Source organism: Schistocerca piceifrons, chromosome 1 (genome assembly GCF_021461385.2).
Source record: "Schistocerca piceifrons isolate TAMUIC-IGC-003096 chromosome 1, iqSchPice1.1, whole genome shotgun sequence".
In the NCBI taxonomy this organism is placed as follows: Eukaryota; Metazoa; Arthropoda; class Insecta; order Orthoptera; family Acrididae; genus Schistocerca; species Schistocerca piceifrons.
This window is the reverse complement of record NC_060138.1, coordinates 306313204-306385292: the sequence shown is the minus strand read 5'-3', so window position 1 is coordinate 306385292 and position 72089 is coordinate 306313204. Positions and strand designations below refer to the sequence as shown.

At 42.8% G+C, this 72089-nt stretch overlaps 1 protein-coding gene across 1 annotated transcript; it reads left to right on the top strand.

The window, feature by feature from the left end:
- The first annotated feature begins 12998 nt into the window (after positions 1 to 12998).
- Positions 12999 to 42344, top strand: LOC124788142 (keratinocyte proline-rich protein-like). Its single transcript, XM_047255287.1, has 2 exons — positions 12999 to 13184; positions 40449 to 42344. The coding sequence occupies exons 1-2, from the start codon at positions 13170 to 13172 to the stop codon at positions 41409 to 41411; spliced, it is 978 nt and encodes a 325-aa protein (XP_047111243.1). The 5' UTR covers positions 12999 to 13169; the 3' UTR covers positions 41412 to 42344.
- The last annotated feature ends 29745 nt before the right edge of the window (positions 42345 to 72089 follow it).

Sequence of the window (72089 nt, the reverse complement as noted above, 5' to 3'; positions counted from 1 at the left end):
AAATTAGAAATGCTTATGAAGAGGAATAAAGGTAGTGATTTTTATTTGCACTGCAGTCGCCCGTAGTTTGGAACTATTGTTGAATGAGACATTCATACCAGGGAACTTCAGATTGTTCGTTGCAGATTGAGTGATCTTCAGTGTAAGGTATTTTTCGTGTTTATTAATTATTTGTCTAACATTTTTGAGAGTAAGAGTTTGATACCATTGTTGCCCTTTGTCAATATTAATGAGTACTGTAACATGGATTTCAAACTATTAATAATTTATCAGAATATTTACGAATAGTTTGTTAAAGAAATATTTGACCTAAGAGCATTGTCCACATCTTGGATCCAACTGGTTTTCATTTAAAGAGTGTCTCACTCAATTGTCTGTATGAAACAGTTTATTGTTGTATGGAACGTTGCGCTAAGAATTTTTGATAATCTGAGAAATTTAATGTATTTTTCAATCACTGTGTCTCGGTGGCTACTGAGTTGTAAATATTTTTGACCAGTTAAATCTGCAAAAAATGTAATGCTCGTTAACTTTGCAAATACGTATGGTCTGCTAAACACGCACGGTAAGCAGCAGACGCACAGAGAGCAGCAAACACCGCGTTTCCAAGCAATTACATTAAGAGGTAAGGTATTTTAATTTCAGGATCAGCTTGCTACGAAAATTATCAACGCACAGGGACCATTTCTTTAATAGCATTATTAGGCAGATCATTAACGTACAGAAAACACGTTGTTGAATTTAAAAGATTAATAGTAATATTAGGAATTTAATCAGTTTGCACTTTTTTTTAGAAAGATTATAAAACAGCCACATTCGTGGTGTATTCTCACTGGACACTAATTTTGGTTTCTCTCGCAGTTGGAAATGCACAGTCACCCAAAGCTAAACCACAGCAAAGTTACATTCAACCAATAAAACCAGTATTCCGGCTTCAGGCCACGAGTGGCCTACTGGGACCATCCGACCGCCGTGTCATCCCCAGTGGAGGATGCGGATAGGAGGGGCGTGGTGTCAGCACACCGCTCTCCCAGTCGTTATGATGGTATTTTTGGCCGAAGCCGCCACTATTCGGTCGAGTAGCTCCTCAGTTGGCATCACGCGACTGAGTGCACCCCGAAAAATGGCAACAGCGCATGGCGGCATGGATGGTCACCCATCCAAGTGCCGGCCACGCCCGTCAGAGCTTAACTTCGGCGATCTCACGGGAACCGGTGTATCCACTGTGGGACAAGTACGAGTTCAAAATCAAAATCAGACTAAGAACATTGTTAAAGGAAACTTTCAACACCTGACCATCATCCTCACTGGACTTGACTAGTATGAGTGAATTAACCAAGAAACACGTGTTCTCCCTTTTGATCAGCCATTGGTTTGCAACGTTCGTGACGTGGTTGCCTCCATACCAGACTTGGAAAACGTCGATCTGATTCTAGGAGCTTTAAACGTCTTAATGTCTTTCATGGGTGCCACTGCGACCCTTATGGCTGGGAATGGTTCGCAAGGGCTGTTATGCGAGATTTTTGTAGCGAAAAGTGCTGATAAGGTACTATCTGGACATACTTACACCATGGGTATACGTGCGCGTAGCCTTGCTTTACACTGCTTTGGGGCCGGCCGCGGCGGTCTAGCGGTTCTAGGCGCTCAGTCCGGAACCACGCGACTGCTACGGTCGCAGGTTCGAATCCTGCCTAGGGGATGGATGTGTGTGATGTCCTTAGGTTAGTTAGGTTTAAGTAGTTCTAAGTTCTAGGAGACTGATGACCACAGATGTTTAGTCCCATAGTGCTCAGAGCCATTTGAACCATTTGAACTGCTTTGGGTGGACGGATAAGTGGATTTGAAAAAAGAAGATTTGTTCGTACGGGATACAATTATCGATTCTTCTGATGAATACAAGATAAATTCTGAGGCTCCATAATTGCATGCTGTGAAACTTAAATCCACGAAACGGCTGAAAGAAATTGAGAATAGAGGGTCAACTGTGACCTGTGGATGCAATACCTCCGCAATGAAAAATATCTTCAAAGCTGTACGTACGGCTGACTGGAACATCCATCTCGAATCTCTACTTCAATACTAACTGAGGTAGTGGAGTTGTTAGCACATTGGACTCACCTTCGGAAGGACGACTGTTCAAATTCGCGTCTGCTCATTTTGATTTAGGTTTCCTGTGATTTCCCTAAATCGCTTAAGACAAATGCCGGGATGGTTCCCTGAAAGCGCACGGGCGGTTTACTCCACTATCCTTCCTCAGTCTGAACTTGCGCTCCGCCTCCTATGATCTCATTGTCGACAGGAGAACAAGCACTAGTATTCTCCTTCTCCTACTTCAGCCTAGAGGCCATTTAAACTACTCCCAGAGTCGAAACCTGTATTACCGTGATATGATCACCTTAAAGGGTAAAACTGATTCTGATCGCGACGAAAGGCTATTTCACTGTTCGCAGAACTGACAATTTCTGGTCATGATTCTGGTCAGACAAGATCATAGAGAAGGTTCTCATGCGAGCCATAATGATCTATGATGGGTTGAATCCTGGACTGTTTCGAGGTGCCAAAACTTATGGGTATTTAAGAAAATTTATAAACAAATGTTTACACGTGAAAGTTTTAAGCCAAAAATCTGCGTTTTGCTGATATTTTTGATAATCTGAGAAATTTATTGCATTTTGTAACTACTGTATCTCAGTAACTGCTGTGTTAAAATTGCTTTTGACCAGTTAAGTGTGAAGGAAATGTAATGCTCTTCAATTCTGTGAAAAAGTATGTTCCGCTAAAAACGCATGGTTAAGCAGTGAAAGCGAAATAAGATAAAAGGTGGAAAATTTCGAGGTTTTACTGATTTTACGTACAGTTCAATAACAATGTGTAGAACATCGAAGCTGTACCTGCCTGCTACAGACAGACACATGTACGTGACTGAGTTCTGTATACAGTCAGACCACGCAACGCACAAGGGCACCGTTCAACCATCTGTTACGCCCACCTGGGATTCCGTTTTAGGGAAAGCAAATAAAATGCGTTTGACTTGTGATTTAATTTGTAGTGATAAAGGTTTTAATCTTGACAAAATTTGGAAGCTGGAATTAGCTGTATCTAACCCTCTTAGATAACGGTATTGTTCTCCATTCGATCAGAATTTGTGGCATAATATCCATCACAGATGGCCTCTCCGTAACAAATCTCTGTCGCCGGAGTGGTATTTTTTTCCACTATCACACACCGTTTCCGCAAGCGCAATTGATTCAATCTAAGGTATATACGGTGGACGGGAACGCCGTTAGTATTTCCGGCTCGCTTAGAATATGATTGAAAGGTTTACAGGCGAAATATTAGTGGTGGACGAAGTTTGGCTGCGCAGATTTCCTGAAATTTTATAAAACAAATAATAAACAGCGAGAACATGAAGATTCAAATTCAAAGATTCGCCCGACGTGTTTTCGGCAAACTATGGAGTATCAATGTGTGGCAGTACCGAGATTTTAACCCAAACTTCCACGTAATTAGTACAGTGTCTTAATCACAGCGATTTTCACTTTCACGGCCTGACAAATAATGGAAGGTACCGAGGAGAGGAAGAGGATACGAAACGTTATAGGTTGAAAGGGTATGTGGCGCTATTTCGGCGATTGCAAAATCCAGTCAAATTTACAAAGAACTTGGCAGCATGAGAGAGTTGATCAGTAAGGCGTTGCACCCCCGCTGCCCTGGACGCATGTTATGTCTCGGTTGGGAAGGGTTTCATTAAGCCTTTGGATTCTCTCCTGAGGCAAGCTGACCCACAACTCCTGTAACAGGTCCATAATGTTGTATGCTGCTACTGGAACAGGGTTGATGTCCGAACTGGTGCGATACATATTCCATCGGACACAGATCTGGAGATCTTGTTGGCAAAGGGAGTATCTCAAGATCACGCATTCATAGACGTGTGCCATATGTGGACGAGCATTATCCTGTTGAAAAATGGTACCACACTGCTCCATCAGATATAACACATGAGAAGGCAGGGTGTCCGCGAAGTATCGTTGCGCCATCTGAGTACCATTAGTCACTACCAGCTTTGACCCGATGTCGTACTCGATAGCTGCCCGCACCGTCATGCCAAGAGTAATGCTAATGCGCAGACATACTTGGCGACGATGGTCATTCGGAGTAGTCCAGAACTTTGATTCATCGCTGAACTCAACGTGACGCCATCCATCAAAATTTTATGCCACGCAGTGTACAGGGTGTCTCAAAAGGTACGGTACAGTATCAATATATTATAGCATTCAAACTAATTAAGATATTCCCGCCATGTTTCGCTTATGTGACACACTACCTCATAAAGTTTGTGTACTATTCAATGAATTTCTACAGCATCCAGTCTCGGCGCAACATATCCGCATCAGCAGTGACAATGGCAGTAACGATTCTGTTTTTTTAAATCATTAATATAGCTGAATGGCGTTTGGCAGACTCTATCCTTGACATATTGCCGTAGAAAGAATTCAATCAGAGCAATGTCAGACGATCCAGGAGGCTAGGACCACCCCTGACAATCCATCGATCTGGGAACATCTGGTCTGCAACATCTCTTACAGTCTGATCCCACTATGGCGGTGTACTATCTTGCTGGGAAAAGACTGTCCTAGAACTCGGCCAGTTGTAGTAATACAGACAGCTTCAGCATATAAAAGTAGTGTTTAGAATTAACAGTTACTTCTGAGAAAAGAAATGGTTCCACAATACGATCAACCGTCAAATAACACCACACAATCACAGTCGGGCTGTCATAAACTTCCTCCGTCACAGTAGCGAATTGGTTGTGCCGTAGATGCAATCGTTGTTGTTTGCGTACCTTACCACACACGTGAAATGCTGCTTCGTCAGAAAAAAAAACTATGTTCTTTAAAAATTTTCATTGTCCCCTAGACGGTGAAAAACGTCCACAGGTACTGTGTACAATGTAGCTGGTCGTCTGGTTTCAATGCGTGCAATCGGTATGGTTACCTCTGTAAACGTTTCGGAAGGACCCCTGTGCAAGGTCGCCCTTCGTATTTACAGCTCCCGCGACGGGCTCGTACACTGAAGACCCAAAGAAACAGGTACACCTGGCTAATATCATGTAACGCCCCCGCGAGCACTTACAAGTGCCGCTGCACGACGTGGCATGGGCTCGACTACCATATGAAGTAGTGCTGGAGTGAACTGACACCATGAATCCTGCAGGGCTGTCCAAAAATCCGTAGAGGTACGAGTCGGCGCAGATCTATTCTGAACAGCACGCTGCAAGGCATCCCAGATATACTCAATAATGTTCATGTCTTGGAAGTTTGGTGGCCAGCGGAATTGTTTAAACACAGAAGAGTGTTCCTGGAGCAACTCTGTAGAAATTCTGGACGTGTGGGTGCCACATTTTCCTGCTGGAATTGGCCAAGTCCGTCGGTATGCACAATGGACATGAATGGATGCATGTGATCAGACAGGACTCTTACGTACGTGTCACTGGTCAGAGTCGTATCTAGACGTATCAGTTGTCCCATATCATTCCAAATACTCACGACCCATATTATTACAGAGCCCCAACCAGCTTGAAGAGTTCCCTGCTGACATGCACAGTTTATGGGTTCATGAGGTTGTCTCCATACATATACACGTCCATCCGCTCGATACAATTTGAAACGAGACTCGTCCGACCAGACAACAAGTTTCCAGCCATCAACACTCCAATGTCGGTGTTGACTGGCCCAGGAGAGGCGTAAAGCTTTGTGTCGTGCCGTCATCAAGGGTACACGAGTGGCCTTCGGCTCCGAAAGCCCATATCGACGATGTTTCGTTGAATGGTTCGCACGCTGATACTTGTTGACGGCCTAGCACTGAAATCTGCATTGCGGAAGTGTTGCACTTGCGTCACGTTGAACGATTCTATTCTATCGTCGTTGGTTCCGCTCTTGCAGGATCTTTTTCCGGCTGTAGCGATGTCGCAGATTTGATGTATTACCGGGTTCCTGATACTCATGGTACACTCGTGAAATGGTCGTATGGGAAAATACTCACTTCACCGTTACCTCGGAGATGCTGTATCCTATCGCGCCTGCGCCGACTATAACATCGCGTTCATACTCACTTAAATCTTGATTCTCTACCATTTTTCGAGCAGTAACCGATCTAAAAATTGCGCCAGGTGTTTGTTGTCTTATGTAGGCGTTGCCGACCGCAGCGCCCTGTTCTGCCTGTTTACACATCCCTGTATTTTAATACGCATGCCTATACCATGTTCTTTGGCACTTCAATGTATAAGGCTTCTGCGGTGAACAATGGAAAGCCCATCGTATTCACTCTGTGTCGGTTTCACTCGTTCCAGTAACGTTGAGCATGATGCTCCCCTTCAGCCCTTCATATAGCGTAACATTACCACCGACATATCGACGCCAGAGATGGTAGATGCTTCCCATAACGTGTTCGGAAGTTCCTTTGAACCTGCCTGTCCGATTTGTTCTGAATAGACCACTCCACACGCCACCAAGCCTTTTATTGCACCGTCATCACTGTAATACACTTACAAGCTGGAGCATACACAAACTAAACTTTGTGAGTTTGTGACTTAACCCAAACATGGTTCAAATGGCTCTGAGCACTATGCGACTTAATTTCTGAGGTCATCAGTCCCCTATAACTTAGAACTACTTAAACCAAACTAACTTAAGGACAGCACACACATCCATGCCCGAGGCAGGACTCGAACCTACGACCGTAGCGACCGCGTGGTTCCAGACTGTAGCGTCGAGAACCGCTCGGCCACTCCAGCCAGCCCAAACATGTTGTGAATACCTTAATTAATTTGGGCACTAGAAGATATTGAAGTCGTAGCGTACTTTTTGATACACCCCGTGTACTGTCGTCAGGGAGGTGTAGTGTGCGTCAAGTAGTGTCGTTTACGGATGTGCGGCCGGCGGCCCCACACTCGCTCCCGCGCGCGCCCCACACGTGTTCCGAGCGTTGACACGGCAGGACAAGCCACAGGGCCTCGCGCCGCTCCTTCAGTTATCGCCGCCGCCGCCGCGCCCATATCCGCCGGCTGCATTGTATCCCACAGAAAAATCCAGGCCGTGGCGGATTACGCAACGTGCCGTTCACTTCACAGTCTCGACTCGGCGCAAATATTTGCCATTCCTTCCGTCGCCGAGTTTTATCTAGCCTTACTCGGTCCTGTTTGGCACACTTTGTTGAAGGTTTATTCTGTCTGTATCGGTATTTGTTGGTCAGTGCTAGAGAGCCCTGTAGCTAACAATAAAGAAAATTGAGTACAAAGTACAATGTACTGAACACTTGTACTAATTATACATCACCCTTCACGCATCTGTGGCTCATGTCGGTGAGTTGTGGTAACTATGAACCGCCTGACTGGGTTTCTAGTCGGGTTACGGTCGCACCAGTATTGGCTACCAACGTGGAAAATGGCGAAAGCGTCAAGTCATAAAACTGTGTGTACATTCTAACAATACCGCCACTTGCAAAGTAGGTTAGAAATCAGATTAATAATGTTTCTCAGGCAGCATATGTTCGCTTTATCGGGCAACAACAAAGTTATTGCCTGTGGATGGTATCGTGAGAAAAATAATGAGGTCACTGTAAAAAAGTCATTAATTTGGCACTTATCTTGAATGGATTCCCACGTAGATTTCGTCAAAGTCGTTATGGCTCATCTTGTTGATTCTAGGGTGATCCCACTTTGACTGCTAGAAGGTCCAGATCTGTATTTTAGCAATATCTGAAGACCTAACAAATGCGTTTTTCAGGAAATTCTTAATGATCAAACAATCCCAGATCAGAACAATGGTATGGTAGAAGTAATTTTTGACTTGGTGTTCACGATCCACATTTTTATTAAACTTCTTGTAAATTCACATATACTTCTTAATTGTCATATCATGAAGAAAACAGTTTTCTATCACTCTTAATATATTTAATTTCCTCTTTAACCAAACACAAGACTTGACTTTTCTTTTACAAAGCGAAATAACGACTTAACTTGTGCAAAGAACTACTTTAACCAAACTAAATTAAGGACAGCACACACATCCATGCCCGAGGCAGGACTCGAACCTACGACCGTAGCGGCCGCGTGGTTCCAGACTGTAGCTGGAATGCTTCATCATTCGCACCAAAACGGTTACAAGTAAGTCAAAGATTATGACTGTCTGATAGAAATAAATACACACAAGAACCACATCACTGTAATATATCGATACATGGGAGTACCTATACATTAATAAAACCAAATGTGAATATTGTCACAAAAATATGTCTGTTGCTTCGCAGAAAAGTAGTACGATATTACTGGTATCGAGAACTGGGGTTGGAGTGCCGTAATGGTCACGTAAATAAAGAACCATTACAACATATATTAGGGGTAAATTGCAGACCTCTTCGTCATGTTTTCCCGACTGTGCTGAGACCGAATTCATTGTGTGATATGTCTCATATATATACTTGAGGAATTCCTCCTTGACTAAAACATAATGTTCCATTGTTCACAATTTTCCATACAAATGGCAATAGCGAGTACACTGCAAACACTGCAGTAGTACATGTTTAGTTGTGGTTACTTGAAAAATAACCAGTAACTGAAACAAAAGAAGCATATTTTTGCCCAAAAGCGCTGAAGCCGAACAAAAGCAGAAATACAGAAAGAAAGACATATATTTATAATAGCAGCATGGAAGAAATAGTGCATATGACGAAGATAGTCATTGCCAGCATACAATAAGAGAGACAGTAGCACCATCTGCTTGACATAAAAAAGAAACTGATAATGTGGTAACAGCACTGAAACAGGTACCAGAAATAGTGATGAATGAGAAACTATGTTCGACTAACAGCGGAATCATGTAATGCATTTATTTTCTTCTTCTTCTTTTTTTTTACTAGAAACGGGCTTAAACAGTAAGATTTTTCAGGGAAAAATGGAAAAATGTCCCAAAATAAAAGACCACACTTTTTACTGATGATAATGATCGACCGTTATTCTCTGTGGTGCTACTGACCTACCTTTCCTCTAATAGTTTTATATATAGCGTCGGCTTGGTAGCGGCTTAAAGCATGATTGTAGATCACTGAACTTTATACTTAAGATTATCTTACTTTGACATAATTGTCTTTATGCTTCATCATTCTCAGATATTTAAACTTTGTATTTCTGGAGTTATTTAGAATAGTGCATGATATTAACTCTCACTTGACGCCTTGATTTTATATTTTCCATGGAAAACGCTTAAATATTGTTTTCTTTAGGTACCACTTTGAGTACGTTGTGTTAATTTATTTTCAGGTATCGTGTGCTTTCTTTCACGTACGTTAAAGTAATAAATGAACAGACCGCTCGTATTTTTACTAGCTGTATCACCATACACGATAAGTCACCCAATTGAATTTTGATCCTAAAAGTATAGTATTGGGGCAATAGCTTTCCAATTGTGCGCTCAGCTTCGTGCAGTTCATGAAGATTACGCCAGATGCCGTTGCGGGTACATCGCTTCCGTTGGGAGTCCGCCATTTCAGTTGACCGTCGCACAAAAGACAATATTCTGTTACTGTTCGCGGCGACGAACAGCGTTACATTGACACAGAGAAGGTTTTGTGCTCATTCCGGCACATGGTGGGCTCACAGCCCATAGACAATACGCAGATTACATCAAAAATTTGAAGATAATGGATCTGTTTTGGAGTGTCAGCGGCCAGATGCACGTACCGTACGTTCGCCGCAAAACATTGAAGCAGTTCGAATGGCTTTGACTCGTAAATCAGCAATAAGAACCAGTGCCGAGTTAGGAATTTCACCCCGATCTGCGCAAAAAATTATTCAATCCGACCTTCGCTTGTATCCACACAAGGTGACTATGGTGCATAAGCTTAGTGCGAGAGATATGGAGCAGAGACTGCAGTCTGCAAGGTGGGCAATCGAGCGAGACCAAGAGGCAGTGCTACACAACACATGGTCTTCTGACGAAGCTTATTTTTACGTGAACGGTGTTGTGAACCAACAGAACGTTCGATCCTGGCAACGTGAACCTCCGCGAATAATCCACACGAAAGACACCTATGGGGAGAAAGTGTGCGTATGGGTCGCGATGCCAAGCCATAGAATCATCGGTCTGTTCTTCTTCGATGCTACAGTAACCGGTGAATGCTATTTACACAGGCTGCGGAACAAGTTCTTTCCTCAAGTCATGGCCCCATGTCTTCCACTGCAAACACAATGGTTCATGCAGGACAGAGCACGCTCCCATACTGCCAACGTTTTGCTTGATTGCCTACACGAAAGACTTGGCCTTAGGGTATTGTCAGACAGACTTCCAGAACGTTGTGCAGGAGGAGGAGTGTGGCCGCCCCTCAACTCGGACATTAACCCATGTGACATCTTCCTTTGGGAGTTCCTTAAAGAAAAGGTGTATCACAGAAAACCAGAAAATGCAATGTAACTTAGGGCCATCATTGTGGAGTTATGCCGCACCATTCAACAACAAATGTGTTATTCATGAAACAAATCAGGTGTCTTATCGTGCGGTACCCTGTATATTTTTGTTAACTACAAACCGCCTATTGCAGTATTCTGATCGGAAAAAGATACACATGTCGGACTGAGAACGGCTACCAAAAGTATATGTTCCGACGGTCCAGACGACGAATTTATTTAGTTCCTCACAGTTTTGTAAAGCGAGTTGTCTTTAATTACTGTTCTTAAATAATCGCGTAGTGAGGACGCAAGCGTTGGTGATGATGCATATCTAGGAGCAGACATAAATTGTACGTAGTGCTTCGCGCTGGCAATGAGTTTCGGTGTTTCTCTTCATCCTTCCTTTTACCGACAATACAAACACAACACGAAACGCCACAAAGTCAGTTTCACTTACGTTCATTCTGTGTGCCCAAATGTCGTCCGCGTCCTATTCCTTTTTTTAGCGAACAAGAACCTGTCTGACTATTAGTGTGTACGTTCCGCTTTTGCAGCTTTTACTAGGTTGCATTCCGGTGAACTACTTTCAACATTTTATTTCTGGTACAAGTAAGGCGCAATTACTTACATACGTCCTGATGGAAAGTGAATACTGGTTCCAAGTTTTCAGCGAATTTTTCTGGCACACAACCACTACAGTATTTCATCGCAGACAATCGTTGGGATTGATGCCAGACTATGAGAAGGATAAGTCAAAACGATTACATAAATATCTCCGAGCCACGTTGCAAGTACGTGGGCAGGATAAGTATCATCCTGATACAGAATGATACCATTTGAGATGTTCCTTCAGTGCAAAAGATGTCGCACTATCCAAGATTTTTTTTATTAAGTCTGTTATTATTTTGTGAGCTTCCAAAACTCTTGGTGTTATCCGTAACGAGTCGCAGAGTCGCTAGTGTGTTATATATTGTTCGCCAGGAACCTGATAGACACACAAATGCCCATATCAACGTCACAGCGCCTACGACGGTTCATGGTTTCATAAAACTTACTTCTGTTGCGTTACTAACAGACACAGGCTGCTCTTTATTGTTGGTTAGGGTCCCAGTATTTTGATTTCGTGTAATATGTGCTAATTTTCTATCTTCCAGTGGCTGGTTTTATTTCAGTATTATCGGGTTCGTACGATGTCGCCCATCTTCAGATTGTATCTCGTAATTACACATTAATCAGTCTTAATGGAACCATCAGTTTCACTGTCATTCCCTACATTAGCATGAGGCCTTATTTAGTTCTGTAAAGACTTGTTATTCTATTTAAGTACGAGAGATAATCTGAAGATGGACGACATTGTCTGTAACCGGTCAATTTGAAATAAAAACGGCGATCGGCAAACAGGAAATAAGTCTGTTCTGTATAAATCAGACTCAGAGATAACTCCGTGTGACAAGTATGTCCAGTTTTGTTTTCCTTTTTACGCCCAACGCATTTCGGGGCAGCAAAATCTTCAAGGAATACATTTTTTTGTGCGTTACTTTCACTTCATTTTATCAACTTGCAGTAAGTAAACGTTATAGTTGTTGTTTAAGACCTTACAATATGGGTCTACAGCCTGTATCTATTATTTAACGGACGTAGTTTTCGCTTATGGCTGTGAAGTTTTTATTTTATTACTGAAAATTCAACGCTTGCCATTGCCAAGTGCAATAGATTGGTGTCATGTAGCGGCACAGTTATGAGCCATAAATTACGCTACCTTAGTAGTGTTGCGTCCAATTTTGCACCCTGTTAACGCAACATTTGTACATACCTACGATTTGTTCAAAAATGTTTCAAATGGCTCTGAGCACTATGGAACTTAACTGCTGAGGTCATCAGTCCCCTAGAACTTAGAACTGCTTAAACCTAACTGACCTAAGGACATCACACACATCCCTGTGCGAGGCAGGATTCGAACCTGCGACCGTAGCGGTCGCGCGGGTCCAGACTGCAGCGCCTAGAACCGCTCGGCCACACTGGCCGGCTATGAATTGTTAACTGGCATTAGGTACTGTTACATCTGTGATGTGAAATAGCATCTATTTACTTTTCTTGACAATGGCATAATGCTGAAATTACAGTAGCAATATAAAAGCTTCTTCACCCATAAGTGGAATGTGACGTCTTTGAAACAGTTGTTAGTGTTACGCAGATATAGTCTCTGACAAGGTTAACGAATATATAAATAATTATTTGTGGTAATCTCGACTTGGCCACGAAACGTTCGGGTTGTTGTTTCACAAATGCAGAAGATGAAATATTATTGCGAGGGCAACCACTAATAAGACGAAATAAACCAAAAGAATTCACTGAGAGAATGTGCTTAGCCTCTGCCGCCCTTATGATAACTTTCTATAGTGTAAGACGAAACCAGCTGCAGTTGCAGTTATCTCCTTGTTATCGTCACGCTTTGTTTGTGAAATTACTAACTCCAGTTTAATCCTGAATGCAGATATGTTAGTGATCGATGTACTAGTCCGCTTGACGTTGAAACAGTCATGCGTGGAGAAGCTGTGCGCCAGTTCATCCTTGACGGTCGTTCGGCGTGGCGTGGGAGATAAATTTTGGGAGGCGGGCGCCTTCTTATCGTAGCTCTTGGTGCGGGTTATCTGCCCAGGCGCGACGCACTCAATCCCGTTCGAGACACGGCCTCCAGCGGCCGACTGACCGACCGCTTCTCGCAGACATGCCGTTCGCACTGGTAAGCACTTTGCAACGTTTGCACATATTGCGTGTTCTGTAACATTGTGCACAGAGGAGCGGTGTTTTCGTGAGCGCTCTGCACAGCACAGGTGTCTTATACCCGGCACCATGCGTTTCCTTCACTTTTAATGTGAGATGGTATAAATACTGCCCAATATTTTGATCGCCACCAGTGTTCTTCTGATCGCGGATGGTTTAGAGTACGTCTGCTCATCTACTTATTTTGAATTGTTAGAAATCTAACGTGTCAAGGATATATGAACGCTCGCATTGTATCTGTAGATCTCTCGACCAGGGTCGCCGTTTATTTTTGTGGCAATATGTGTGTATTGGTTCAAATGGCTCTGAGCACTATGGGACTCAACATCTGAGGTCATCAGTCCCTTAGAACTTAGAACTACTTAAACCTAACTAACTTAAGGACATCACACACAGCCATGCCCGAGGCAGGATTAGAACCTGCGACCGTAGCGGTCGCGTGATTCCAGACTGAAGGGCCTAGAACGGCTCGGCCACTCCGTCCGGCAATATGTGTGTATTACCCGACAAGGTAAAGAGAAGTTATGACCAAACCTGCAGCGGCGTGCTATTTAAGACACAGAATGATACAGAAAGAGATATCGAAAGTGTGTGATCCGATGTCCTTATCTGTAAACTGTCACTCACTAAACGTTTAGCGAGAACTGAACGTCAATAGTCACTTTTATGGTGCACTTTTGATAGAACTGAGTGACGATGTAATATGTGCGAACAACGTTTCGCCAATGTAATCCGCTAGTATTTTACAAAATTCTTCACCTTTATTTATAAACGAGTGAAATCCCTTGTACAAGTCCACCATCATAATGTGTACTGAAATGTATTTTTCGTCTAAATCGCTAGCAGTATTTATTATTGTTACTCGATACGATCAGTCAGTGCAGGAGGCGATCTATAATTTTGTATTGTAGTGTTCTTCCGAAAGCCAGTTTCTTTACCAAGATCACTATGTAAATGCAATTAATGGGTTATTAGTTACGGAAATATGAGTTACCATTCTCAAATTCATAAAACCGGGCACTGCGTACTACGTCAGAAAAAGGTTACACCAACGTTCTCACATGCAATGCCTCGACTCTTTTATGCATATTGTAAATACAGTTCTCATGTGACAGAATGGTGTTCGCATTGTATGGTGTAGCTACTACAGCCCGGATTTGGGGATCTGAGGATCGTAATACATAACGTCGAAACTAGTATTCCAGTAACTGTGTTTACATATCGACCTCGCAAACTAAATTGGTTTTAAAAATATCACAATAAAACATTTATTATCTTTCGTTCATTGAGCCGACTCTGATGAAGACCGCTGATCGACAACTCTGGGTCAAAGAAGTGATCACGTATAAAGCCAGCGAGCAAGTCCAGTTACGTGAATCGCGGGCATTTTCCTTGAATTCTTTGGATATAAGCTCAAAGGTTAGCATCAGAAGATGGGATGAGCTGACATTATTGTCAATGAACATTAATATTTTTTTTTTTAAAGAATAGACGGAAAGTAAACTAGAATACGCCTAGTTTAATCGTACATGTCAGACGGTGTGTCCCTTCTTCGTAACCACATTCTGTCGTCCGGACGTGATCGCTAATTAAAACTTGTATGAATTAAAACAAAATGTCCTTCTTCAAAAAATTTGTGTGCGCTATACGCACACCATAAGAGGTGGCTGATAGGAGCAGCTGAATCAGTAGAAACTGAGTGACTATCTTCTCAGATTTCTATAACTAAGACATTTTCAAAAGATGACATTATAAGAAATCAACGAATATCGATTGATATCTCTGGACAAATTAAGATGCATAATAGCAGATTTATGTGCATCAAATGTTTATTGTGAGAATGGTGCTTCTTATTTGGGCTGTAAAGTCGAACCGTAACATCATGGAAATCGCGCGAATTCTTCACATAATTTTTACACCATGGCTTAGTTGGCTTCAGCATTTCTCAACAACCCTTTGTCGCCTTCTTAGTTACCACAAGTCATTCTTCCCTCTTCCTCATTTTTTACAAATCCAGTGATGCTACCATTAAGCCGTTGCACGTGCCAGGAAGAGTTTTGAGCGATCGACTTTCTAAGATGACAACGCATATTACTTTTTCCTGGGACGTTGCTGCTTACTTTCTAATACATCACCTTTACTGCGACTATAGTTGGCTTTGTTGAGTATTGAGCTACAAAGAATGTCGACATTTTGCATATCGGACAGCATTACAGAGGATGGATTTGAATTACACATGTAAATACCACTTAACACAGGCAATATCTGTCTGTGACCCCTAACAGTTCTCATTACAACTCGTAGTATAAATGGAGGACGTGCTTCTGAATAAGTGTTAGCGTCCCATCCTTCGTATTAAGAAGAGCAAGTCAAGAAATTAATGAAAATTTTCTGATCACTCATCAAATCACCAGGAAATTTATTAAGCAAGTACAGCCTAAGACTTTTGTAACCGTGAATAAAAAATATCAAATGGATTCGTCAGAGTGCAGCATTATTTATTTTACCTGTGAGAGAAGTTCCATTGTTGCTTACACAACAGAGCGCTGCCACTGTGAGACTTCCTTCATCAGATTTCTTTATTAATGAAAGGGCCTTCGGTACGAACTGCATCATCGTAATATAAAGAGCAGTCGAATGAAAACAAGCCACATGGTAGAAAAGTAAGTTATTTCAAATGTAATCGCAGTAAGTGTTAGTACATTTATCCCAATATGAGACAAGACGGAAAATGCTTTCATGGGGAAACATTAGCGGTAGCCTAAAGAAACACGGTTGTACCCAGGTGTGCACCGCTTCATTAGAAACAAATCGGTGACATGCACACGTGTTGCCAAGGTTGTTTCGACTACGCTGCAAAAGCTACGCTGGGAAGGCCTTACAGATCCTTTATACAGTTCCGATCTCTCCCCATGTGATTTCCATATTTTTGGAGCCCAGACAAGAGACATTCTTGCTTCGGAAGAAGAAGTGCACAGTTGAGTATAACCATGATTTCTTAGGCAACCGCTAATACACACATCAAAAGAAGTTTTGCATCACCTCGGTTCCCAGAACTCCTGAAAACAGACGTTGACTGTGGATATTATACCACAGACACAGTCCCCTTGACTGTTCAGAGATGTCACTAAACCCGCCCAAAGATGTAAACAACCATACATGGGCAGCGCCTATTAGACGGAGGGCGTCCGACAGCCGATCAGTTCCCATCATTCGACTATGGAGGTACATGGCTCGTCTGTAGTTCGGACATGCCTAGACTGTCAATACCAGGGTTCGATCGCGTCCGCATTGTTACTTTGTGCCAGGAAGGACTCTCAACAAGGGAAGGGTCCCGGCGTCTTGGAGTGAATCAAAGCGATGTTGTTCGGACATGGAGGAGAAACAGAGAGACAGGAACTGTCCGTAACAAGGGCTACTACTGCAGTTGATGACCGCTACCTACGGATTATGGCTCGGAGGAACCCTGACAGCAACGTCACCATGTTGAGTAATGCTTTCCGTACAGCCACAGGACGTCGTGTTACGACCCAAATTGTGGGCAATAGGCTGCACGACGCGCAACTTCACTCCCGACGTCCATGGTTAGTAAGGTTGATCTTTGCAACAACGACACCGTGGAGCGCGGTACAGAAGCCTAACAGCATGCCGATTACACCGCTCAGGCTCGGCATCACGTTCTCTTCGCCGATGAGTGTCGCATATGCCTTCAACCAGACAATAGTCGGAGACGTATTTGGAGGTAAGCTGGTCAGGCTGAGCGCCTTAGCCAGATTGTCCTGCGACTGCAGCAAGGTGGAGGTTCCCTTCTGTTTTGAGGTGGCATTATGTGGGGCCTACGTACGCCGCTGGTGGTCATAGAAGGCGACGTATCGGCTGTACTATACGTGAATGCCATCCTCCGACCGATAGTGCAACCGTATCGGCAGCATATTTGCGAGGCATTCTTCTTCGTGGACGACAATTCGGACCCCAATCGTGCACATCTTGTTAATGACATTCTTCAGGATAACGACATCGCTTGACTAGAGTGGCCAGCATGTTCTCCATTTTTTTAAAGAATAGACGGAAAGTAAACCAGAATACGCCTAGTTTAAGGGTGTTCTGTGTGCTGTTGATTTACTGCCTGTGCCGGTACTGGAGAGCAGAATGTACAGCTAAAACGTTGTGCATGAACATGCCTGGGATAAATTGAATAGGGCTGTTTGTGGACGATGTGACCCACCAATCGCTCTGAGGTATCTACGCCGAATCGCCGTTGAGTAGTGGGACAATCTGGACCCACAGTGCCTGGATGAACTTGTGGATAGTACGGCACGGCGAATATAGGAGTGCATCAACACAAGAGGACGTGGTACTGGGTATTAGAGGTGCAGGTGTGTACAGCAATCTGGACCATCATCTCTGAAGGTCTCGCTATATGCTAATACAACATGCTATGTATGATTTTCATGAGCAATAGAAAGGGCGGATGTTTATGTTGATCTCTGTTCCAATTTTCTGTACAGGTTCCGGAACTCACGGAACCGAGGTGGTGCAAAACTTTTTTTGATGTGTGTACTTTCCCATGAAGGCGTTCACCGTCTTATCGCACATTGTGGTAAATTTATTAACAGTTATGGTGAGTACTTTTGAATTGATAAACAGTTACCTACGATTTTGTTCGACAGCTCCTTACGAGAAATCTGTTGTCCATTTGTCTATGCGTATCTCAACAGAATACTGAGTTCGTTTCATCACCAAAAGTTCAACGTCCTTGTTTGAGCTAAGGATACTAGAGAGATAACAGACATCTGTCGCTTACGGCGATTCAGTGGCACCATTATTGGTGGGTTCTGTACACCATCCTGCTTACGTGCTTTAGTTTATGGCGTGGAGGATAATAGTAGTATGTGTGTGCATGTGATGCATGACAGAGCCCTAGGATACTTACCTACTGAAGGGTGTTCTGTGTGCTGTTGATTTACTGCCTGTGCCGGTACTGGAGAGCAGAATGTACAGCTAAAACGTTGTGCATGAATTGATTATGTGACTCTGGTCATTTCAGCTAACGCTGCTCGTGACGATATCGAACATCTGACTAATAATTTTAGCGGAACCTCTCTATTACTGAATCAAACTGTGATCCTGTACTAAAGATCAACTGTAAAATTTTGGACATGTATCACTGTCTCTTGCTGTACAAATTTTGTTTCTTGCTCTATAAGTAATTAGAAATCTGATACATCAAAGAGTTCATTTTGATTATGTATTCTCTCTTTATTGATTCCTTGTGTAAGTAGGTGGCATATTCTGAATGATGAAAAGGTCAGCTTTGGTCGACCGAGAAAAAGAGTTACTGTTAAAATAAATCACTTGAGTGCCAAGTCTGGCTTAAGGCCGTTACATAAAAGGTGAATAAATAATGCTGACAAGTTACAACGCTCGTAATTTACATTGACAGCTGCACGATAACAAGTTATTTCATTTACTCTGATAATTCACGTGCTTGTGCTTATGTGTGTGTGTGTGTGTGTGTGTGTGTGTGTGTGTGTGTGTGTGTGTGTGTGTGTGTGCCCACTTTCCTTCTACTAACAATCATCATTTTTTTTAATGCGACATTCAGTTTCGGATGGAATAATCTTGTAGCATTGACGAAGTAGCATATGCCACGCTTTTACTTAAAGCGATAACAAAAGCGTAGGCTCTTTATACTGATACTCAGGCTACTTTGCCATGTAAACTCATTTGTAATAGTTGCACTACAACTAATACATTGCGTACAAGGTACCTCTCCTCCAAGGTACACAATCAGCGAATAATTTCTGTGAATATGATCCTGTGTCGTTGTTCTTCAGCGACTGAAAATTGTTCATCTTGAATTGTCTGCAACTTACCACCCTGAATGCCACGTGGGAGGGTCATCAACTGACGTATTTGAGTATTACCTCATCGCTGACACTGTCCTCGTTACTCCGATCTCAACCTTTGCTCTGGATATCACTGTACTCCTGGTACGCTAATAATCTCTGTTTTTCCGCGCACCGCAAAAAACACACGGTACCGCAAATTACTCTTGTGCAGACATAATGCAAAGGTAAAAGGAAAATATTTTTACCTAAAATACTGTATACATCCTTCCTTATTTCGAGATTAAACAAATAAATAAATATTGACACCTGTCGATATGCTATTGGATATCGGTGAATCAAGATTTACGGAACAGAGATGAATAGGATAGATTATACCGCACTTTTAAGCACTGTACTATAATATTTGTTGGTGGAAAATTGCATTATGTGCCGTTAACTAGGAACGTGTGCAGTAAATTCCCGTTTCACTACTCTAAATTACACGTAATAGCCAAAGAAACTGGCACACCTGCCTAACACCGTGTAGGACCCCCACGAGCACGCAGAAGTGCCGCAGGACTACGTGGCATGGATTAGACTAATGTCTGAAGTAGTGCTGGAGGGAACTGACACCATAAATCTTGCAGAGCTGTCCAGAAATCCGTATGAGTACGAGCGGTGGAGATCGCTTCTGAACAGCACGTTGCAAGACATCCCAGGAATGTTCAATGACCTTCATGTCTGGGGAGTTTGGTGACCAGCGGAAGTGTTCAGACACAGAAGAATGTTCCTGGAGTCACTCTGTAGCAATTCTAGGCGTGTGGGTTGTAGCATTGTCCTGCTGGAATTGCCCAAGTCCATCGGAATGCACAATGGACATGAATGGATGCAGATGATCAGACAGGATGCTTATTTACGTGTCACCTGTCAGAGTCGTACCTGGACTTATCAGAGGTCCTATATCACTCCAACTGCATGTGCCTCACACCATTACAGAGCTTCCACCAGCTTGAACAGCCCCTGCTGACATGAAGAGTCCATGGATTCACGAATTTGTCTCCATACCCGTACACGTCCATCCGCTCGATACAATTTGAAACGAGACTCGTCCGACCACGCAGTATGTTTCCAGCCCATTGTAGGTGTTGACGGGCCCAGGCGAGGCGTAAAGCTTTGTGCCGTGCAATCGTCAAGGTTGCACGAGTTGGCCTTGTGCTCCGAAAGCCCATATCGATGATGTTTCATTGAATGGTTCGCGAGCTGAGACTTGTTGATGGCCCAGCACTGAAATCTGCAGACATTTTCGGAAGGGTTGCACTCCTGTGACGTTGAACGATTCTCTTCGGCCTCTCGCCGTTGGTCTTGTTCTTGCAAGACTTTTTTTTGCGACCGTAGCGATGTCAGAGGTTTGGTGTTTTACCGGATTCCGGATATTCACGGTACACTCGTGAAATGACCGTACGGATAAATCCCCACTTCATCGCTACCGCGGTGATGATGTCTCCCATCGCTCGTGCGCCGACTATAACACCACATTCAAACTCACTTAAATCTTGATAACCTGCCATTTCAGGAGCAGTAACCGTTCTCACAACTGCGCCAGGCATTTGTATTGTGTAGACGTTGCCTACCGCAGAACCGTTTTCTGCCTGTTTTCATACCTCTGTATTTGAATAAGCATACCTATACCAATTTCTTTGGCGCTTCAGTGTACATTATATGAGCAGATAAGACTTAGAATTAAACATGTGTCTTTTCCCCACCCATTCACCCACCCTCTGACTCACTCACATACCTCACAAACGAAAGTTCATACAAACACACATACACACACACACACGCACAAACACACACACACTCACACACAAACACACACACACACACACACACACATATATATATATATATATATATATATATATATATATATATATATATATATATATATATATATATACGCACACACACATACACACACACCTACTGTCATCATCATTTTACCTTTCCACTGTTATTAACCCATTTCATAAACTATCTAAATTTCTCTACTACATCAATAGCTAACGAAAGGTGCGCGAAAACTTGTAAGGCGCTTTTCGAAAAACCAGGCGTATGGAATCCGTCTCTTGCCCTTCATCCACGGTTCGCAGGATATCATGTGAAAAAAGGGTAAGCTGAGATTTAGACGAGCGATGATTTCTAAATGCGTTCTGATTTGTGGACAAATGCTTTTCGTCTCGAGAAAATTTATTACATTCTAAATGAGCCTATGTTCAAGTTTACTGCAGCAAACCGATGTTAAGGATGCTGATGTGCAATTTTACGGGTCCGTTCTTTTACCATTATTATATAAAGGAATCAGATGCGGTTTTTCCAGTCGCTTAGGACTTAGTGCTTGGTGAGAGATTCGCAACACCTACACGCTAAGTAAGGGATCAAAGGCATAGAGTACTCTTTGTGAAACCTCGTGACTTATATATTTTCATCTTTTTCAGCTGCTTTTCTACGGCGGGGACGTCTGGTATTAGGTTCCCCATACGGGAGTCTGTACAACGGTCTAACGACGATATGTTTGTACGATCCTCCTCCCTGAATGATTCCTTAAACGCAAAATTTAATACTTCAGCTTTCCTTTTGCTGTCTTCTATTGGCACACCAGACTGCTCAACGAGTGACTGAATGGAAGCCTTCGAACCACTTAGCGATCTTACGTAGGATCAGAATTTTCTCGGCCTATCGCCAACATCTTTTGCTAATGTATCACGGTGGTAGTTGCTGTATGCTTCGCGCGTCGATCTGTTTACAGACGCATTGATCTCTCCTAACTTTAGATTGTTTTCATTTGCGCGCTCTCGTTCGAACTCGGAGTGCAACAGTCTTTTCTTTCTCAATATTATCCGAAGTTTTGTTATTAAATCACCATGGATCGTTTCTGTTCTTAATCCACTTACTCGTCATATACCACTCCAGAGCGTGCTTTACAGTCCATTTAAGATTTGCTCGTAATTCCTCTACGTCTATCATACTGTAACTAAATGATGTCCATTCAGTGTTTAATTGGGACACTAACAAGTGGGACGCTCTTTTTAACAAAAATATTCTCCTAACTTTCTTGACTGACTTTTTAACTTTGATTACCATCGTAGTTGCGATGACATCAGCATCACTAATTTCTGTCTTTAGACTGACACCGTCGGCAAGGTCAGGCCTGTTTATAGCTACAAGATCTAAAATATTTCCCCTGCGTGTAGGTGTTCTAACTATCTGTTCAAGATAGTTTTTCAAAAGTACCCCTGCGATAAATGTATACTTTACTGTACCATACTATAATCGGTAGGTTTAAGTCGTCTGCAACTAAAATTGCATAGACAGAGTATTTCCGCCCTTCAGAGTGTAGACTTCCATTGAATGACTGTGAAACTGTGTCAACGGAATCGGTTGGCCACTAAAAACATCCAGCAAATAGTTTGATTTAACCTGGAAGTCCTACACGCCTCCAGATAGCTCCACAGTCACACTCCAATTCGACCTCAATAGATGCAATATTTTTGTAGGCTGCAATGAAGTCTCCCCTTGATGTTGCGTTTAACTTATTCTTACGTTATATTTTCCATGACTTCCTTAATATTTCCGAACTTTCTATTTCGGATTTCACCAGATCTTAGTCCCGACAATAATTTGAGCGTGACTAATTTCCTAGAGGGCAACAAGTTCGGGAACTCTATTACGAATACTGCGACAGTTAACTGATAAAATTTTGACAGTCAATAAGTCTTTACTGTAAACGCCGTCTGGTTTCTCTACCCGCGTGTCAAATATTCAGAGTACCTGAAACTAACGCCTAGCCTAACAAAAACCACATGTGCACTCCAAAAGTACTCTAGCACCCGAGTATCTGCTTCCTTTGTATATTGCACGCCTAACAAGGGGAGCCCTACAATTCTCCACATGATAAATGCACGTCCATAAATATGCGGCCAAGATCGTCACAGAGCCTTTTATTGAGACCCTCCACTCGGCTGCAAACCAAAGGAACCCGATCAACTCTGGGGACATTGCTGCAAACTGGGTGATCTGCTTGCACTCTCGCACGAAGCCAGAGCCTTCCAGTCACTCGTATGATCTGGCCGCAGATCCCAACAGACAGCCGTCACCGGTGCAGACGTGAACCACAACTAGCAGATGATTGCATCCTGCATCCACGACAGCCTCAGGCAGGGCCTCCTCCACCTCTCGGATGAAGATCCCCAGCAGACGTACCTACTGCACGTTGGCTTAGTTTCCTTCCCTTTCTGATCAAAACACCATGTGGGGAACGTGGACGACCTAATGCATAATGACAGAGAATCCAATATTGGAATTTGGATAATACACTTATTGTTTTGGATAGCATTCGACAGATGTAAAAGTATCTTTCTTGAGCATCCGCACGGAGTGTTACAGGGCCATTTACATTATACATTAGTGATACAATGAACAAAGTCGGGAGCTTTATGAGGCTTGCCGCAGAAGATACGGTTGTCTATATGAAAGGTTGCAAAGGCAGGATAATGTAGCTAAATCCATAAAGACATGCAGAGGATGGAGGACTGTATCAGGGACTGGTAGTTGATCTTCGACACAAATAAATGTAACCTATTGTGTAGTCGTGTGACTAGGGCCTCCCATCGGGTAGACCGTTCGCCTGCTGCAAGTCTTTCGATTTGACGCCACTTCGGCGACTTGCGCGTCGATGGGGGTGAGATGATGATGATTATGATAACACAACACCCAGTCCCTGAGCGAAGAATATCTCCGACCCAGCCGGGAATCGAACACGGGCCCTTAGGATTGACATTCTGTCGCGCTGACCACTCAGCTATCGAGTGCGGACACCTATTGCGTTTAAATAGGCGAACAGATCTATCACTATTCGGTTACGTTATTACCGAAAGAGTGTAGCCCTTAAATCACTGAATGTGAGTATTGCCAGATTTCCTTCTACTTTTAGTTTTTAAATTAGAAAGACTTCTGTGCTGCAATCTGTTCCAAGTCTCTTTGTAGTTTGTAAAGGGTCGTATTTATTTTTAGGGAGTACGCGGATGTGCTGAAAAGGACAGTCTCCGAATTATTTTATATGAAAACTCATAAAACTTTTTAAATAAAACAAACTTTAATTTTTGTTACTTATACAAAGTCCACTATTACTGAGTGATATGCGGTTCTACTTATGCTCACAAAAAACAACCAAACAAATAATAAACAAAAAAAGTCATCAGTCCCCAGTTTCTCTCTTACACATTCATGTAGCTTTCTTTCCCCACCAATGCTACTAATTCTACCATTTACTGCGTCATTTATGTAGCGTACCAAAACTACCGATAGTTTTGGTAGAGAACAGCTCTAGTTCCTACATATTTATTTCTCAACAGAGTCACCCTAGTAACTATAGAAAGGTTGACTTCCATGACGAAGCCACAACCTCACCTCCGCTTCAACCGCCTCATCGCTATCAAAGTGAAGTTCTGGAAGTTGTTCTTTACGTTTTGGAAACATGTGAATATCGGATGGGGCCAACTCGGCACTGTATGGAGAATGATCTACGACAGCGAACCCAAGGCGACCTTGCAGATGTCGGAGTGCTCGTGTGTCGTCTGGCACTGTCATAATAGGGAGAGTGGTCCATGTGTGGACGTACTCTTCGAATTCGCGCTCCCAATATTCTAAGAGTGTCTAATGCACCGATATAACCGATATAGTTACGGTACACAATACCACGTTACACGCTGCATTTTGGAGCCTTCTAGCGTCAATGTGTTGCAATTAAGCGGGAGAGTCGATCGAGTAATATGCATGACATTTAATACCTTAACCGATAATGAGAACAGGATAAAAAATTGGGAGGCAGTACTTTTCAGCACACCTTCATATCTAGAGTTGATTCAATATTTACAACGCGATCTTTTTCTGATCGTGTAAAATAACCTGCATACATTAGATTCACCTCGTATGAACACTACACCAAGAACTATTCGATAATTAGCAATTATAAGGAAATTACTGGAAAACCTGCATGATAAACCACATAGATTTCATTCAGTCCCATTATAAAGAAATTCATCTCTCTTTTCCCAAATGCCCTACATTTGTTATTTAGTTACGGCAAAAGCTGGAAGTCTTACCATTATACAGGTCCATGTCACAAACACTTCCGTTCTGTACTATGCTTCCTGTGCCCAATGCAGGGCGTGGCACTCTAACCATGCAGAATGACGGCCCCCCTCAGTGCCGGTAACAACAAAACACTGTGCGAGCGTAGCCGCGCACGCATTTGCAATCATTCAACGTGACGTCACGTTAAAACACAATCCAATCATGCTAGCTGCACCCACCCAGATTACCGTAATAAAGCACCCCTTGGCTCGTGACATAAATCTTCGTTTAAAATTGCTACAACTCCGCAACGCTTCCCAGGTACATGCGGAGCGCACTCTTGTTTTGCTGTTGTTGATTAGAATGGTAATTAGCCCGTGCAAAAGGTCTGAATAATTTATCCAATTTCCAGGAACTCGTACGGATTAATTACGCAAATAGGGAGCTGCCGCGAGCGCACGAAATGAAGAATATGGAAATGCACAGTTAGCGTAGCTGTCTGTTCGGTACTGAAATTCTGCTATGGATCTGCGGTATGACGATGCATTGATTCGCGGCTGAAAACGAACGACGCGACTGGAATAATTCCTATCGTTCCGCTGATTTGCCGCCTGTCAAATGAGCTCCCAATGTTTCCTCAAATTTCTTTCCGTCAATATTCGTTACAGTAGTGTGCGATAAATTTCTACAACTGGAACTCATTTCATTACAATCGTATCTTGTCTAGGGAGACAATGAATAACTAAACAAGGATGAAACTCATCACATTCAACGGAATAATTATGCTGGAAGTAACGCGTAATCTTATTTATACCGTAGCAAGTGGGAAAGAACTTGTGATGGTAGAACACAGAACGTACGAAACTTAAGAACTCAGTAAGTTTTGAAGAACACACTGACTACAGAACGGAAATCAAGCCATAGTACACGAACAGAGATACTTCACCCTGTACGTAAAAAACAGAAAATATTTGAATGTCGCCAACGACGTGCTAGCGGCAGCTCTATTCACTTCAGAGCTGCAAGAATTTGTGATAAATGGTAAGTAAGAAAAAAGACCACTAAACAACGAAGCTAACGGCACCTGCAGCCTATTACGCAACGAAAGCAACAACAAAGAAGTGAAAATAAAGAAAAAATGGAATTTTATGGTTTGGATTGATCAGAAAGACAGTGAGAAAAGCTTACGGCCTCAAAGCTGTTGTTGATATACAGAATACGAGTTAGTTTCCGAACAGTGATCCAATCCAATATTACTTAACTTCGGAAATATTGTTTCCTCCTGGCGAAATCATTCGGCTGCTGCGATTTTCATGGTTATGTGAGTTTAATCTACTCCAACAATGTCGTTGCCTGCTAGTAAATAGGACTGCATGAAGATTAAGTAGTTCTGAATGACACTAGGAATCATAACGACTTTCATTATCGCTAAAACTTCTCCAGTGAGCCAAATGCTTTCTTATACTCAACTATGCTATATTTATTTATTCCATTGTGCTTTAAGAATAAGCGCGATGACTTGGATATGGTCCACGGCTGAGACAAACACTGCAAAATCCTGCTTGTTCGACTGGTTGTTAGACATGTCCTTGTTCAATGAGTACGTTGCATATGATGAGTTAGAAGCACGTAAAGAGCCTTTGTTTTGAGTCATAGGCTTTCTGGCGAGGTCTGTGGGGCCCGCTGCGAATTACGCTCATCTCAGAGTAGCACTGCTCCCTATGTCCTCAGATATTCATTGGATACATTTCTATTTCTGTCTTCCCCTACTGTCTTTAACGTCTGACCCGTGACAGGGTTGCTGGCGTCGCCTTTCGTGGCTTAATTCGAGTGCGTTCTTCGTGCGTAGCCTGGCCAGACAGGTGTTCATGGCCGCATCTTTGCTCTGCAGTTTTTGCTCTGTGCACTCCTCACGATTTTTTGATCGGAGGATATTAAAATCGTGTGCGGGGTTCCTGATGCAAAAGACGTATACCAGCTTACTGAATGTAGACCATTTGTGTTGAGATTGCAGTGTCGTCGCCGTAGTTGGTGGTAGTTTTCCGTAGACACGCTTCGGTCGGCGAAACTGTGAGTGACGTGCAGTTCGCATTTTGTTGCATAGTTGCTGTTACAGCGAGCTCCTTGGCCTTGCTGTTTTGGCGAGTGTTCACTATTAGTTAGAGAAATCATCTTATTGTGAAAAGAGGTGCTGTTGCATGTGCAGCGATCAAGAAGGATTATGTGGAAGCATCTGGGCAGGAGATGCTACAGATTAATTACTGACTTCGTGTGGTGGGTCTTATGCACCATCAACAAGCGCGGAACAAGGTTAGTGTTGTCTGTGTGTGGTGCCATGTGTTAGCACGGACTTCAGTTGTTCCGGCGTTGTCGCACGGTGTGGGATCCGTACCAGATCGGTCTGACGGAGGAGATAGAGAAGATCCAAAGAAGAGCGGCGCGTTTCGTCACAGGGTTATTTGGTAACCGTGATAGCGTTACGGAGATGTTTAATAAACTCAAATGGCAGACTCTGCAAGAGAGGCGCTCTGCATCGCGGTGTAGCTTGCTCGCCAGGTTTCGAGAGGGTGCGTTTCTGGATGAGGTATCGAATATATTGCTTCCCCCTACTTATACCTCCCGAGGAGATCACGAATGTAAAATTAGAGAGATTAGAGCGCGCACGGAGGCTTTCAGACAGTCGTTCTCCCCGCGAACCATACGCGACTGGAACAGGAAAGGGAGGTAATGAGAGTGGCACGTAAAGTGCCCTCCGCCACACACCGTTGGGTGGCTTGCGGAGTATCAATGTAGATGTAGATGTAGATGTAGATATTCCTGTTATTCTGCATCTGGCTTTAGGCTAATACCAAGACGTTGCCGTTCATTTTCTCTCACCCCCCCCCTTTCTCTCTCTCACTCTCTCTCTCTCTCTCTCTCTCTCTCTCTCTCTCTCTCTCTCTCTCTCTCCCTATGTTGATTGCTGTAAGTGTCCTACAGCGGCGTTTTACATTCCTATGGCGGAACTTACTACTGGTTATACGCATGTGTGTTGGTCGTGTAAGATTGCATTTGATGTTCTTGTCCAGACTTGTTTTTTGGGCGCCACGGCGATAAAAGCGGAGGGTTACGCCATTAGCGGCAATGCCTGTGGAAGAATTACACTTCGTACGTATCCTAGTGAAATATACCAAGACGCCTGTTTGCCACATTCAGCGTGAGCAAAGAACTGATGATTTTGTGATTTGATGAAGCGCAGTTGTAGTGGCCCTTTCATACTGTCTGCCAGGTTTGTGTTCAATTAAATTAAAAGTACGAGTGTAAGAAATTTTCTTGTGCCCAATAGGGATATCACCTAATTGTAAGTTAGGTTGAGTGCACAACGTTCCCTTAAGGTAGTGTACTGATTAGTCACCTAGAATCAGTGGCGTCTATTCAGATTTAGCCCCGTTAAGGTGGCTTACTTCAGAATGTAACTATCTTAAGGCGTAAAAGCTATTTAAGCTCTGCTGCGCGAGAAACGAATAGTTTTGGCTGATGATTTGGCATAACGCTTAATGGTGCACCGTTAAAGCGGTGCACTAGGCACTAGCAGTCGTGTTGCGTGGTCCAGTGGTGATTGGTGAACAGAGGTTCATTATCTGTTAGATGCGCTGTAAATTATTATTGTGGGGTAGTTCTCGTCGACGAGAATGAACTGGCTGAAATTTAAATTCACTTGTCCTTCAGTGTTTTAAGGTGGAAACCTGTGAAAGGAAAAGCAAAGTTTGGATATTTATTAAACTGCTTATTGTCACAGGATTTACCTTTCCAGTATTGAAGTCCTACTTGTTCTCATTTTAATTAAGATCTGTTACATAATTTGGATTAGCTGGAACTCTTTTTAACCAAGGCCTGCCTGTTCTTACTTCTATATTGTTGAGATCTAATATCTTATTCATTCTGTTTTGTAACCAACTGACATTATGATTGCCTACCTGTTTCATAAGTATTTATGTCAGCGAGCTGATAACAGGAAATGACACATGATGGTACATGGGCCCTGACCTTCAACTTTGCATCCCTTTATCCATAGTTGTTGGTGTCACCATCTACAGCTCCCCATTGTATCACGGAAGTTATGCCCTTAAGCATAATATCCTGTCATCCCGCCCCTTTTTCTTGTCGGTGTAATCCGTGTGTTCCTTTTTTTTCACAGCTTCTGCGAAGAATCGCTTCATTCCCCATGTGATTCGTCCGTCTTATGTTAAACAACCTTCTATAGCAACACTTCTCACACGCTCCGATTCTCTTTTTTCTCGTTTTTCCACAATTCACTGTCATACAATGCTTAGCTGCAAACGTACTTCCTGAGAAATTTCTTTTCCAAAATAAGGCCTATGTTTTATAGTAGTACTTTTGGCCAGGAATGTCCTCTTTTTCGGTGCTAGTTGGCTGTCAATGACCTTTATGATCTTTCGCCATGCTGCAATGTCACAAATTTCTATGAGCTCGTCCCTCACAAATAATGTTCATTCACCTTGCGATGATTTCTTCCTCTGAAATCCTGACCACACGCCTTCCCTGCTGAAAACGAAACATGTTCCTCTACTGGAAAATCTGTAGTAGAACAAGCAGCATTGTACGAGCCTAACAGGAGCAACAAATCTTTTTCACTCTCAGGGTAGCTGAGCGATTGAAAGGTAGTTCGTGAGTGAAAACTTCGATATACTGGCACATATTTTGATGAAAAAACACTGCCAAGCCCATGTTAGCCTTAAGTTTCACCACGCACACGCAATCAGTCACTCGTAACAGCCATCTTATTGCAATCAACCGAACCCGTTACCAAAAAGATTATCAAGCGGATTACCTGTGACAGAATACTAGATCTAACATTACACAATTCGGCCACTACGAATGTCCAGGTTGCGGTCACGGCTTGTATACCATGCTACGCGAATTTTGGTTATTCAAGTCAAATTACAGTTATTAAATTCCGAATTTCATGTCTTCGTATTTCTCACACGTTCGCATCGACTCTGCGGCACTCCATGGCCAACTTTTAATTATTACTCTGTAAAATTATCAAATCTATTCAGGGCTCCTTATATTCGCAAACAAACACGATGGTGGCTGAGGTCCGAACTCCACTCTTTAGACATAATAAAGTAACGCCTTAGACGACAAAACATGTGCGAAAATACTGTCCTCTGATTGGCTGATACACACCATAGCCAATCCAATATTAATATTAAACCACGCAATCCCGTGCCTTTTACATTTGACAACTCACAACTTAATAGCTTTTATCAACAATTTACTAAATGAACAACTTTAGAAACTCCATAAGTATCAAAATAATTCCCTCTTCAAATAACAAAACTATTGTAAAATTTTACTTGTTCTCCCAGTCCCATAAACTTCCTAGTTGTACATTTCAAAATTCCCCTGAGTATAATTCGCTTTCTCTGCACAATCATAGTTCTCACTCTAATGTGTATCCAGTTAATAGACTTTACAATAGTAATTTAATATCTTACTTACCGTTCACACTGTTATTCACATTAATAATCAGATTAGGATATTTGACAGCCACAATAACCGCAATAAATAGTTTTGCTTCCAAAGTGAGTTTTAGCAACATGACAGTTTCATGGTCCGTAGGTATCGACAGCTTTCGGTCACAGTCGTAGTTACTTGCAGCTAGCTGTCGGATCAAAACGCATCTGTCATGCGATAACCATGACTCATTGTCTGAAGCTGTCTGCCCAGTACTGTCTCGTACTTAATGTAAGTTCGATATAAAGCGCTGTGACCCACACTCCCTATGGTTATAACTGATTATTGCAAAACAATATTTTAATAATTGTGAACATCACGGCTTTCCAACAGCAAACTTAGTGAACTAAACTACTTAATGTTTACTCTGGACTTTCCAGTTCTAAAATAACGTAGTTTATTAATTTACAAAAACTCATTTTCCCTGACATCCTTTACATAAATTCTTTTTCGAAGCAACAAATTAATTTGTTTCGAAAGTGGTTCACATTACTTACAGAATTTCAGTTAAATACGGGATTTATGTTCTCTTTTAACTTCAAAATATTTGTTTATTTACACTCTCTCCATTTTTTTACTTCACTTCCAAGAAGTTCTTGTCTTAGAGAGTAAATTAATGGTGGAATTTTTCTTTAATCGGTACTTGAAAGTGACACAAATACGAAACTCCTAGAAAAACATGACTTTCCAAACCGAAAAACATCAATAACGTTAGTAAAACTGGTTGTTAGTGAAAGAATTTTAAATATTTACTTAAGTAACTCAGTAAATCTTACTTACCTAGGGTTTACAGAATTTTTCAAAAAAGCTTAAAACTTGCATCATAATTTACAAAATTCTTCATATCACTCTCTTTGGCCCTCTCTCTCTCTCTCTCTCTTTCTCTCTCTCTCTCTCTCTCTTTCTCTCTCTCTCTCTCTCTCTCTCTCTCTCTCTCTTTCTCTCTCTCTCTCTCTCTTTCTCTCTCTGTCTCTCTCACACACGCACACTTGGCTTTAGTCATATTAGGAAAACTATTCAGTATTCCGACGAAAACTCTACTTTATCATACCAAGCAGTTTATTTTGTCACATCCTGTAAGTATTTCGTTACTATTCCCACACCTATTAATCACTTTTCGTCACAAAACACACTCTTCTAAAATCAATACTTCATTCCATAACTAGTTAGTTTACCTATACTAAGTTTCCTGATAAACCACATCGGGTATAATTTAGCTCACTGTTCAACAACATCCTGCCTATTTTTCAACAAAATAAAACACCATTCTACCTCAAGTCAGATCATTCTACCATATATTTTCTTGTACTGATCATTTCATTCACGTGTCAGCTACTTCAATATCCATTGCCTATTTTTCATGACAACACACCTTTCTCAGCAACAAATTATTTAATTTATCCATTAATTACTTTCTTTGATAATCATAGACCTTATTATCGCTTTTCCAAATTTCTTAATATTTTACTCTGAATTTCTTTATTCTTCCTATAATTAACTTTGACACAACATTCTGCAGTCTCTCTAGTTTTCTCTCGATAGTGAAGATGGTAAAAGATGATAGACAAAAGAGGAAGATTGACAACATGAAATGAAAACGAATAATATCGCCAATAACTAGAGTGCCCAGTGATCGTCAGTCACCTACTATTGCAAATAGTGTAATGCCCCCAGAGATCTTCGTTCCCTGTTCCTGTCCATATTGTACATATCTCTCTAAGTCAATTTTGTGTAATTCAAACAGTTTTCCTGATTTCCAATAATCTAACCTATAGGCATGAGGATGTGGTTTCTCAGTCACCATGTACTCACCAGTTGGTTGTTTGGTTGGTTGGTTGATTGATTTGGTGAAGGGGACCAAACACTGAGGTCGTTGTTCTCATCTGATTAGGGAAGGATAGGGAAGGACGTCGGCTGTGCCCTTTCAACGGAACCATCCCAGAGTTTGCCTGAAACGATTTAGGGAAGTCATACAACACAAAAATAAAGATGGCCAGAAGAGGGTACTCATCAGTATACCATTTGGTTTCTGCCATTATCTTCTTTGATTTTTTCCTCTTTCGACCAAGACTAGGTCTCTAGTCTGAAAGCTAGTAGGAGATGCCATAGCGTCATGCTGTCTGTTTCTCGCTAAAATGTTTTTCTTAATATTGTTGAGTGATACTTAAATAAATAAATTAGTGAACTCAAAGTGAACTAGAAATTAGAAAATAAATTAAAAACTTGGTTTAGTTTAGAGAGTTACATACTGGCAAACAGCGGGCAGAACAGCAGAGCAGAAGAGACAATGACTGTGAGGTCATCAAGTTCCACATAAACGGGCGCTGTCGATTCAGCCGTCAGGGCATCGCCCGACCGGTTCACGTGTTTCTCAGTTGTCGCATGTGAGCAAAGGCCCTTGCCTACATTCCAAGAGCCAATGACCGGCGTTAAGAAGATTCTTCGAGAAGCTTCTCAACGTGACAGAAGAGGCAATGACGGTGAAGTCGTTCACCTCCAGTAAACTGAAGTGAATAAATACGCGAGACGCAGTGGGCCCGAGAGACGAGAGACGAAGGAGACGAAGAAGTCAAGAAGCGTAGCAGTAGTTTTCAGTCAGTTTCGGTGCTGAAGACTGTCATGCAAGAAGAGACTGCATCATGCACAGACGCACCAAGTCCGCCGCTGTAATGGAATAGCAAGCAGCAGCCGCGGCGCCATAAGACAGAAGTTAAAAGGTATTTGAAGTCTGATTTTTACGTACCCGGGTGACTCGTGATGGCGGGAAGGAGACGGCCTCACATCAGCAGTCACCTGTGAGCTGGGATGAAGATCTGACAGCCGAAGACTGGCAAGCGGGAGTCCGTTGTTCGAGTCCGGGACACTGGCCTTCCCCCGCCGCGCCGCTCCGCTGGCCGACGCACAACACACGCGGCCGCTTAGAGAAGAGAAACACTGGGACGCCACACCCAAGGTATCACCATCCGATGCACGACTTCGCCACCTCGCGCTGCGCGTCTCCAGTCAGCTGGGCGAGACGGCGACACGAGATACACACTGCCACGCGTAATCAGACGCCGCCGCCGCCGCTGCCGCAGCAGAAGACTTCGCAAACGACACAGCTACCGCTCTCCGAGCCAGAACATCGAGTAAGAAACAGTTGTACAAATCTTCAATAAAAGTTATCTTATGTAAAAATGATGTTCCATTCGACCTCATACCCAAGCCAAGGAAGAACCCACCCTGCCCACTTGTTGTTAAGAGAGAAAAATTAATTAATTTAGTATTTTCACCCTGACATAATGCTTTAGAATGCTCATCCTGACAATTGACTAGCATCAAAAGAGAAAATCCAGTTACATTTAGTATCAGAACTGTTACAATATTTTCATGTGCTGTTTTCTCCTGTTGCTTTTCTACTGCCAATGACTCTTCTGGATCACCCCAATTTCTTCACTGTATTCATTACACCGTTCCAAATCCTTTTCCTACAATACCTTATACGAATATTGTCACTTTCCTCATCTGTGAGTTTCTTTTTCCTGTAAAATAAGGTACTGCCACCCATTTACTTACAAAGTCACACGATCGTCACTGAAATCGAGCTTGCTCTTGTATTTATTAAAGAAATCTACCCCTATCTACATGTCGATCCTCAAACCGTAAATTATGAGAAAGTTGTTACACAACTGGGTACCACTTAAGTTAATAAGTAAATCAATTCAAATTTAATAGGCGTCTTTACTTTTCCAGTGGTTACATTGATTTGAATATTCATGACAGGCACTATTATCAACTCCTCCTTATTAGGTAAAGCATCTAACAACTTCTGCATGACAGCACAAAGGTCACTACCGCTGTCAGTTAAGCACTTCACTTCATCTTGAACCATCAGAAAAATTACTGGCTCTCTTGTCTATTCTCTAATATTGTTTTCTTTGTGTTCTTCCAGCGAATCGTGTACAGCTTCCCACCCATCAAAACCTCCTGTGTCTGAAGCTTACACACATCTCTGCAAGATTTCTCCCACGATTCACTCTCTTAGCATTTGTCTGTCTACTAATAGCGTACTAGGAACCCAACGGGCGATAAAAATGTTTCTCAGTAACAGATTTAATGACCGATTAATTGAAAGGTTGTCTGTGGATGAATACTACGATATACTGACACTTGTTTGGTCCAAAAACGTTTCCAAATCCTTGCTAATCTGAAGTTTCAACACACAGACGTAATCACAGTCACTCGTAATAGCTAGTTTATGGTGATTAACCGAACCAATTACCAAATGGATTCTCTGTGACAGAATGCTCACTCAAATATTACACAATTTGATCACTAAGAGTGTTCTGTTTGCGGTCACAGCTCATATAACATGCAACAAAATACGCGCGTACGTACTGTCCTTTGATTGAGTGATACGTATAGTAACCAATCCTATATTAGTATGAAACCGGGCAATCATTGTAATTTTTCTGTTTGACCAATCAAAACTCAATAGCTTTTGTGAATAGTTTACTAAATGAAAGAATTTAGGAAGTCCACAAATATTACGATATCTCCCTCTTTAAACAACAGAATTATCGTAAAATGTTTCTTGTTCTCCCATTGCCACATACTGGCTAGTTGTGCGTAACAAAATTGCCCTGAATGTATAATTTACTTTCTCTGTACAATCACATTTCCCACACTAACGTGTACTAAGGTAATAGCTATAAGAATATTTATTTAACAACTTACTTTCCATTCACACTACCATTCATATTAATAAAAATTAAACAATTAATGACAGTCGTAATAATCACAATAACTTCAGTTTTGTTCCTAAAAAAAGGTTTTAACTATTTGATAATTTCATAGTCTGTAAGAAGCTGTCAGCTTTCGGCCATAGTCGAAGCTACTTGTAGCTAGCTACTGGATCACAGCGCATTGTCATGCAGTAACCATGACTCATTATCTGAAGCTGTTTGCCCACTACCGTCTCTTACTTAACGTGAAGTGTTACGCCTAAATGCGTTATCTCACTTCGAAGGTAGCAAAATTTCTTAAATTCTTCTACTCCGTGATCCACTAATGTGCAGCTCATCACTAACTTAAGTTACCCTTCATTACTTTCGAGTTCCTTTGGTTTATTTTCTATCCATTTTCTGTGCCCATTAATTACATTTCTTTCAACAGGTCCTGCCTTTATTACCTTCACTAAATATAGCAGTGTTACGAGCGAATCTTATCACTGATATCCTTCCTCACGAATTTCAATCACAATCTAGAATCTACCTTTTATTTCCGTCATAACTTCTTTGATGTATAATTTAAGTAGTAGGGCGAAAGACCGAACGTTGTTTTTGTTTCTCTCTTTGCTGAATCTATCCTTCCATTTAACATTCCATTTCAGATGTCTTCACATTTTTCCTGCACCCATTTCGCCTTGGCGTTTCTGCACTTGGTGTGTTCCTGTCTCTTCCAGCACGTCTTTGTATTTCTTTTTTTTCCGTCGATCACTTAAATTATTACTTGAGTTACCCAAGGTATCTTCAGTTACTTGCTTTGTAAGTAGGTTTACCTGTCGAGCTTCCTTATAGCGATTTTAGATACGTTCATTCCTCTGCAGATAAACTGCCTACTATGATATTCGTTATCACAGTTTCTGTAGTCTCAGACAATTTGAAACGCATCTTATCATTCCTTAGTATTTCAGTATACCACTTATTTCCATATTAGGTCTTCCAGACGATTCTGTCAGACTTCAGTCTGACAAATTGCCTGTTGACTTCTGTCTCAGTTTCTTTGATTTTTCCGACACTACGCCAGCACATGCGGCTGGCGTTATCAAAGCTTCACCCTCAATTGCTAGTGGTGGATTGGAATCGAACTCGTGGCCGCAAGTTATATGTATCTGGCGCACCAACGTCCAAGGCTTTCCCGTTGTCATTTCCTCTACGGTTCTTCCCTTGCTACCTGCAACGTTCGTTCGCTGCAGCAAGAAAATTCAGGATCCGTTCACCTTTAGGCTTTCTCCTTTCTTGTCGAAGCTTTTGTCATGTTTGTGTATTTCTATTTGAACAAGCGAGTGTGATAGCTCTTCTCAACAGCAAGAACTTAATTTCCTTACTATGTTCAAAATTCTTACATTCCACGCCTCGAATCGTAGACTGTTATATTTTCGTTGGTGTTTCAGTTCTTGCTTACCTCGGTTGGAATCCTTAGCCTATGAAGTGATCTTTCTAATCATTTTTAATTACGAGCCACATATGCTGTCGATACACACAATGTGTCTCTTGCAGTTGCTTCCATTGCCTTCAGCGTCCATATACAGTTGATCATTGATGATTTTTCAGCATTTCAGTGTCAGTTTCGTATCGCAGAGTCAAGAAGGCGACCTGAAACTGTTCACTCCACCGCTCTCTTTGGCAACGCTTTTGGCAGAACGAGGGTCTTCTTGGAGGACGGCAGTTCTCAAGACTTCCTCTGAAACGTTCTTAAGCGATAGTATCACTGGAGCATTTTCAATGTTTCCCTCATCTTAGTAAACTTAGTGATGTGTATTGTTGTAGCAACTAACAGATCTTTCTTTCCTAATTGACAAACTTCTTTTGCCACGTTATTTTGGCATGTAGCCTTCTCGTTATCATTTTCTCTCTATTGTTGTCAAATGATTGTTCTTCGGGTAATACGGCAGTACTCGAAGATTACGCTTCCGGTTTAAATCCATCACCATGCAAATCACATCTTGCTTATCTGTTAAAATCGGTCGATATTTGTTATTACGGTTGGTTTCATATATTTCTTCCGACTGCTAGCGTGCATTTCAAAATTTTTCTTCTATTATTTGCGTGATAAAAGTTTGGTAAATTGCGAATGTCCTTTCCTATTTTTTTTTCAACTTTCAAGCAGATACCTTCATACTCTGTTGTATGTCTCTCCATTTACGTTCATTATTAGACAAGTCTGATGATGCCTCAGGAACTAATAGACTTTTCTTTTGCATTTCTAAGGCTCATGAATACATGAAACTATCGGTTCTAAGAGTCTGGCAGTCTCAAAACTATTTCATCAAGTTTACTCAGAACGAGGTGCTGCTGCTGATGCTTGCAGTGTCGCTTTTTGATGGACCTGTAATTCACTTTGCTTCAGGAGCGAAGTATTAAACTTTGCTAATTTTGAAAGCAGTCTTTTCGGATTGAAGGTGAAAATAACGGGAACTAACCGGTGATCAATGCCTGCATTAAATCTGTTCAGTACAGGCAAACAACACCGTGCATTAACGAAAGTGTAAATTACATGAAAGAGTTTCATAGCGCTGATAACGAATATCACGATGCAAATTGGAACTTATCTCTGCCTTACGAAAGTTTTGTGTCACAAAGTAAAACAGGAAAAGAAAAGAAAAAATGCTTCAAATGTCTCTAAGTACTATGGGACTTAACATCTGAGGCCATCAGTCCCCTAGATTTAGAACGACTTAAACCTAACTAACCTAAGGACATCACACACATCAATGCCAGAGGCAGGATTCGAACCTGTGACCGTAGCAGCAGCGCGGTTCCGGCCTGAAGTGCCTAGAACCGGTTGGACAGGAAAAGGAATTAACACCATCACATGTACAATGTTACACATGAAAAGAATGGAATAAAAATAGCAATCAACGCTTAGGTAACGCTGGCTAACTACTGTAACTCAGTAAGGCTCTTGTTTCTGCCTCCAGAGAATTGTATATCGATACATGTGGTCAGTGCGCAAGGCGGTAAGAGCCAGGAACACATAGCACAGAGTCATGTAAGATCACGCGGCGCCAGTCAACTTTTTCCTACTTCTGATAAACGTAACAACACCCCTAACGATTGAGACGCCAATCTCGAGAATCGACTACGCTTGACTGAACCCATCAACTGATCTCAGAAAGCATCGCTTACGCACCGAATCTTAAATCAGCGTCGTCACCGAAATTGCCGCAGTTCGTTCTGCAGTGAGGAATTCAATAACACATCTCTCTTTCAGAGATTAGGAACTCTCTTCTTCTTCTGCTGCTGCTGCTGCTGCCAGTCACAGGACAACGACACGAAGAAGATATTAGAAGGAAGATTCAAAATTACTAGACTGCACGGAAAACCGAAGAACACGATAGACCAAAATACAGATGTTTTCACCGGAAACTGCTATTTACTGCATTTCTGAATCATGCTGCGTGTTAGGTCTGAAAACCCACCACATTACTCACACGTTACTCGCCGGAGACTGACAGATTATCAACAAAATTACGTTTAGAATAAATTGTATTTCGTATCACTTAATTTCAGTTTACGTTTGGAAAATAATCGTCCATTTTTTTCTATTTTCCATCGTCTTTTTCCTGACGACTCCTCTCATTTTCCGGGGAGTTAGAGCATCAGTACAATAGACTGAATATTGCGCTTCGTACTCTAACTATGCAGCTCAGTGTATCTATGCTTGTGATAACCAATTTCTCGGTCACCGCGTATTCCCTCTCTTCCCTGTCGAACATAGATTCTTAACTCTATGTACTAGACTTAGATGGTCAAATTCCAGTTCACAGACATCTCTGTTAGTGCTACGTTTCACAAGCAGAAGTGATACACAAACAAGATATTCCACACTAGGATAATCAGGAAATTGGTGTAGTGCATGGGTCATCCACATTTTTTGCTACCGCTCTACTTTTGTATCTCTGTTAGGAGTAAAATTTTTTAACCACCCACTGAACCGACAATGGTGATTTATATACTAAGATGGTATCTGTTCTTTCGGACATATCAGAAAGAACAGCTACCATCTTAGTATATATGTCCAAAATAACAGATACCATCTTAGTATATATGTCCAAAAGAACAGATACCATCTTAGTATATATATAGTTAAGGCTCACCGGCCACTTGACCATCTTCTTCTTCTGTGCGAATGCACAAACTGTGCCCGAACTCTTACGGGAATCGGCAACGCGCCGCGAGTAATAATGGGCGGGGGCACTACGAATGTAGTGCGGGACAATACGTTGAGAATGTGGGTTTCGCGGGAGGCGTGCCAGAGATAAATCCCTGCAGTCGTGCTATCCTATGTGTCCTCGGTGGCTCAGTTGGATAGAGCGTCTGCAATGTAAGCAGAAAATCTCGGGTTCAAGTCCCAATCGCGGCACACATTTTCATCTATCCCCATTGACGTATGTCAACGCCTGTAAGCAGCTAAGGGTGTTCATTTCATTGTAATGGTGATTTATTATGTACAGAAGTGACCTCACGTTTATAAAGCACAGTTACAGGAAGATAAAGTGCGTACTAATAATTACTTACCAAATATTTCATATAAAATTTTATGAGAAGCTAATGGAAACGTGTAATACATACCTCCTGCCACGCACCATGAACATTGGAACGCCTACTAGTGAGGAGCAGCGACCAGGTTTATTAGTACTGATACGTAAACTGGCGTAGACACTCAGTCACTATAAAGAATAGGAGATATTTAGTTTCAGAGTAACTGTCGTAGCCGGCCGCAGTGGCCGTGCAGTTCTAGGCGCTACAGTCGGGAACCAAGCGACCGCTACGGTCGCAGGTTCGAATCCTGCCTCGGGCATGGATGTGTGTGGTGTCCTTTGGTTAGATAGGTTTAATTAGTTCTAAGTTCTAGGCGACTGATGACCTCAGAAGTTAAGTCGCATAGTGCTCAGAGCCATTTGAACCATTGGAACTGTCGTAACATGCTGTTATAGTTTGAATGACTAAATAGTAAGTATTACGTCCATGTTTCAGACGAAGATGGGGCTGACAGTGCTGCTGCTGATGCTCGCAGTGTCGCTTGACAAGGCGACGTGCAGCTCAACAATCATTAAGGTGCCACCAATAAAGCCCGGCGAGGTGAACCAGACCATTGTAGTGAACGTCCCACCGACGGTAGACGTGACGCGCACCGTGCAGCGGGGCAACGACACTTCGGCCCGGCTGGTCCTGCAGCCACAGCCGTCCCCGACGGGCGACTGCCTGCTGTCCGACTGCGACGAGAACGACGTGGGCTGCGACGGGCTGCCGCCGTGCGGGCCCTTCTGCCCCCAGGAGGCGTGCTCGCGCGTCAACTGCACCCAGTGTTGGCAGGCGGGCTTCGGCGGGCCCTGCTGCTGGTCGTGCTGTTCCCAGTACATGCCCTACACATTCCCCCAACAGCCCCTGACGACTCCCCAACAAAGGCAGCTGCGGCCGTTCTTCCCGTACCCACCGCCCGAGGCTATACCTCTGCCACAGGCACAGCCCATGCCTTTCCCACAGCTACGTCCCATGCCCATTCCACGGCAACAAGCAATACCCATTCCTCAGCAGCAAGCCATTCCGATTCCACAGCCACAACCTTACCCGCTTGCACAGCCACAACGTATCCCCATTTCTCAGCCACAACCTATCCCCATTTCACAACCGCAGCCCATCCCCGTGTCTCAGTCCCAGTCCATTCCCATTTCGCAGTCCTGGTCAGTCCCTTTCCCCATCTCGGCGTCCCAGCCTTACGCCGTTCCCCAACCGATCCCATATCCCCAACTCCAACCTCAGGTACAGTCCCAACCGCAGGAGGTAATGTACGACATTCCACAGCAGTGCCGTCCGATACCGTGGTGGCCGTTCCTGCAGTGTCCCCAACCTCCCAGCTGCGGACCGTGGTACAACCCTGGCTGTATCCCACAACAACCTACCTGGCCAAATCTGTGTTACACTGTACATCCATGCTAAAGGCTAGACAACGCTTACACATATGCATGTCCCTTTCTGTGATTCATTTTTTTCTTCACAGTTTGTAACAAAACCATACTGACAAACTACGAGGGAATTTCTTTTATACTACTTATTTTGGCCTCAGGTCACATAGTTTGTAGCAGTGTTTCAGCTTGCTACCAAGTCATCACCTTTTAAAGCAGATCACTTGATGATGAATTAATAGTGAGTCGACACTCGTAAAGATACCATCTGTATGACCAGAGGCAGCAAATCTATTACTAATATTATTATTTCTATAAGATAGTCACTCTGTTTGACTAAGGCAGTATATCCACTCTGCATACATGTTAGTGGTTGTACAACCTCTTACGGAAAAAATTTGACGATAGGAACTCCCGTCCGAAAAACATGCGGCTAAGCAACCTTCAGGCAGCAAACTCGAATTTTTACGCTGATAGACAGCAAGCGGAATTTATTGCTCTGTGCCTGACACCACGTACTACATTACGTGGAGAGGAACGAGTCCAAGCCTGACACAAAAGCCTACAAATGCACATTCCCAACGAAAGGGGTTGCTCTGGCCCCTACAGCTTCCAAGCTCCATTGCATCAACAGATAGTATTTCTAGACATGGGTTCACATCCTCATTTTATTCCTCAGCACACACTCTACAAATCTAGGAACTTCTTCACTTGTTTGTTACACATTGCATATTTGCTCTATTCTATATAGAAAGTTGTTAAGTAGCAATTTCATTTCCATTTTTTCGGCGACGTGTTAATTTTGATGTCAACAGCGTTAAGGGAGCCTTGATCCATAAGCCATTCAAAGACGTAGGCCACAAAATAAGGTTATAAGTTTCAGCTTTATCTGTACTGACGTATATAACAATGTTCTCACGAATAATGTGTGGTGTAAACAATAAAATGTGTGTGTTTTTAACAGAAACACGTGTCATTTCCGTAAAATTTCCAAGAATTTGTCTCATGTTCCCATGCTTTCCATTACAGTTGTTCGAAATTATTAACATAATGCAGTGCGTAATACTATGTTCGCATGACGCCCATATCCACGTCCGCTGAGCTCTGTTTATTATGGTTTCGGTAAAACTTGTGTGTCTTGGTAAACAAGGCATTTAGGCTTCCACTTACTCTCACATAGTATCTGCAGTCAGATGTTCGTCGAAAGTTAACGAACGTATGCCTTTAAACAGTCTGCAGGAAGTAGCATGTTAGGAATTACGCTTATGAAACGAGGAAATCTATGAGCAACCGTTTTTAAACTTTTTGTCTCTTTCTTAACTGTATCACAGGCGTTCAAGATTGAATTTGCGAATCTTTAAATACTGAGGTGTCATTATTACCCTAATTACAGATGCAACACTATCGCGAAATTGATTGTTGAAGAATGAATCGAAAATTAGTTGTACCATGTGTATCAGTGTAATGTTTCTGAAATAATTTACGTTGACAAATATCGGAAACGGAGGAGTGATCTAAAATTGTTGTGGGAGATAAAAAGGATACCAGCTCTACCTTGATACGCCATTTATAAACTATCTGAACCAGAAAGAAAACAGCGTCCTTCCTTCTACATTCCGCTTACTGTTCCACGTGTAGTTTTAAAGCTACACACAACAAATAAGTTTTGCATCACCCCGGTTCCCAGAAACCCTGAAGATATACGTTGATTGTGGATATTGTATCACGGGTACAGTCCCTTTCACTGTACAGAGATGTCACTGAGCCCGCCCAAAGATGTAAACAACCACGCTTGAGCAGCGCCCATTAGACAAATGGGGTCCGACAGCCGATCAGTTCCAGTCATTCCAGCAGGAATGAGGTACACGGCTAATGTCGTCTGTAGTTCAACCATGCCTAGACGGTCCATACCACTGTTCGTTCACATCCGCGTTGTTATTTTGTGCCAGGAAGAGCTCTCAACAAGGGAAGTGCCCAGGCGTCTCGGATTGAGCAAAAACGATGTTGTTCGGACATGTAGGAGATACAAAGAGACAGGAGCTGCCGATGGCATACCTCGCTCAGGCTGCCCAAGGGCTACTACTGCAGTGGATGACCACTACCACGGAATATAGTCCGGAGGATACCCCGACTGCAACGCCACCATGTTGAATAACGCTCTCCGTGCAGCCACAGGACGTCGAATTACTACTCAAGCTGTGCGCAATAGGCTGCATGATGCGCAACTTCACTATCTACGACCATGGCAAGGTCCATCTTTGCAACCACGACACCATGCTGCACGGTAGAGATGGGTCCAACATGATGCCGAAAGGATGCTCAGGATTGGCCTCACGTTCCCTTCATCGATGAGTATCGCATATGCCTTCAACGATATCTCTCGACTAGAGTGGCTAGCATGTTTTCCGGACGTGAACCCTATCGAACATGCCTGGGATGCATTGAAAAAGGCTGTTTATGGACGACGTGGCCCACCAACTACTCTGAGGGATCCACCCCGAATCGCCGTTGAGGAGTGGGACAATCTGGACCAGCAGTGCCTTGATGAACTTGTGGAGAGTATGCCACGACGAATACAGGCATGTATCAATACAAGAGGACGTGCTACTGGGTATTACAGGTACAGGTATCTACAGCAATGTGGACCAGCACATCTGAAGGTGTCGCTGTATGGTGGTACAACATGCAATATGTGGTTTTAATGAGCAGTAAAAAGGGCAGAAATGATGTTTATATTGCTCTCTATTCCAGTTTTCTGTAAAGGTTTTGAAATTCTCGGAACCGAGGTGATGCAAAACTTTTTTTTTATGTGTGTATAATTTTCCCCAACTTTTCCGTTATAGCTTGAACAATCCTGCAGTCTGTAGTACCCGCACAATTCCGTGGTCTACAGTAGTATATCAACACTAGGAGTTATCACTAAAGGAAGACTGTGTTACAGTTACAATCTAATAATTCCGGTTTACAAAGTCCGATCGTTTTGCCGCTAGTATAACACTACTTCTACGTCGACTAACTTTCTTTTGTATTACTTTTCTATCAGTATTTGTTGACGTTGTTTGACGTTTTTCGTCAGCAGGATGGGTATGGATCATACTACAGTCTTCCCTATGGTATAGCTATTATTAAGGGAAACGAGACAACGTGTAGAACATCTTAGAACAGAACGCACCTGCTGAAGAGTTTTGTAGTAGTCACAAATAATGGCTACAGTGCTAATATGGTAGACAAAGTGTACACTACAAAATTTCATAACAAAATTATCGGTATAAAGGAATAACATTAATAAGAGAAACAGAAAAATTGAAATACGTTGCTTTACCTTACTGTGCCGCATCAGACAGAATAGCGATAATTTTGATAAGACTAATGTACGAATCAGATTCCATACGACTAACCAAATAAAAACAGTAATCAGTCACCCACTAATCAAGACCATTTACAGAATCAGGGATGCATAAAATCAAATGAGGTGAAAGTGAAAGTTTCCATGTGAGGCAGACAAGCATATTTTTCCCACCCAGATTTAAGGCGCGTACGAACATAAGCGAGAACTTAAATATTCATTTAGTACACATCTACGACTCTATAATCACAACACGAACAGCATCGAGGAATCTTCATTCGTTAGAGAATGGCAGATTGTGAAGGCTCCAGCAGAAATCGAAATTTATACAGACTTCAAATGAAAACCAAAATACATACTGAACGAACAGACAGACCTCAGAAATAAAGAAAAATAAACTAGGTTATTTGAGACATTCACTCAAATGTATACGTGCACGCTATTGATGCCAACCTTTCGCGATACATACGAGGGACATTCTACAAGTAAAACAATTATTCTTGTCCTCAGCCAGTTTCGGTTGGAAAAAGTCGTAATTTGTTGTTGGGCATCATTAAGTTATGCCCCCCCCCCTCAGTTCCTATAGTTTCATGAAGTTCCGACAAGAGGCGGCGCTGTACGTAGCCCTCAAAATGGCGTCTGTAACGGAGATCCGTTCCAAGCAGAGAGCTGTCACTGAGTTTCTTTTGGCTGAAAACCCGAGCATCTCAGATATTCATAGGCCCTTGCTGAATGTTTACGGAGACCTGACAGTCAACAAAAGCACACTGAGTCGTTGGCGGGGCTTGTGTTATCACCGCAACAAGGTCGCTAAAAATGTGTGTGAATTCCAAAGGGGCCAAACTGCTGAGCTCATCTGTCCCTAGACTTAAACACTACTTAAACTAACGTACACTAAGGACAACACACACACCCATGCCCGGGGGAGCACTCCAACCTCCGGCGCGAAGGGTCACGCAGACTGTGACATGGCGAGTCAAACCGCGCGACCACCGCGCGCTGCTGCGCTGCAGATACGTGTCCGGTATCCCGCGTGCCGGTCGGACGCACACAGCTGTGACCGCGGCAGCATTGGAACATGCGCACATCCTCATTTGACCTCATAGACGGACCACAATCAACCTCCACGCTGCCCAACTGGACGTCGCTGTTCGTACTGCAGTTGCCTTCGCCCACATGTTTGAGTACCTACAGGTGTTTGCGCCCGTTTTGCTTCTCGCACCCAAACAGAAGACTAAAAGAGCAACGAAGGACCATCTATTTGACCCAATGGAGGAATTACTCGGCGGGAAATAGTACGTGGGTGATGGGGAGGTTTTCGATGCAGCTGCACGTAGACTCTGGCGTTGACCAGTAGAATGTTACAATGTGGGTGTTCAGACTAGTTCAGTAAGGTGGCTTAAGACCATCGCATTGAACTGTGTTTGTGCTGAAAAACAGACATTTTTAACCAAAGGAGTGGGAAATAATATGTTGTATTGGAATCCTGGATAAAACCAATCTGCTTTCAGAAAAAAAGTCATATGTAACATTACTCACTGAACGCCTCTCGTAGAATACATTGCAGTACATGAAATGAAATACTGCCTAGTATCACTAATTAGTTATTCGTTGATGTGCGTATTACGTTGCTAGCTCTGTCTAACATAAGCCTATATTTCAAAATCTTGTGACTATACCAATGTCAAGAAACTACCACACTGGTTGTACATACTGTTGTTCCCACCTACAAAGCTCTCATTACTTTGTCGGAAACAGCAGTCGTAAAATAACTCTGTAGCAGCTGAAAGCAAGATGCCTGCATTTAAAAACTTTGTAAAAACTGTGAACCCAAATAATGAGAAAGTAGTGTAGAGTTGCGGAAAGTGGCAGTTGACCCTGAATAAAGAAAAGTGTGAAGTTATTCACATGAGTACTAAAAGAAATCCCCTAAATTTCTATTACGCGGTAAGCCACAAAAATGTGAAAACTAAATACTTAGAGATTACAGTTACAATAACCTAAATTGGAACGATCACATGATATATTGTGGGTAGAGCAAACCAAAGACTGCGATTCATTGGCAGAAAACTTAGAAGGTGCAACAGGTCTACTAAAGAGACTGCTTACACCACGCTTGTCCTTGTGGAGTATTGCTGTGTAGTGTGGGACCCGCATCAGATGGGACTCACGGATGACATCGAAAAAGTACAAAGACTGGTTGCTCGTTTTGTGTTATCGCGAAATAGGGGACATAGTGTCACAGAGTTGGAGTGGCAATCATTAAAACAAAAGCGCTTCTAGTTGCGATGAGATCTTTTCACGAAATTTCAATCTCCAGTTTTCCCCTCCTATTGCGAAAACATTCTGTTGGCACCCAGCTACAAAGGGGGAAATGTTCATCAAGATAAAATAGGAGAAATCAGGGCTCGCACAGATAAATTTAAGTGCTCATTTTTCCCGTGCGCCGGTCGAGATTGGAACGGTAGAGAGACAAAAAAATGGCTCTGAGCACTATGGGACTTAACTTCTGAGGTCATCAGTCCCCTAGAACTCAGAACTACTTAAACCTAACTAACCTAAGGACATCATACACATCCATGCCCGAGGCAGGATTCGAACCTGCGACCGTAGCGGTCAGGCGGTTCCAAACGGAAGCGCTTAGAACCGCAGGGCCACACCGACCGGCGGTAGAGAGACATCTTGAAGGTGATTCACTGAACTTTCTTCCAGGCACTTTATTGTCAGTAGCAGAGTAATCATGTAGTTGTAGATGTAGATGAAGGATGCCGAAGATTAGATGGTTTTAACGTGCAACTAATGGATGTTTTTTCAAGCCACAACTAGTACCGTCCCCAAGGACATTCTCTACTGACATCTACATAGCAACACACAGCAAAGTACACCAGAATTAGTGAAATGCTAGCAAATCTCATCATCAACAACGATTCAAATACGTAAATGTTCAAAACAATACATAAATGCTCAAAACAATTTGTCTACAAGCTTCATTGAAAAAATAAAGTAACATAACGTAGTATGAACTTGTCTATTGTTAAAATGTATCTATTTTATGTAAATTAACCAATATAAAAAACTTGTTAACAAACATCATTAAAACACCACTGTAATATAAATATTGTTGAGATGGTTACAATCCAGGAAATCTACATATGTCTCCTCACTTTTTATGTCAGTTGTCGTATGACAGTACAGGATGACTGCTTAGGTCTGCGAGGAATGGCACTTCGGAGAGGCAAGTCTGTAGGGAGGAGGCAGGTAAGCAGGCAAAGGAAGTGATAAAATCTGCTAAAATTTGTTAAAAGATAAATGAAATACAAAACAAATTCTAATGAAATGACTGTCAGAGATGATTAATAAAAAGGTGTGTAAACCACATTATTAAATTACGAGAAAGCACAGGTACGACTCTTTGAGACTCTACGACGATCGAAAATTAGATCTAGGAACCAAAGATAGATAGTAAACGAATGGAAGCACGCAGACACATGGTTAAGATGATATGAAGCCACAAGGAACTGATCACGGTCTGCCGTTTAGAATAAATGGGCCTACTGTACTATGTAAAAAAAAAAAACATAATAGCGCCAAAATTAATCACACGATGAAACATCAAACACATTCTGAAAGGTATTAAGGAAAACAATGTTTTTTCAGACTCTCTTTCCAAGTAACAATAAGAAGATAACTTATAACTTAGATTACGCCTGAATAATAAAGAAGCTAACAAGAAACTGTTCCAGATTTCCTCCAAAAATAGCTATCATTTCTCCACAGATGAGAAACTGGAGTTTCTTCCAAACAGAGGCAAGGTAGCTAGTGAGAATGTGGCCGAAATGATAAACTTCCTCTCGTTTCCCCTCCAAGGGGACGTTACTTAAAAACCCAGCACGTTTTTTCTCCAATTTGATATTAGAATTGAGTTTAAAAGCGAGGACACATGACGTCAGCAATTTTTACACAACAATAATACTGAAAACAACAAATCTGCAACTGCAAGCATTTACAAAATCTGCAAATGAAAGCATTTGTAAAATCTGCTGCACTAATTGCAACGCATTTTATATTGGCCAAAAAGGCAGAAACTTCGAAACTAGAGTCAAACAGCAAACATAAATATGGAAGGAAAAGGAAGCAAGATCGGGTTTCACGTGTCGTCGACATCGAGGTCATTCTATACCTAGCACAAGCTCTGACTGTGTCAGAATGAAATCGACCGTGCCCTTCCAAAGAAAGCGTCACGGCATTTGCCTGGAGCAATGTAGGGGAAGGATATAATGGAGGAAGACTGCAGTAGACAAATCTACATTTGGTTGTCACTTTATTTCAAAATGACACAGTGTCACTGATATTCCGAGAATCTCACATATTTGCATTAAACGGAAAAAGGTTCCCGTATTGATATTGTGGGAGCAACTGAAATCTATGATCATGCGCACCAGAATAAGAGGCTTATAAACATTGTCCTCTAGAGTGCCTTTCAGAATGTGTTCGATATATTATCATGTGCTTAATTTTAATGATGTTCTGTCTTTTTAAGTAGTACAGAAGGCCCATTTACTGTAAACAGGAGATCGTGCTCGCGCTGAGTTCCTTATGAGTACACGTCGAATTAACATCGGGTCTGCATGCGCAAATACACTTTCCTGCTTCCTTTCGTTTACTATCGTTGGTTCCTACGCGCCCTCTCATCCTTAATAGGATCTCTGAGCGTAGTATGCTGTAGTTTCTCGTAATTTAATAATGCATTTTACACATTTTTACTAAGCATATTCTCTGTCATTTAATTTCAATTTGTATTGTAATTGATTCAACTTTTGAATCACTTGCTCAGTTCCAATCACTTGCCATTGCTTCCTTGAAAACTTGACCATACTGGCCCTACTTGTAAATTACATCTTCTCTTCTGAACTGCCACTCGTAGCGCGCCTCAATAGTCATCCTGTGTCCTCCTAGAACGCCTGATATGTAAGTTTAGGAGACGTACGTCAGTTTACTTGATGTAACCAACTTCTTACAATAATTATGTTTTTATGATGATCGTTGACAAGTTGTCTTTCAACATTATTTAATTTGCGTGACTATTTCAATTTCAATAATAGAACAGTTCATACTACATTATTTTCATTTTTTGCTTTTATGAAGTGTGTGGACGAATTGTTTCGAAAAATTATGTAACTGAATTGGTGTTGATGATGCGTATTGCTAACATTTGGCTAATTGTAGTGTACCTGCTTCCTGTTACTACGTAGATAACGCTAGATAATGACCTTGGGGAGAAATTGGTCTCGGTTTCAAATAAAAAGGAAAGTGCAGCCGGTGCGGACATTTTCTTCAAATTAATTACCACAATCACGGAATCGTCAGAAAAATGTTCCACATGCTGGACAAAAAATTAATGGAGATGTACTGAATCACATGGTGGAGGAAAGAAATATATAATGCATCTTGACTAAAAGAACGGATCTGTTTGTAAGATACATTCTGAGGTATCATGCAGCAATGAGTTTGGTAATGGAAAGTGTGTGTTTGTGTTTGTGTGTGTGTGTGTGTGTGTGTGTGTGTGTGTGTGGTAGGGGGAAAAGGGGTTGATAATTCAAGAGGGATACAACGGTTTGAGAACGGTAAACAACTTCAAATGTATGTTGGTTGAAATTGTTAATGGAGATGTAGAGAATAGCACAGAATACGCTACTGAGGAGATGTGCCTGAAGCGAGACTGTACACCGTAACGACTGTAAATACAGAACTGTTTTATCACCAGCTCCATGTAGAATGCGTCTGCAAAAATTACACTACTGCCTGTTACTTCATATTCTGTGTTACTACAATCCACGTTTCGGTTCTATTCAGTGCTATGTTTCAGACATGCACTGTTAGCAATCTCTTCTTCATTTCCATGACGACATTTGAAATCATGTAACCATTCTGCATCGCTTTACTTTCAGTTTCTTTCGTCTTATGGACGCTCGATAACAGTTTAGTTTACCATATCGCATAATGTACCACGTGTTATCAAGTTCCTCAGTTTCTTAATTAATTCCATTTTCCTCTTTGCTTGATTTATCATTAACCTAAATTCTGTGATAGACAGATCATCTCACTCTTTACTTCTCCACTATCTCCTTTGCTTTCCTTCAGAGATCGGTAAAAACCTTATCATTCTTTTGCGCTAAAAATTTAAGGTAATATAACGGTGCACCTCACAGAAGAAAATTGCGCCTACGCATAACACGTTTAGAGGGTAATTTATTCCCTTAATTTATTTTGGAGATGAAACTAAGGCAGTAGACCTTGGGCCTCCCTGCTTTTACGCTATGCATGGAATATCTGTAAAGGTGCCAAACCAGCAGCAAGCCTCTCGCCTCCCCGACACGAGTCTCCGTGCCCCTGGGGAGTTCCGGAGGAAACAAGTGGGAGCACAAGGAAGAAGTGCCCCTGCGAATGCGCAGCCCGGCAGTACACGTGGATTGCCGCCCTGCCCAGGCACAGCATTTGTATGCATACCGGGGGCCGCTCCGCCGTGCAGGGTAAGATGACGTCATCAGTCGGCTGACTCAGTGAAGTCTCTCACTGCTGTTCCACACAGAGACCTCCGGCTGCCCTCAGGTCGCATGCCTGGGCATGGCGCTCAACAGTTCTGGAAGCAACACCATACACCGCGCCACCATATAGCCATCGTTATCACACTGTAAAGTACGTCAACTCTTTGTTCTCCTGACTCACTTTGCATTGCGTATTCCAGTGTCCAGTTCTGATCTTCGCTGAAATGATCTTTAAAAAAAAAAAAATGGTTCAAATGGCCCAGAGCACTATGGGACTTTACATCTGAGGTCATCAGTCCCCTAGACTTGAACTACTTAAACCTAACTAACCTAAGGACATCACACACATCCATGCCCGAGGCAGGATTCGAACCTGCGACCGTAGCGGTCACGCGGTTCCAGACTGAAGCGCCTAGAACCGCACGGTCACACCGGCCGGCAAATGATCTCTGAATCGACATCTGCCAGCCTGTCAGTACCTGCACAGTGCACATTGTCCTCACTCTAAAGGACTTATTGCTCGCTGCAGAACCATCAATGTGCTGCACTCGGAAGAAGTTGCTGGGTTTTGCACAAATACACCTTCGACTGGCCGTTTACATATTTCATTCTCACTTCCTCAGGGCAGCAGGGAGGGGGGGTGGGGGTTTCTGCTGTAGGACTTTGTCATTTTCAGCCAAATATACCAACAGACAGTGAGTGGCACAGGAATCCACTGATCGCAACTCCAGTTGGGGATTGCCGGTTTTAGTATTAGCCCAAGAAAAACCTCCCGAAACATTTATCAAGCTGCAGGATTGGAACCATTTAAATTTATATCTGGGACAATGTCTATATAATGTTATTGTTGTGGTCTTCAGTCCTGAGACTGGTTTGATGCAGCTCTCCATGCTATTCTATCCTGTGCAAGCTTCTTCATCTCCCAGTACCTACTGTAGCCTACATCCTTCTGACTCTGCTTAGTGTATTCATCTCTTGGTCTCCCTCTACGATTTTTACCCTCCACGCTGCCTTCCAGTACTAAATTGGTGGTCCCTTGATGCCTCAGAACATGTCCTACCAACCAATCCCTTCTTCTAGTCAAGTTGTGCCACAAACTCCCCCCCAATTCTGTTCAGTACCTCATCATTAGTTATGTGATCTACCCACCTAATCTTCAGCATTTTTCTGTAGCACCACATTTCGAAAGCTTCTATTCACTTCTTGTCTAAACTATTTATCGTCCATGATTCACTTCCATACATGGCTACACTCCATACAAATACTTTCAGAAACGACTTCCTGACACTTAAATCAATACTCGATGTTAGCAAATTTCTCTTCTTCAGAAACGCTTTCCTTGCCATTGCCAGTCTACATTTTATATCCTCTCCATTTCGACCGTCATCAGTTATTTTGCTCCCCAAATAGCAAAACTCCTTTACTACTTTAAGTGTCTCATTTCCTAATCTAATTCCCTCAGCATCACCCGACTTAATTCGACTACATTCCATTATCCTCGTTTTGCTTTTGTTGATGTTCATCTTATACCCTCCTTTCAAAACATTGTCCATTCCGTTCAACTGCTCTTCCAAGTCCTTTGCTGTCTCTGACAGAATTACAATGTCATAGGCGTATCTCAAAGTTTTTATTTATTCTCCATGGATTTTAATACCTACTCCGAACTTTTCTTTTGTTTCCTTTACTGCTTTCTCAGTATACAGATTGAGTAGCATCGGGGAGAGGCTAAACCCTGTCTGACTCCCTTCCCAACCACTCCTTCCCTTTCATGTCCCTCGACTCTTATAGCTGCCATCTGGTTTCTGTACAAATTGTAAATAGCCTTTCTACATAATGTGCCAGACAAAACTCAAATTTAAGTGGTGGTAATCTAAGGAAGGGGATTTCCGTTTCCAGCATTAACCTGATTATCAAGGTAAACCTCTCAAAATCTTGGTTTAACTTGGGGGCTGGAAGTATTTTAATTTATTTCGGTGACGATGTTTTCTGTATATCATTCACCCGGATATCCGTGTGCGTTATGGCGCAGCTTCTGGGACGAGGAGGTGCGTGGGCCCCAGATAGAATCCACCTGGCTGATTAGCGACGAGGATAGGTGTGCCGGCCAGCCTGGATGTTGCTTTTAGGCGGTTTCTCATGTCTCACCAGCTGAATTCCGAGCTGGAATCAAAGTCACACGATGCGTAAACAATTAGAAAACGTTCTCTCCTTTTCATATGAATACCAGTCCCCGTAGACAGCTGGGATACATACGTACCTTACCGGAACGTAATGGGATGACGATAACGCGTGCATCGGACCATTACTGAAAACTGGCTATGCTAATTCCATCAGCAAAATATGTCGACCCTACGCCTATGTGAGTCGTAAGCACTAGAATGAAAACCTGACAATGATTTGTCTGTAATGCCTTGTTGCCAAACAACGACAAAATAATACAAGAAATTGTAATTTCGCCTACAAGAATGATTCTGATTATCTTTTCTGCCTGGTAAAAGAAAATCGCTTTAAGCAGTATGTCAGTTAGACACCTGACTGCTTCTTATTCTCTAAACTGATGGATGTAACAGTCTGCATTGTTCACAACTCTCTCAACTTTCAAGAAGCGTGCAGATGGAGCTGGTACAAAAGCTTCAGTTTAACACACGTTTTTAAAACTCTAATGTCCACCTTTAGTTATTTTCACTTGCGTACAGTTGTTTTTTAAACAGCCGCTCAATGCAGAGAAATTAATATGTACTAACAAATGTCAGCGCTTATTTTTGTTGCTCGCGTAGCACTTTTACAAAAGGAAACGTGCTAGCGAACTTACCGAATTTCCTTGATATTCAGTTCATGTATCACGTGCGTGTCAGCCAATTGAGTCTTTTCGTTTAAATTTTATTATGAAATCCTTGGCAGTCCGGGATCTCCTTATACATCTGCCACACTGATAATGAAATTTTGATGTATTTCGCTGTAAAATTTTCAAGCAGCCAACAACATCGACAAGCTCCGTTACAACAGCCTTTGAACACGCACTGTGTGGCGGCTTGTCTGTCGAATTTCCATCTGAACAACACAGCTTGATTAGGTAATATGTGACCTCTATTCCGTGCACTCTTCCACACACACACACACACACACACTTCCCCGATCTCTTCGCTAAATTATTTGGATTGCTTTTTCTCTCTGTACGTAGCACTTAGTTTATATTTAATAAGCATCTACGAATGTCACACATATAATTTTTTCATATGCCGGGTGGAGTAGGTTCCATAGGGGACTGATGGCCATAGCTGTTAAGTCCCATAGTGCTCAGAGCCATTTTTTTGAGTAGGTTCCATTAACGTAAAGTACGTATAAAAGAAAAACACAAAAAGGAATTTCCGTCTCACACTTCAACGGTAACAGAACAAAACCTAATTTCGCGTTGTGACCTATCTCAGTAAATAAACTACATGTATCACAGAAAAAACCAAGACGTCGAAATGAAGTTTATTTCGCTAGTAACGTGAATAACCCCAATGACTAATACTTTTTTATAAAACTTAAGCCAGTGTGTTAATAATTGTCAGGAAATAGTTGCTTAGAAATTGCACGAGAAACCTTTAGTTGCAAAATTTCAAAGAGATGCTAAATTAGTGTTGGTAGGGATGCAAACCCATCCATGAACAACTATCATCACATTTAACGTAATAAATCAGTGTAAGCGAAATAATGTGACTGAACGAGAGACCTACAAGATTACTGTGAGCAGCCATACGAATAGCCATGGTTTTCAACTTACCTTCATGTAACTGTTAGTTGAACTTCGTTGCCACATGAACAACACTACTTTGTGAGCACCTAGACACGTTTCACCTATACAGTGTCACTGGAAAGCAACAAAGCACCAAATAATGCTGTAAGATGAATCATGTTCAGAGAACACTACTGTAAAAATAGAAGCGATACCGAATACACAAAAAAATGTAATAATTTTGAATGAGTGATATATTTTTGTTATGAAATAATAAATTCGCTGAAGACATTACAGCGAAGTTGAACCACGTCCTACATGTCATACAAAACTTGGGTATCGCTGCAGGTAGGCCTGTCCTAGAGGTGGGTATACAGAAGAGCTAATTCAAAATTTAAAGGACTAATAACCATGGGTCTAGTGAATTATTTTGTCTGGCATACTGCCAATTTATATTTGGTATCAACGGGAAGTACATTAGAGGAGAAAGATGTATATGATCTGCACTACTCAAAGAGTACAGGAATGTGGAGGACGCTAGTCAAGGATTAAATGAAGAAGAATTTTGACGTATGTCACTATACCCTTTCAATGAGTCTCAAGAGAAATGAAACAGTGGGCATTCAAAACACTACACGAAAAATTTATTACAAATAGAAATAGTTTGAAAATGAGCTGATGGATGATATTCTAAAAGTAGCATACTTTTTTACCATTCTAGTCAACAAAATAAAAGAGATTCAAGGAGTGAGATCTAGCCAATTAGAAGCATGGACGTCAGTCGTTACAAACAAAACGGAAAACTGGAAACCAGTTCACTGCTTGCCTTTCAAGACAAAGTTTACATGACGAGTTTCAGCAAGAACAGAAGATAAGTCATAAATTAAATTAGGAATCTCAAGGTGCAAAAACGAGCTGAAAGAAAGTCTGTAGAGGTAAACAAACACATACACACACACACACACACACACACACACACACACACACACACACACACACACACACACAAATACACGCACTCTTGCACGCATGGAAACACCAAATGAGTGATGTAAGCATTGTTAGCAGTGCTATTATCTGTTAGGCAGTACCGGTATTTTAGAAAAGCAAATAAAATACCAGTTTCTCAGGTTTAGATACTTTACTGATCACATTTAAACGACAAATTCCTTTAGGACATCAAACTACCATGCAACTTTGAACTCCGCAACTGGACAACAAACAGAGATCATACGACTTCACTCACCATGTAACTGGTTACAAAAAAATGTTCAAGTTGCAAGCTGCTGTTTCATTTACAACCAAGACTTTAATAAAATGACAGAGGTAATATAAATCATAACACTGCGAGGAATTGTGATCTAAATAATAATTCATTTATTCATTCTTAACATCACATGACAAAAGATGGCTAAAGAAACCCCACACAAACATTTCTATCTGACATACGCTTTCAGTAATATGCGGTCTATGCTTAACAAAGTGATCAGCTGGGGATCAACGCACTTCACAAACTAAAACTAATAGATTTATCTGACTTCATAAATTTGAATCTGTGGTATGGTCCGAAAACTACCTACTATCAAGCATCCACACTCTACTACTCCATAAAGGAAAATATGACACCAAAGAACAGGGTGCTGAGAAGCATATAGTGGAGCCCTACTATGCAGCAGCGAATACTTTACCCTTCTGCAGGTAGGGAGGCACAGCTCGACGCGCTCGCCGACTGCAGTCATGGACACCGGCAATCTGTTACTAACGGTGCTCGCTCGGAAATATCCAAGTACACAGTCTCGCGTTGGGCTGATTCTGAATGCAGATACTTCTCTACGAGCCTCTGAAACCTCAGTGGAATGCAGTGCGCAGGTGGACCCGTTTGCTGGTCTGCCAAACCAATTTGACTCCGTGACAACTATGAGTGACAGAATACGTCCAACGTTTAGACGGCCGACTCAAAACAAATAAGTACACCCACACATAACATCTGACAGTTCAGATGGTGACTGGCACAGACTCTAAGTGGCGCACTAGCAAAGGACACAAGTCTCATCGATTAGGTAAAGCCCTGCCGTTCTTTACTAGTGAAGTGACAGTACAAGAGTGAGCTCTTCTCTTTCTCTACAGCTTTCCTCCAAAGCTCGGTAGCATAGTACATTTGCATGCTTAGACTAGATCCACTTTAGCACAAGCCAATCACGAGCTGGATCTCGGCATTCGAAGCTGGGAGACCGCCCCCTCCTGCTCTGCATACACAGATTTGACCAACCACCTACTTTAACAATTAAGTGGGAAAAAATGAAAAAGGATTCAGATTTGCACCCTTTTTTCCAAGCGTTTACGCCGTGTCTTTGCTAAAAGCACGACTTGGATAGAACGACAGCCCTCCATAAAAAGATTATTATCACCGCTGTTGTGTCCATTTCGAACTTTCCAAAGAACAGCCATAAACTCGTTTAAAACCTCGTGCCTTCACAAATATTTTACGTAGCAGAGTCTGGACGAATGGGCGCCACTGCCGTGTCCCACACTTTTCGCAGAAACTCTCAGCCATCTGCTCTACCTAACAAGGGCTCATACGCTGTTTTATTGCCGGCCATCAGATCTTACAATGCACCACTCATAGCTGCAGCGACTCCTCGGCATCAGTCAGCCTACCAGGACGTGGCCGCCGACCGAACGGCACCACCCAATGTGTCTGCACAGTGAGACCGGGGGACTTGGCTGTCGGCAAACGTTTTCACCCAGGTTGGGCAGAAAAAAGCTCCCCTCTGCTCTCAGCTGCTGTACACTTTCACTGCAGTCAGTTAACTCAGCATACTCTTCCTTCAAACACAGGTAAAGACTATGGCTATGCCTTCACTATAACACAGAAGCAAGAGTGTTAACTACTGCCAACCATTTCAACATATTAATGAAGTCAGATCATATCAAATATAGCAGCCAAGTAATACAGATCACCTTCCTCATGAACATTAAGCAGCACGACACAGTATCAAAACTGAGAGTGCCCAGCAGTCTCTCAATGTCACTAGTGTTAGTTTTTACAGTGTACTATGGATTAAATAAAAAAATTCGGATTTTTTTGATAACTAATTGAACTGTGCACTGATTTAAAACATATTCGAATTTCATAAGTTCACTACAGAATGTGAAAGACACATAGCAATGTTATCCAGATAACCCTCATAAAAATGGTTCTGAGCACTATGCAACTTAGCTTCTGAGGTCATCAGTCGCCTAGAACTTAGAACTAATTAAACCTAACTAACCTAAAGACATCACACACATCCACGCCCGAGGCAGGTTTCGAGCCTGCGACCGTAGCGGTAGCTCGGCTCCGGACTATAGCGCCTAGAACCGCATGGCCACTCCGACCGGCAGATAATCCTCATAATATTGTGTATCCTCTTATATTGTAACTAAGAAAATGCGTAAAGCTGTAACAAAACTGTTCAAACACTAGTTTTTTTTAAAATTAAGTGGCAAACGATACAACTTCATATAGGGATTACTTACGTAAACGTTGAAAGATTATCTTCTTGTCTGTGTATAACGTACACAATAAGGGTTCACGGATTGATAAAAGACAGTGTATGTTGTAACATACGGGTAACAGCTCTTGTAACTGAGATGACAGTCTGTTTACTGCAACCCCAAGATTTTCAGATACAAAAGATTTCTAACCCCAGGACACCATTGCTCTGAGTTTCCCTGCGAGTGAAACCGTATTTTCCTTCTTTCATGCACTTCCATATGCACTGCTGCTTGAATTGCTCCTTTGTTACTGGTGAGAAACAACAGGTTAATTCTCTTTCATCGTTTGTCAAAGCGGCTGAATTTGCATATAAAGAAGTCAAAAGATTTGTCCAGTCGAATGCGCTTTGGTCGACAGACAACAGACGTAGTATCCGTCAACGGCCTCGTAATAACCAAAACATCATGTGAAATATGGTGGAAAATATGATAGAGGGCCAGTGAAATCTCGCAAGTTTGCATGTGTGAAGATAGATGCATACAGCTGTGTATTTTTATCACGGTCTCACGAATAGTACACACTCGCGAGTGTCCACAGTGCTCTCATATTGAATAGTATTTCTACAGCCCACTTCCCAACTAGAGGTTAATCCTCCCTGGAAGGTACTGCAAGGTATGTGGAACGATGCCGACTCCAGATGCGCCAGGTCTCCCAGCTGAGGATCCATGGAACGAACAGCCCGATCGAGGTGGTCCCACAGACTCTCGACTGGTTTTAAATCCTTGGGAGGTTGGTGGCCAGGGGAGTACAGTTAACTCACCCTTGTGCGCATCGAACCACGCACGTACACTGTGAGCTGTGTGACACGTTTCCATGTCCGTCTGGAAAATGGCATTGTGCTGAGGAAAAACAAACTGCATGTAGGGTGGATATGTTCCCCAAGGATAGTTGCATACTCATGTTGATCAAATGTGCCTTCCAACGTGACGAGATCATCCAGAGAATGCCACAGAAACATTCCCCAGAACATAACACTTCCGCCTCCAGCCTCGGCCCCTTCCGACGTTTGTTGCACGGCGTTTGCTTTCAGACGTTTCACGCAGTACATGCCACCGGTGATCTGTTCGTTGGAGCATAAAACGTGGTTCATCGGAAAAGGCCACGTTTCGCCACTCAGTGGACATACAGTTGCAGTATGGTGCGCCAATTCCAGCATTCATCGCCTGTGAACAGCAAACAGCATAGCTGCATGAACCACGCACCTGCTACTCAGTTACAAAGAAAATGTTGGCACTACGTTGTCTGAGCCACAACCACAAACAAGTAACTGTTCGAACTTTTCTGAAAACGTCTCAGCGTGCCATCAAAGGATTCGTCACAGGAGTCCTCAGGGAAGTATTTAGTAGCAATACTGTCACTGATGTACATCAGTGTCATTTCTAATAGTGTTAGTTGTGGGAAAATTTTTTTTTACGACGATAGAAGCATTATGGACACTGAAGAAATGGAAGTAACTACTTTGCAAGTAAAGGGAAAAAAAGCACTCCGTTGTCAGGCCACAAGTGGCCAACCGGGACCATCCGACCGCCGTGTCACCCTCAACGGAGGATGTGGATAGGACGCACGTGGGGTCAGCACGCCGCTCTCCCGGTCGTTATGATGGTATTCTTGACCGAAGCCGCTACTATTCGGTCGAGTAGCTCCTCAATTGGCACCACGAGGCTGAGTGCAGCCCGAAAAATGGCAACAGCGCATGGCGGCCTGGATGGTCACCCATTCAAGTGCCGACCACGCCAGACAGCGCCTAACTTCGGTGATCTCACGGGAACCGGTGTAGCCACTGCGGCAAGGCCAAACTTTGCAAGTAAAGCTAATGAAATCGCCAAAGAAGTTTTCAATTAGTAATAATGCATTAAAGTTATATTTAACAAAAGAACAACAAATGCTATGAAGATGTGTTCGGAAAGGGAATATGACACTGTTAAATTAAACATACATTGAGGTGACGAAAGTTATGGGATTACGACAATTACGATAAGCACGTATGCAGAATGCAGTAGTATCGCGTCCACAACGTATAAAAGGGCAGTGAATTGGCGGAGCTGTCATTTGTACTCTGGTGACCAAAATGAAAAGGTTTCGGTCGTAATCATGGTCACATAACGGGAATAAACAGACTTTGAACGCGAAATGGTGTTGGAACTAGACGCATGGGACATTCCGTTTGGTAAATCGTTAGGGAATTCGATATTTTAAGATCCACAGTCTCAAGTGCATTCCGAAAACACCGCACTTCAGGCATCACCTCTCACGACAGACTCCCTTCACTTAACGACTGAGAACAGCGGAGTTCGCTTATTTGCTTAGAGTTGTCAATGCTAACAGACAAGCAATGAAATAACCGCAGAAGTCAGGATGGGACATAGGCGAACAGTATTAGGACAGTGTGACGAAATTTGGTGTCAGTGGGCTACGAAAGCAGTCAACCGAAACGAGTGCCTGTGCTGACAGCATGACATCGCCTGCAGCACTTCTGTTGAGCACGTTGAAACGTCCCCTTAGAAAAATTAGTGAATTACCGTGCTGGTAAACACCCTACGTTATTTGATTTTCAAACAGCTGAGCAAAACACAACGTACTCAGACATTTCTATCTATACTTGTTCTGATCATCACTAAACTGACACACAATATTTTTAGCGCAACGCAACCTGACTTTTAATAATCCATACAAAAGAATGGCCCTGATTATCAATAACCTATACCTTTGATGAATCACTTACCTCACAAAAATCTTCATTACTCCAACTACTGCAATACAACGAGCGCCAATACTGCCAGTTAAATAAAAGATTCTAATTACTGAAGTCACTAACTACTGATAGGCATAGTTAGCAAATGAAAGATTTTGATAAAGAACAAACAATGTATTTACCTCAATAGTGTTCAAAAGTCATAATATACACTCCTGGAAATTGAAATAAGAACACCGTGAATTCATTGTCCCAGGAAGGGGAAACTTTATTGACACATTCCTGGGGTCAGATACATCACATGATCACACTGACAGAACCACAGGCACATAGACACAGGCAACAGAGCATGCACAATGTCGGCACTAGTACAGTGTATATCCACCTTTCGCAGCAATGCAGGCTGCTATTCTCCCATGGAGACGATCGTAGAGATGCTGGATGTAGTCCTGTGGAACGGCTTGCCATGCCATTTCCACCTGGCGCCTCAGTTGGACCAGCGTTCGTGCTGGACATGCAGACCGCGTGAGACGACGCTTCATCCAGTCCCAAACATGCTCAATGGGGGACAGATCCGGAGATCTTGCTGGCCAGGGTAGTTGACTTACACCTTCTAGAGCACGTTGGGTGGCACGGGATACATGCGGACGTGCATTGTCCTGTTGGAACAGCAAGTTCCCTTGCCGGTCTAGGAATGGTAGAACGATGGGTTCGATGACGGTTTGGATGTACCGTGCACTATTCAGTGTCCCCTCGACGATCACCAGTGGTGTACGGCCAGTGTAGGAGATCGCTCCCCACACCATGATGCCGGGTATTGGCCCTGTGTGCCTCGGTCGTATGCAGTCCTGATTGTGGCGCTCACCTGCACGGCGCCAAACACGCATACGACCATCATTGGCACCAAGGCAGAAGCGACTCTCATCGCTGAAGACGACACGTCTCCATTCGTCCCTCCATTCACGTCTGTCGCGACACCACTGGAGGCGGGCCGCACGATGTTGGGGCGTGAGCGGAAGACGGCCTGACGGTGTGCGGGACCGTAGCCCAGCTTCATGGAGACGGTTGCGAATGGTCCTCGCCGATACCCCAGGAGCAACAGTGTCCCTAATTTGCTGGGAAGTGGCGGAGCGGTCCCCTACGGCACTGCGTAGGATCCTACGGTCTTGGCGTGCATCCGTGCGTCGCTGCGGTCCAGTCCCAGGTCGACGGGCACGTGCACCTTCCGCCGACCACTGGCGACAACATCGATGTACTGTGGAGACCTCACGCCCCACGTGTTGAGCAATTCGGCGGTACGTCCACCCGGCCTCCCGCATGCCCACTATACGCCCTCGCTCAAAGTCCGTCAACTGCACATACGGTTCACGTCCACGCTGACGCGGCATGCTACCAGTGTTAAAGACCGCGATGGAGCTCCGTATGCCACGGCAAACTGGCTGACACTGACGGCGGCGGTGCACAAATGCTGCGCAGCTAGCGCCATTCGACGGCCAACACCGCGGTTCCTGGTGTGTCCGCTGTGCCGTGCGTGTGATCATTGCTTGTACAGCCCTCTCGCAGTGTCCGGAGCAAGTATGGTGGGTCTGACACGCCGGTGTCAATGTGTTCTTTTTTCCATTTCCAGGAGTGTATATACATCAGTTCATGACATCCAGTCTTACAAATTTACTGTCGCTGATGGACACACGTCCAGATCATTCGCTCTCAAAACTCCGCCATCTCTCTCCCCACATCCACCACTGCTGGCGGCACACCTCCAACTGCGCAAAGCTACGCGCTGTTAACAGCCAACTGCCCAACACTATACTAGCGACTATTTCAACAATGCCCACCAGCCACAAACTGCACACAGCACAGCCAGTGATTTTCAATATAGAGCGCTACATGGCGTTACCAACATAAAATCCTAATCAGCCTAATTACATAGCCCCAATGCTCCCCAAAAAAAGTTTTACAAATTGTTTTGGGCGGTGGCCAATACAGATTTGAAAATTTTTTCATAATTACGATAACAAAGATATCAAATGCAAACACTTATTGATACAATGTTGGTCAAAAGCTAAAATTTTCTCACAGTCCATAAAGACAGTCCTGATAATTCATCACAGTAAAATTGCAGTGTTTTTCTCCTCAAAGTCTGAGCAGTAAAAGAAAATGCACACGGAAGTAGAGGATTTCCATGCAGTCTTGAAGAAGTAGTGTTGTCCTTCCAACGGAAAGACAGTGCTGACTCTTGACATGCAGACAGGTAATGGGCCACAACAGAGCAAACCCACCGCAGAGTCAGTCGAAGTTTTGAAGAATATTGATAGGTAGGTCATCACAGAGCAGACCCACTGTAGTCCTGGTAGTAATTACGGTATTGGTGGGCCACCATAGGTGCAGACCCTCTGCAGTCCTTGTAGAGACGGCCAGCAGCCATCTGTTGCGACTGTGCAGATGCACAATCATCATCGAAGAGTCTTGCGGACAATATAGCAAGTCCATGAACCACCACTTGCACACTCACAAAGTTTTTGGAATTGTCCTTAGAGCCAGCAATACTGTTAATCAGTCCCCTGCTGAATTACTAACACACATCCAAACACTAACAGTCCTCTTTTTTTCACATATTGTGCATATACTATGACCAACAGTAACGAGTGCAGTGAAATGTAACTTAATTTGAAGAACTGGTGTCTACACAATTATAAATTTACAGCATAAGAATACAATTACAAAGGTAGAAAATACATAATTAAAGAACATAACAATACAGATAACATTTGTAGTAATACAGGCTTTACAAAAGAATAGAAATTAACATATAACGTACATCAGTGTTACAGGAATTATGACATAAGTAGATACATAAAAGATCAGAATAGCTTTCGAAAATAATGTCTAAACATCTTTACAAAGTAAATAACATTATTAATGCAAATTATATTTGAGGATAACAGTATTCCTCATCATAGTGAATGTAGCTTAGTATTAGAAAAAGTCTACAATATAAGTCTTATTAGCTAAACACATAAAGACAGGAAAAACACAAATACGCAAGGGTACACAAAGACATAGCGGAATAACACAAAAGGAAAGGACAGGGTTGGTTTTCAGTGAGACGTCTGGTACTGCAGTCCAACCCAAAACTTCTTTCCATGGATCTTTTCTCTTATTTCAACATTTGTTTCCACCAAAAAAATTTTATCCAAGCATGCTTTCTGTATTCTACTCATATTCTCTGTCAAAATAGTTATTCTCCTCTGTACACTACTTTTTTGGCCAAACCATTTTCCTATAGCTTCTCAATGCATTTCTTCCAATTCATCACAGTTAGTTTCATATATAGTCTAACCCATCATAAGCTAACTTAAATCTACTGACCTCAGATGTATATAGTAAGGGACAAAGCAATGCAGCAACACACAACAAATTAACACAAGCAGCAATGACAAAAATATGCAAACTGGCAAAGCAAGCAGCAGTATATCTAAATTAGCAAAGCAAATGCTACATTACCACTAATATGAGCCAATGTGCAGCAAAAACAAAAATAAATCAGTAATAAAACTGGCTTAATACAATGTAAAATTCAGTAGAACTATGCCTGGCAAACAACAGCAGCAATTGCTGTAACTTATACCTAAACATAACAAAGCTCAAGCATAATAAATATTACAGTAAAGATAGGAAGTGTCGAATAACTATATCACATCTTAACACTAGAGTGATGTGTCACCTTGACTTACTCTACGAAACAAGTTACTCAGTCATTGACTAAAACCATGTATGCAATTTCTGCGAAGGGAAATGTCTATTTGTGCTCTCTTTTCTAAGAAAGTATATCATAAAATTATTCTTTACTGGGTCTGTAGACAGAAGATAGTGATATTAGTACATCTATTAAATTTTATTTTAACCAATGCTGCAGTGCAACTAGAAACTATATATTAAACAAAATGAGGAAATAAATACATAAAGCAAGTGTTGAAACGTCATTCACTAGCCATATGGCATTTCATAAGGCAGTTAAAAAATCTCTCAACTAGCAAGACAATAGCCGTGAAATGTTTCTCATAGTTTCATTAGTCACTTCAGTAAATATCGAAAAGTGTAGTACTTGCGATGCTTTCTACAAAGGAATGTCAATATCGAGGTTAATGGTCTCCTTTTTTTTTTTTTTTTTGCTCCACCTAATGGCTTTTTCTCCAGGCAGGTAGCACAGCTGGGCGCCCACGACACGTTACGTGAAGGTCACTTAACTTTCTTACCGAAATATTTACGACAGCAGTGACAGTCTCATACAAGAAATTTCACAGGTCGACAATTTGCTTTACGGATGTGTAGAAACAAAATCCTATAAATATAACAGTGTCCAAAAAATTTTTGCCGGCATTTCGATACATTCACGCATTTACACACATTTCATAACTCTTAAAGCACGATTCTTGGTTTCCAACATCCTATTTCACGTGTCAGAGTTAACTACTGATAGGCATAGTTAGCAAATGAAAGATTTTGATAAAGAACAAACAATGTATTTACTTTAATAGTGTTAAAAAGTCATAATATATATATATATATATCAGTTCATGACATCCAGTCTTACAAATTTACTGTCTCTGATGGACACAAGTCCAAATCATCCGCTCTCAAAACTCCGCCATATCTCTCTCTACATCCACCACTGCTGGCAGCTCACCTCCAACTCCTCAACATTACGCGCTGTTAACAGCCAACTGCCCAACACTACACTAGCGACTATTTCAACCATGCCCACCAGCCACAGACTGCGCACAGCACAGCCAGTGATTTTCATATAGAGCGCTACATGGCGTTACCAACATAAAAACCTAAATAGCCTACTTACAACGTGACCCTATCGATTGCGCCCTAGACGACTGGAAAACCGTGGCCCAGACAGATGAGGCCTGAGTTCATTATTGATCAGAGCAGATGGCCGGGTTCGAAATGTGAGGCATACCCATGAAGCCGTGGACCAAAGTTGTCAATAATGCTCTGTTCAAGCTATTGGTGGTTCCATAATATTGTTGGCTTTGTTTAGATGGATTTGATTGGGTCCTTTAGTCAAACTGAATCTATCATTGACTAGAAATTTTCGGCCACTTGGAGGCCGTTTGCAGCCGTTCATGGACTTCATGTTTGCAAACTACGGTGGAATTTTTATGGATGACATAGCGCTGTGTCCGCGCCACAATACTTCACGATTGTTCTGAAGAACATTCTGGACAATTCGACTGAATGATCTGGCCACCCAGATTGCCCAACACGAATGCCATTGAACGTTTGCAGGACCGAGAGATCATTTCGTGCACAAAACCCTGCACGACAACACTTTTGGAATTATAGACTGTCATAGTGGCAGTGTGGCTCAGTATTTCTGGAGGGGACTACGAACCACTTCTTGAGTCTATGCCTTTCCGAGTCGCTGCTGTACGCCAGGCAAAAGGATGTCCGACACGTTATTAGGAGGTATCCTATGACTTTCGCCACATCAGTCGAGATGGTACCTATACAGAGTAAGTAACAAACACAAAATGTTTCAGAATGAGAACAATTATTGGTTTAGGTCCTGCAAATGCAGAATGATACTTGCCACAAAATCAACAGTGCGTTATGTAGTTAGAGTTCTGCCGTCAGTGCCTAAAAGGTAATGCTTTTTGGTTACATGCTACACTCAAACTTTATCTGGGGAATTACTTTCTGGGGAACAAATGCGCAAAGTGTGAACACAGTTTTCAAACTATAGGAAAGGACCGTGAAAATAGCAAAAAGTATAGTAATCGTGCTCATTGTAAAGATCCACGCAAAACACTTGTGTTTCTTAACTACATTTACAAATAATTTATACACATCAAATCCAATATTAATAACTATTGAGCAAACAGCTCTTTTGATGACCGTAGAACAAGGCACATAAACTTTCGATTATTAAGAAATAAGAAACATAAAACTCAAATAGAATTCGCTACCTTTGAATATAACAGTACAATACATTACCTCATGAGATTACTATGAAATATTTTTATAAACGCAAGTAAAAAGTAACCATTTAGAACTAAGATCTGTATTGTCAAGAACTGCATTACACAGAGTTTTGACAGAAACCGTAACACAAATATAGAATAACAGAACACTTGTATGATTTGACAACACTTTCGCACAACAACATTTTTTTCTGGAGTAAAGTCACACTAAAGCAAAAGGAAAGGAAACTTAGCCAATCAGATCATAAAGGCAACGTGATAACCTGGTGTGCGCCGTGTCATCCTTAGCATTCAACATCTCATGCGGTATGGAGAGCAACAGAGTCAGCACTCCGCACTCCCGGTCGTTGTTGATGTTCCGATCTTGGAGGTGCTACCTCTGAGTCAGGTGGTTCCTCAGTTGGCAACACGAAGTTTAGCGCATCACGGTCTAGCCTTCTCACTTCGCGGAACTCCTTGACAGTACTGGGAATCAAGATCGGATCCCCGGAAATTATTTTTGAAAATGTATGGTAATGTTCTGTGGGATCAAACTGCTGAATTCATCGGTCCCAAAGCTTACACACTAATTAATGCAACTAAATCTAATTTACACTAAGGATAACACACACACACACACACACACACACACACACACACACACACACGCACATACACACACATGCCCGAGGGTGGACTCGAACCTCCGACCGTGGGAACCTCGCGAAGAGTGAGAAGTCGCCCTAGACGGCGTGGCCCGTGTCCCCGTCTTGAGGGTCCGTCACACTGCCAAATTTTTTTTCCGGGTCCAGTTCGCTTCCCCGTGTACTGGCAGCAGCGAATTAACACCCTTTCTTCACTCTTCTTTTATAATGGATATATTTTTTTTTGGATCATGAGAGGGAAATATAAACTTTATTTACAAATAAGTAGTACGCCAAATCAGCAGATAACGTCAGAAAACGCTAATGGGGAAAATTGACTGTTCCTCATAAGCCGATAGGAGGGACGATAGGATATGAGTACTCGTAGGTTGCCTGCGGCTCGATGGCAGAGCGAGGGGCAGAGTGGGTAGGGGTCAACCACCCGAGGTATGGCCACGGCGTCCCGAACACCACCAAGCAACCGGAAATCGAGAAGGAGGTAAGCCGTGGTAAAGTTTGCTGTTTTGAATAGCGCGCCGCAGCGCGTAGTGTGAAGCGGTCGTCCTCCGTTTCTGGCGGTGGTGCCGCTGTGGCAATCGCAGCTTTGGTGTCTCCCTCTGGTGGGAAAGGGGAAAGGTTGCCTGTCCACGTGCATTTAAGGGGCGCTATGAGCTCGCTAGGAGGCGAGTCTGGTCAGTTGGTCAGCTGGGTCAGTGTGGGGCAGATGTGTTAGGCCGCCGGTCTGCTCGAGTTGTTCAGGCAATGGTCATTGGCGGTTGGATCGATCGGTTGATCGGTCGCGCACTGGGACACAAGATGACTTGTTCGTCTTGAGCGTCGGTGAATGTGAGGTCGCCACGTCACTCCAGTGGGCCGCGCCGTATAGCGAGGGGTAGTGGCTTCGCGGCCGACACGAGGGCAACAGGAGTCAACCCACGACATCGGTCTGGCCGGCGCGAGCTGCGACTTCGTGAGACGGGAGATCGGCGCGCCTTCCTGTGTCCGTTCAAGCGCTGGAAGCGCACGGTTCGGTAGAGCGTTTTGGGGGTGCTGCGCCAGGTCTTCGCCAGACATCGCAGTTTATTAAAAGCTAAGTGATTCGTGATATGTTGTTTCAGTTACTTGCTAAATTCAACTTGTGTTCTTAGTCAGTCTCTCATCCCCAGCTTGCTCGTCTCTCTCTCGTCCGCATTTATTAGGCAGTTAGTGTCTATCAGTCTGTCTGTCAGTCTACTGTACGTTAATAGCTGCCTCTGTCATGTTTGTCGGATTCGTGTTAACGAATTTATAGAATTAAGGTCTAAAGACTGAATTCCTGAAATATGTTTTTATCTTACCTATCATCTTGCGAGGCGGTATATGTGTAATGTAGAGCATGTTGTACATTTTATGTAAGTCTGAATTTCATGGGTTTTATTTAAATAGTTATTTTTATAAAGTTGTCACCCTTCTACCGTAAGAGTCCTTTTAAAAACAAATTGCACTTTCGGTGGCAAATAATTTCTTAGTGTGAGTGTTTGTACCATTTCCATCCCTCTTGCGGGGTGCATAGTTAATGTGTTTGTGTGAGGTGTTAAAATTTTTAGTTTAAAGTAATCTTGTGTGTTGAAGATTTGCACCAGTGTAGTCTTTCAGAGGTTGTTGTCAGCGGTCGTGACTACGGCCGTGTTGAAAGGGAGCGGCAAGCTTCTCAGCCAGAAGGCTCATACTGTCAATATTGTTCTGCCTGCCTCTAAATAAAATTGTAACTTGATATTTCGAGGGTGCTTTTCGGCTTGTAAATTTTAAATCTGTTTTTGAAAAGGCTTTTATGAATAAAATTCCCATTTGTTAAAGGTAATTTCATTTTCATCAGTTACTCCCTGGCAGCTACTTCCACGTTCACCTAGTGTGATTAAATGTGTTAATGGTCTTGATGAATCGCTGGTAAATAATTTAAATTCCTTAAGAAAAGATTTTGAAAGTAAATTCCTGGTTCAGGAGGGACAGTCAATGAAACAGATACTAATTGGTAACCGTGTAATTATGTCGCGAGGTACAGCAGTGGTAGGTGGGGGGACAGTAATGGAGAACACGAACAGTGCGGTATCAGTCGCTGCACCCCCGGAGACTTGAATTAACATGAGGGTGTGGTGCCGGCCGCGGTGGCCGAGCGGTTCTAGGCGCTTCAGTCCGGAACCGCGCTACTGCTACGATCGCAGGTTCGAATCCTGCCTCGGGCATGGATGTGTGTGATGTCCTTAGGTTAGTTAGATTTAAGTAGTTCTAAGTTCTAAGCGACTGATGACCTCAGATGTTAAGTCCCATAGTGCTCAGAGCCATTTGAACCATTTGAGTGTGTGTTGGTGGAGCACCTGGATAGAAGTTGAGCCAACCACGCCAGGCACATTCCAACTGAGCGGTGGGTTCGCGCAAAACCCCACGGAGGTAACTGGCGAAGTAGGCGCGGTAGCGCGGACATTGTTCAATCACCACATGCTCATTCTGCAGGAAGGTCCAAAGACCGAACCGCAATTTGTCCCCATCTACATAAATGTAATTGACTGTTCATCCTTTGACGCAGACTACCACATCAGTGTTGGTTGCAGAAAGCACACATTCTGGAGGAGAATGGAAGAGCACGGTTCGTCCACGGATGGAGGAGTAAAGAGACAACAGGTGATCATTTACGCCCCAGTATCCCGACGTCACGAACACCGGTGCAGGTCAGGTGCTGGGCGTCATCGTCCACCGAGTGACAGGTGGAGAATAAAGGAGTGTCCATTACACCATTCGTATGTTAGCGCTGGTTAGAGGCGAATTTTCCACTGGCAGTGTGACACCATGTCGCTCGGACTGGTGTCGGAAGATGCGGGCCGATGAAAGTTGCGACACATCGTCGGCCACTTCATTAGTGGATACTCGATCACAAAGTTGTTGCAAGGTATGCCACTCAGTGACTGAATGTAGAAATCCTTAGGAGTGGAGCACGCGTACATGGGAGGCTAGTGCAAGCACAAAAAAAGACAGACAGATGTGCTAATAGAGGCACAACATATTCTACTTATACTGTTGGGGAGATGGAGTCCATCGTGTAAATGTCCAAGAGCTGTCGCGTGAATGAATTCCCTGTGCCTGACTAGATAAGGCTGCCGCCCGACAGCAGACACTGGAGAGGGCAAGACCCCCTGCTTCCTGTGGGACGATAAAGAAGCCCAACGTGGCTTGCAGGCTGCGACAGTCGTCGGCGACATCGGAAGGGCCTGTGCCATGTGCACCATCTTGGAAACTACGTGCACTTTCAGATATTACAAACATTGTAAAGCATCAAAGCTATGGAGGCGACGTTGCCGAACGGTGGCGCGAGTGGTTTGGAAGGTGCCTCGGATATTGACCACTGCGGTATGACCGTTGGTGGATGTAAAGACGATGCCAAAGTAGCAGAAGCTCTGGATGCAAGACAGAGGTGCCAGTTCTTCTCGTATGAGTCTGAGGCCAACTGGCATCGCCGTAAATTTGACAACGATCAAATCATGGGCTGCCATGTCCCCATACATGGACATCAAATCAAGTATGCACCAGGTCTCTTCCTGTAACCGTACCAGGAGCAACAGGTCATCTGCTTAGGCACAACAGTGAAACGTGTATTGCCAAAGGGTGAATCCTCACAGGTTCGTTGTGAGACTCCCAATGAGTGGCTCCAGGGCGAGAGTGTAGAGGAACATCGATAGAGGGCACCTGAGACGTAAGGAACTGCAGATCGGTACTGGTCTGGCGATATGGCAGTTAGCCTGGACAAGGGAATTGGCTCTGACGTCGTTGTGTACCAGTGAGGACCATCTGGTCCATGATAACAAAGAGGTAACAACGTTGCACTCTACTGAAAGCGGTGTCAAACCTGACGGCCACAAATGCTGCACAGAGATTGCACGTAGCTGTTAGAACAACCTCGTCTCGACGTTCACCAGTGGCCATCTGGGCACTGATGCGTCCACCCAGCGTCGTTTGCTCTGTGGCTACTATACTCAGAAGGATACAACAGCATCGTGTCGCCAACTTACGTGCAGATATCTAATTGTCGGCAATGAGTAAGGTTAGGGGGCGATAATATGCAACAGTATTTCCCTGCGATGGCTTATGAATTAAGATGACCATGCCTTCGACAAATGGCTCCGGAACCGTGGCGCCTTAAAAATGGCTCTGAGCACCATGCGACTTAACTTCTGAGGTCATCAGTCGCCTAGAACTTAGAACTACTTAAACCTAACTAACCTA